We start from the raw sequence: 72,089 nt of genomic DNA on the forward strand, positions 1-72,089 counted from the left end.
GTTACAGAAGCACCCTGTCTATAAGGTGTTCAGCAGGACTAGCAAGATAGTAGTAAATTAGAAATCAACAGTCAAGACACTTTTAACTATTTAACTATAGAGATCTACCTTAAAGCTTCCTTTTCAAGGTCCAAGAAGTTACATGCTTTGCCTAGTGACTTGAGATAAAATTCTCCATTACTAGTTAGCAACACATGTAGGTCATAAATTACATTCATCTCTGGCCTCTAACCCAGTCTGTACTATGACACCACTGCAGCCTCTGTGCAGGTGCCTCTGCCACAAGAGCTGGTTCCAGTGTAGTGGGCACACTCACATTAACTTTTATTTAGCTAGAAACAGCAACAGGAGTAATACAGACTCAGCAGCCCACACTTCATCTATGACTGTACAAACCTGCAGAAAACCCTACATAAAATACATATTAAGTTTATGAACCCTCACTAAAACCTAGAGTGCTGTATTTATATGATTGTTAAACTGCATGCTAGCTAGATTAAACCTAGTTTGGTTATGCACCACCATTTACTGAGTAAAGATACTGTAAGTGCTGGCTCAATAGACTGAATTTTAAGTGTTTTCCACACAACTTATGGCCCACTAAAGCAGTCTTACTTCTGCCCCAAAATATTTTAGTAGAGATGAAACTAAACATTCCATAGCAGGCTATAAAACAATCAAAACAGTCACAGAATGAAATCTATTGCATTTTATATAACGAGTTGGACCACCCTAAACCTCATGTAAGTACTTGGTTTTTATTCATATCCTTCAGCACGGTTGCACCTTTGTGTGGTATTACAGAGCATGGTTTGAAAATCATTTTCTATTACATCTTTCCAGGAATATAACAACAGATATCAAAAGGGAAGTATTTGCATCACAGTCAAAACACACTGTTCCTTCCCTCTGGAACAACTCACACAGCTGTAGCACCCTTTGTGTCTCTCTTGCCCAACAGATGAGCAGGAAAGCAAGAAAGAGTGTGAGGAACATTTGATCCTCAGACAGTAGTGCTTTCTATATGCTGCACAGAACTCTCTTGCATTCCCATAAGCATGGGTATTTCATTTCTACAGATTGGGTTTTTCTGACCCAATCATTCTGATAGCTTTTACTAGCAGCAGTATCTGATGTGATGTGGTGATCTGCTATCTGCCTGTATTCCTGCTCACAGGATAAGCCGGCACTAAGCAATGACTGGGCCACTGCCAGCATGTGATGATGAGTTTAGACAAGCAGTCAGTTCAACTCAAAAGCACTATCTCCTTTTCAAACGTCACACTTGAGCGAAAAATCTAGGAACTGGAAAAAACACCCTGTTACCACTAGATCTGACGACAGGAATTGGGGCAAAAATGTCACTCTCATCCTGAGCAAACTGCAAACCACCAAATCATCTTAAGGAAAGTACACACAATCTTCTATCAAGATAATTTACAAATGTGTTTCTTTTATCCTTAAGAGTTTTAAAAATTCTTAAAAACAATATTAAAAATCACAGACTCTCCCATCTAGGTGCATCTATATGACACATAAACGGAACAATGGACTTAAACCACAGGCATTGTGTGCACTGTAGAAGGGTAGCCCCACCTAAGATAAAAACAGAAGCTCATTTTACAGAATACAGTAGTTCCACACAATAGCACTGGCACAGAAGGAGCAAGTGACATCATTCATTTAAATTCCTGCTACCACAGGGGAACTCGAGGTATTCAGAAACTGGATCTGACCAGAGCACCAAAGCTAACAGCAATGAAAAAACAACCCCAAGGGAATCAATTGTAATTATATATCATCCAAGAGAGAAGCACAGTCTTCATATCACGTTAGGAAAACAAAAAATCACAAATTTCCTCTGAATTATATTACTAAAGCCTTTGAACTCTAACAACAAAAATGCATGCTCATGAAGGCATACATACAAGGATGTCTTTTCACTTTCGTCACACTAAATATCCCATTCAAACATTCAAAAATCACAACATTTTATATGTTATTACTGATTCAATTCATCAGTCGTTCAGCACCAACTAAATAGCTCTAGTGACAACAGCTATGCCAGGACTGCAGCTGCTAAGAAGACCTTGAGAAGGAACACTTTCAGTCTTTAAGGGTGCTTATGGAGAACCTGTGTTTCTGTAGAATCTCGGTCTTCCAATTTACAGACTAATCTGCAAAGCAGCAAACTTAATTACGGAAGCTGCAAAATAAAAATGGGAACTGCTGTGTGCAAGTCAACTAAGAGGTGCAGGCCAGCAGAGATCTACTGCTCTTCCCAGTGCCTGTGTTGTTCTCTGGGTGAGAAGATCATTCCCAAATTGCAGCAGAGCTCTGTTCCCGCCTGTTGGACTCACTCACGTAACTTGAGAGTACAAAGGCACACCTTGAAAATGTTCTGGAACATGTACAGATCCCAGTGTTGCATGTCAGAAGTGGAGAACACAAGAGACAGAAAAGATAATAGTGAGGGATAATGCCTTGTCCTTTCCTGGAAATACACACACATTTACACATACACCAACAGGTTCCCCAAACTGTGTTAGGTGGCCCTTCAGAGGGTGTAAACTCTTAGATCTGCACCTTATAAGGCAGCAAAGATTCCACCTTAACACAAAGTAGTAACATTTTTGGCTGCTCTTGGGAATATTTGCCATTTCCCCAGAGGTTTATTTTGACTTCTCAACTTCAGTATTGCTGTGCTTACTGATAAGTTCCAAGACATCTTCATTTTGAACTCAACTTCTTGATCCATGATCCTTGCTAAAACAATAAACATTTTATACTGCTCTCTCAGAGTGACATGGCTGACAGCAGTATGAAATAAAAAAACAGCCAGGGTACCTAGCAGAGTCAAAACAGCTTCACAATACCTTTAGCAAAAGGAAAAGTACAAGGGGTTATGTATAGGTCCAAACCTAAATTTGGAATCTAGTAGATGAATAGTGCTCTAGAAATTGTTTTCAGGGCATAGAATTCACTGTAAGATGAGGAAAGGCCTTAAATGTAATGAAACACAAAAAAGTGGGGTGGACTTATAAACCTTTTGGTGTGTTTCAGTAACAACACACTGCCCATGGTGTAATAGTGAGAAAGAACTCAGCCTTTTTTAGATTCAAGAGTCCGTTTACAGTGCTTACATTGGAAAATTATGCTTTTGATTTGTAAATGGAACTAACTGAGTATAGGAATTATTCAGACAGAAAACCTATGGAAGGGCCATTTTCTCAAGCTACTTTTCTGATTGCAATCCCTTGGCACAAACATGCAGAAAATTGCTTTCTTCCAAAATAGGAAAATGGGTCTCTTGGACTGTGGCTCATAAAGAGAAAAGGGGAGCAGAAATAACTACATTTTTGTTCTGCTTAAAAATGAACGTAGCATGGAATTTAAATCCAAACCTGAGGCCTTTCAAAGATGGATAGTAATAAGTGCCATAAGCATTAAATTAAAAATAAAAACGTCACGCAGAACCCAGAGGCATTTTCATCTAGAAGTTATTACAGGCCTGGATTTAACAATGAATTCCATTTGACTTCGAGTTAACTGAGCTGCAAGTATTGAGGCCTAGTTTTCAGATTCCTCATAGCATATACTACATTTTTTAAAATACAGAAAAAAATGGAGATGTATTTCAGAGCCGGGTCTGACACACTGGTTCTCACACAGCTGTCTAAGAACTGACCTGATTACTACTCAGTGCCAGCTCTCCTTGTTTCCAGTTGCTAAATCCCATTAGGAGCAGCTAAAAATACATTAAATACTTTCCTAATATTACTTTTGTGTATAATCAATTTTCGTAGTTGTCATATGGATAAGAGACGAAAAAGCTGGATCAGCAATAAAATGATCTCCTTTCAGAGATGTGTTCAGCAAAGTCAGAACACACACAATCTGACTTCTGGGGTAATCAGACACCTAATACCCATAAGGATTTTTCTCCTAAATTCTCGAGCAGAGCACTGGCTCTGCTGTGATTAATTGTGAAGTTTCAAGACTGATTAATTTCCTAGTATCACAATCCTGCTCTCAAACCGATGACTAGCTGAGACCAGATGAAAAATTCTGAGCCTCTGCAATTTCTGTTGGAACACTTCTGCTTTGAAAGTGGGGTATGAGTCAGGCAACTGCTAGATTATAGTCATCCATTACAGTCCATTGCGGAGGATTGCGGAGGAAAAGCATAATTTTCAAACAAAAATCACTGACTGTTGCTGAAGTGAAACGGAGCTGTGGAACCCACTTATATATGAAGCTACAATGGTTTGCCAAGATACAATGGAGCTGTAGGACAGTGAATTTACAGAGAGGCAGTGAGAAACAGTAGAGGAGAGGTTTGACTCAGATGCTGATTTGAAAAATCTAGAAGCAACAAAAGACAGGACAAATCAAGTCAGTAGCTGGACAACACAAAAAACACTGAAGAAGCAATGGCCAGTACAGGTAACCTAGGGCACAGAGACTCCCATGTACCAAGAGCTGTTTCTTCCATTTTAAGGGAAACTAGATACAGCTGCTGGAACTATTCAGCATGAGTTTTTATTTGGAAATTATGGATTTTTGCAATTCAGCATCTTGATAACAGTTCCAATCACAGGATAAGAATCGATGTCTGTTAGATAACAGTATTGTTGCACCGAGATCCTGTTTACTCCCAGTTTTGCATCTGGCCTCTCCAGAAGGTTTGGCTTGTTTCCGATGCAGAGATTAGAATACAGGAATTCCTTAATTAACTTCACACAACCTCTGACACAGGACCTGAGGCCTCTGCACATGGAAGATGACGTGGAGAATCAGTAATGACAATACAAGATACACATCCTCCCTGCACTTCCAGTTCCTCACCAGAGAGAAACAGAAGGTGGTTACAGAACTCTGCATCTGCTCCCGTTGGTATCAGTGCAATGGTGTTTCTGTGGCTCTGACGAAATGTGATAAGAAAGAAAGAAAAAAAATCTACACAAGACAGATGCTAACTAAACAAAGAAAAGCATATAAACACACCACCACCACCACCACCTCCCCCCTGAAAAACACAAATCACGGTCTTTATAGCTTGGGAAAAGATGCTTTAGACCAGCTTACACGGGCACACAAACAGAACATAATCTCAAGTGAAGGCCCAGTCTGTGGATGAAAAATCAATGTACACCCACTAAACCATCTGCAAGGCTCTGCCTCAACAGGAATATTTCAGCCCCTGTGGATGTCAATGAAAAGTTCACATTGGATCAACTTGTATAATCACAGCCTCAAGTGTATCCTGCCAACAGAGGGGCACAAAAACTCTACTGGGAATGGCACAGGATCATGAGCCCTTTAGGCAGGAGCACAGCACAAGGGCATTTTCCTGCTCACAGACATCCCGTGCTGTGTGAGAATTCACAGTGCAACAGACTGCCCAAGGGGCTGTGGAGTCTCCCTCACTGGAGATATCCCAGAGCTGTCTGGGCACAATCCCATGATATGTGTTCTGGGATGACCCTGGAATGGGCTACCCAGGGAGATGGTAGAGTCACTGTCCCTGGAGGTGTTTCAGAAGAGACTGGATGTGGTACTTGGTGCCATGGTCTAGTAGACAAGGTGGTGTTGGGTCAAGTGTTGGACTCAATGATCTCAGAGGTCTTTTCCAACCCAATTGATTCTGTGATTCTCTGCTTGGGCAGGGGGGTTGGGCCAGATGACCCACAGTGATCCCCTCCAATCTGAACCGCTGACTGTGAACTGTGCTGGAACCTTTGTGTCCACACACTTTACTGTCGCTGCCAGTACTCAGAAAACAACCCATGAGTTTTATCCACCACCCAGCCTATCTCAGGAGGTTCCTCTGGACAGGGGGAAGGCTGGACCACGGGTCCACATCCCCCGAACACCCAGTGCTGTGTCCCGCCGGCTCCCGGAAACCTTTGTTTTAAAGGAGCTGAGGAAATACTCGTGGTGTGATGCTGCAGAGGCGACACAAGGGAATATCAGAGCCCGGGAACACCAGAGCCTGGGAATCCTATAGCCCGGGATTGCCAGAATGCAGGAAACTGAGCCCGGGATCCCAAAACCCGGAATGCCAGAGCCCGGGAATCCTAAAGCGTGGGAACGCCAGAACATGGGAATCTCAGAGCCTGGGAACGCCAGAGCCCGGGAACCCTATAGCCCGGGATTGCCAGAATGCGGGAAACTGAGCCCGAGATCCCAGAACCCGGGAATGCCAGAGCGCGGGAATGCCAGATGCCGGGAATCCTAGAGTGCGGGAATGCCAGAACATGGGAATCTCAGAGCCCGGGAACGCCAGAGCCCAGGAACCGTAGAGCCCGGGATCCCAGAACCCAGGAATGTCAGGGCCCGGGAATCTCGGAGTCCGGGAACACCAGAGCCGGGAATGCCGGAACACAGGAATGGCAGACACCTGGAACGCGGGAGCCCGAACCCTCCCTCACACCGGCCCCGCCCCCTTCCCTGGCCACGCCCCATTAAAACCGTGGCCACGCCCCCACTCGCTTCAAACCTCCTCCTCCCCCGCCCTTGCCTCCCGCCCTCGCCAAATCTCGCGAGAGCGGATCCGCCCGGCGCGCGCGGCCGCGCGGTGGGTCGTAGGGCCGCTCGCAGCAGCCGGGGCTCCGCCCCCCCGCCCGGCGGCCGCGCGCGCCGCCAGCCGAGCCCGGAAGCGCCGCCCGGCCGCGCGCGCCCGGGACCCCTGTCCCGGGAGCCCCGTTCCCTGCTCCGCCCTTCCCGCGCCCCTTCCTCCCCTCAGGAAGCAACGGGGAGCACCTGGCGCCGCGGCCCCGGGGCAACAGCCGGGGGCGGCATTGGACAGCCGCCGGAGCCGCAGCCGCAGCCCCCCGCGCAGCACGGTGAGGGGGGGCGGTGGAGGAGCCGGGTTGGGGTTGTGGGGGCGGGCAGGGGGTCGGAAGGGGCCTCAAGGGGGACAACCCGCGCTCCCCCCGTTCGCCGCCGGGCGGGGATGTCGCCGTGTCCTTCCTGGCGCCGGGAGGGAGCAGGCTGGAGCTGCCCCGGGAGCGGGAGGTGTTCCCAGCCCCGGGAGCGGGGGGTGTCCTGCCCTGCGTGGGCCCGGGTGTGGTGCCGGGAGGCGGCTCGTGTTGATCCTGGCTCCTGTTTTGCTGCCGCACTCCCACGCAGCGCCGAGCAGGGAAAACTTTGGTCTTTGTTTTTGGAGCCCGGGGATTCCTCCTGTGCGGGGTGTCCCCCGTGGTGTCTGCTGGGCCACCGATGCTGCTCTTGCAGTTTTAAAAAAAAAATAAATTAATAAAAGGCAAGTAGATTCACAGGTAAAGGCTGCCCCTGCCCCTCGGACGTGACTGCAGCAGCATGATGCTGCTGCCGAGCCTTGGCTCCGGGGATAGAGAGGCCCCCAGAGGTAGCGAGGCCTCGGTTTTGCTCTGTCCAGAGTCTTGGCTTCGGGTCGGGTTTGAGATCTTATCACTTGTTTGTATTGGCACCGGGGAAAACGAGCTCAGGTTTCATTTTGGTTTGTTTTTCTAATATAGGTGGATGTGATGGAAGGATGCACCTTGTATTTAGGGCTTGATACTGCTCAGTGTTAACATTTGGCTGCAGTCACTGTGCTTTCCCCTTGTTCAGACATGACTTGTAACGTGATATTGGCTCTTGTTTCCCTTGCTTTAGCAAGGAGAAAACAAGGAGAGGAAAGGCAATTGCTTTGGTGGCTTGGGAGTAACAGTACTTCAGGGTTTGGTAGAGATGCCCTGCCTCCAAAAAAACGGAGTGGCTCAGATAAGGCAGACTTGGAAAGTAGTGGGAAAACTTGAACCAAGACACTATGTTCAGGTAAACATGCATTAAACTGTCTTGGAAGGTCTCAGTGGTAACCAATTTGAAGATGCTATTAGTGGTCTATTGATACCTTTATAGCTAATGAATGCAGTAAATATTAGTTAAATAAATTGGCTAAAGGCTATTTGTGGTTGCTGTTGTAATAAGTACATTTCAAGATGTTTAAGCTCGATGTTACAGAGTAGCTTTTCCTTTTCCCCTCTTATTGTGTTCTAAGTAAATACTGAGAGTGGTCAGGTCAACCCATCCTGCTGATGTATTGATATGTGTCTGTTATTTTTAGTGCAGGTGTTTGCTGTGACAAAGTTGAGTAGTATTACTTTATGGGCTCATGTTCTGTGGCAGGTCCACTTGACCATTTCTGTTTTCAGAGCCCTCTGTCTAACAGAACTCTTAAAAGTTACGGGTAAAGCTTCTGTGGTCAAAGTCACTGTTCTGGTAACTGAAATTTTGTTTTCCAGATCTGTGAGAAAAGCAATACTTTATTCTACCTCTCTGCAAGTATATTTTCAGTTAACATATTTCTTTTAAAAAGAAGAAATGTTAAATTCATTTCCTCTTTGTAGAGAGAGAGGAACAGGATTTTTAAAAATAAAGTGTTTCACAACATTTGTTAAAGCTTGCCCTTTGTCCTATGTTGTGAATGGTGTCTGTTGATAGCAGCAATCTGAAGAATGCCATAACAGCCTGTGTTAATGTATATATGGACTGTCTCAGTTCATAAAACTACCAAGGTGTCAAATTTTACACACTTTATTAAAGGATAATAAGATCAGCATTTAGGTCTGCCTTTAATGTTACATATTTTGGTTTAGATGCAGTGAGTTGAATAAGTGTGAGGAATTCTTGCTATGATTTTATACTTTTGTGATGTATTTTTATCTGGCTTTGGGTCATAACCTTTGCTATAAGTGATTGCAGATAAATGTAAAGAGAGTATTGTGAGATCTGTGGCCATTCTTGTTCTTTCCTGGATCTCACTGAGGTTCCTTTTTCCTTCCGTTAGTTGTCATCTTGAGGAAGACAAGGGAACTTGAATAGATGTGGTGAAAACGTGTCTTCTTTTCCACTCAGCTTTGGTGATATGTCTGTGCTGATGTCTGTCAGTTGAGTTGCAGAGTAAAGAGTAATCCTAATGGAAAAGGATTCCTTTGAAGTCATCCAAGAGAATACATTAATGTGATTCTTAAGGTTATCCCATAGTAGCTTGTCTCCTTCTGTCCCCTCTCAAAAATTGTGTAGCAATGAAATGAAGTTCAGTTTTTGTTTGCACTGGTCTGTAGTTGCTTTCTCCTGACTTCAAACCTGTGATGATTCATTTTGTATGTATTTTTAAATAGCATAAGTAGCCTCAAAGTATGACCTGCAAAAGTATTCTTGGTTAGGGCAAGAGTTGCGTACTGAAGTATAGGAAACTCAGATGTTTTATTGAGTTGTTTTTCAAAGAGCTGTATCTCCATGTGGGATGATAGCTCACATCTTTACTTCCATAGCTGCAGTATTTCAGCAAAATCATTAACAACACAAGCAAAAGCCTTTGATTTACTTCTTTGACACCAAAGGTATTTTTGAGGTGATTGAAACATTGAGTAAATGATCAAATCTAGTAAATTTTGGGTAATGTCAAGTCTGTCTTGTGTGCTTAGTCATCCACCTGAACTATGGTATGACACATTTTGCTCCAGGAGCATCTGTATGATGCTGCTGTTCCCACTGCTGGGAGCTGAAGTAGGAGCAGTGCCTGGTGTGTTTGTACCTGTGTCTGCACACAGAAGGTCAACTAAAGTGCAAGTACAGGAATCACTTTTGTTACATGGTATGTTCATGGTTAAAAGGCAAGTGACAAATGGAGTGTGAAATTAAGAGACAGTTCATACAAAGCCTGAAACAGTTTCATAAGCACCTTTTAGACTACTTTTGACTGCAAGTGTTTTAAATTACACAGTAGAAATATCTGTGGCTTGTGGGTTTGCAATATTTTTTCCTGTCCATGTTGCTGCCCTTACTCAAACAGAAAAATAAAGCCAAACTGAAAAGTGTTGGTGCTGCATAGTACAGTAAACTGTTATTAGGGATTTACTTTCAAATCCCTGTCAGACTTTTCTGTTTTTGTCTTTTTTCTTGCAAGTTGAAGCTTTTCTTCAGCTATGTAGATAATACAAATTTTCTGCAGACTGCTATTTATGTATGGGCATAGTAGAGTAAAATATTGTCTGAGGGATGATATTGGCTGTCTTGTTCTCCTGAAAGACCAAGAATCATTTTGTTGAGATTAAATGTGTGGTCATGTCGTGGTGCCAGTTCCCATGTGAGAAGCATTCTTCCTAAATGGAAAGATGAGAGTTTTGAAATACTTGTTTAGACTCGTGTATGCAAATGTTGAAGGTGTTGGTTGAAAACATTGCTGGAATAGGTTCTTGTACTCTGCCAAACCTGGAAGTGTCAGTCAAAGTTGTCCTTTGAAAGGCTTTCACATTATGAATGTGCTGGTAGTACTTAGCAGATACATCTCTCCAGCTTCAGACAGATGATGTGAGTTCAACCTGACAGTGTAGTTGGTTCTCTGGTACTATCTCTCATCCTGTGTGACATGGAGAGTTGGTCAACAACTTCTGTGCTGTGTCAGTCAGTGCACTGTGGTATTAGTATCCAGGAGACTCGTGCACAACTTCCAGAAGAAACATCACTGAGGCTTTTTTTTTATCAATATGGAAAGCTGAAATACGTCTCACAAAATTCAGTGTATAAAAGCCACAGTGTTACTAATAAACCATACAGCTCAGGTTGTGCAGTGAGTTATCACTGCTTAGCATTTTTCTTGTTCTTTATCTCTTTTTGAAGATTAATTATACTAGATAGATCATACTGTCTGCGTGTCTCAGTTTAATGTCAGAGTAGAACTAACATTTCAATATTCTTACACCCCATTGATTACTACATTGAATGTTTCTCTCTTTTCAAGTATTGTTTCACAATAGCCAGCATAACACTAAAGGGAAAAATGCCACCTCTGTTAAGATTATATACAGCTTTGTGTTCTCAAGAAGCATTAGTTCTTGAATTTCAGGTGGTTTCATTTTATTCAGGGTCTGAATTCAAAGTAGCTGTATTATAAAAGCATCTCAAATGAATTATCAGGTTTTATCCTAATCTAACTGTATTGTAAGGAAAATTACTTCTACTTTTGCTCTTTTCAGAGAGTTGTTTAAAACAGGGGGCTTTGTAAGCAAACAGAAAAGTCACAGACTAGATAGAGAGAGGTCATTCTGCTACAGTGGTGTTCAGTAACCTGGCTGTCACAGCTGAAATAGAGATGTTTTTCTGTCTGCTTGTGGACTTGCTGGGGGATCATTGAGGGTGTTTTCTTAAAAACACTTTTCAGCAGGTTGCATTCAATCAGTTGTGTTCCACATTCATAATGAAATACTTGCTTTCAAATGAAATTGTATCTCCACTGAAGTGTGTATTAACTTGAAAAGCGGATCAATTTCTGTGAAATCACGGTTCATCTAAGAACAAATGGGATTTTTAGGAAAAAAATCTGTTACTATCAGTATTTGTCTTGGATGTTGTGGCAGAAAAATCTTGAATGATTTTCTAAATTCTATTCAGTGTTGACTGTATCTTATCAGATTTGGTAGCAGTGCTAGTATTTTAATCTTGTTGCAGCTTTAAGCTTCCATTTTTCCCTTGCTTGGTTATGTTCTAAGGTGATTTGCCCCGAAGACTCATCTGTTTGAACAATTCTTACTGGTTTACAATGGCACAGCTTCAGTGGACAATGGCTGGGGAAAGGCTTGGTTTGTTCTATGTGTGTCATTTGTTGCACTGGTATAAATTCTAAAGTATAATTCTTTTTGTTCTGTGGGGAGTTCGTATACTTGGGCTTGACTTAAAATGTGGACATTTTTTTCCTAGCACTTGAAAGAGTTGTGGATTTGTTTTGTTCTTTGTTTTTTGGCATTGGGCATAGGACTAGTAATACTTGATAATTAGGAGGTGGTTGTTTGGGTTTTTTTTTTACCTAGGTGTTGTGCAAGTTATGAAAGAAATGTAGAACTTGGTTTTCATGCTGATGTTCTTGAAGATCAGCTTGCAGAAATCGTAAGCCAGACACTAGGTCTTCTTCAGAGCATTGCCTTGAAGTGTATTTACCTTTTTTCCTGAAATTCTTAAGATTATCTTGATGGAATAGTAATTCTCACAATAATCCTGCTAAATGTTGGATCAGAAATGATGTATCTAGATAAGGCAAAGTATTAATTTGGTATAATTTCACTCTGTTGCTTCATACTTGCTCAAAAAAAATGTTAATAGGATAAATTTCTGCTAGCAAGTGTTACATCAAATATCATCTTTCTTCCCACTGCTGACTTGAAGGTGTTAAAAACTTTTTGTTGTTTTCTGGGTATTCTGCTGAAATGCCAGTTTGTCTTTTCCTGGTAAAAATCAAGTTTTAGTTGCTGGGTGATCTGGTGGTGTGCAAATGTGACTTCAGTAATCACTGAGTAAGTGTTGCAGCCGGACTGGGAACACTTATATGAGATTGTAAGAACAAAGTGCATAAGATTATGCACTGACAAAAATGTCATTTTTAAAATACAGTTTGATTTTGTACATTATCATGGGTTTTGCAACTCATTAAGTTTCAAATGGGCAGCATGGGGTCGCAGTTATTTTAGTCTGTCTGTGCTTCATCTCCTGCTGTTTGGGCAACATCCTGAAAACACGGTTATAAAAGTTTGCATACTGTTCCTTCTTCATGAACATCAGTGGCTTACACAGGTGTTTCAAAAATTAATCTCATTGTTGGTCTGAAAGTGCTTCATGGGTTGTGAGTTTAGAAATTTTTTGAGTAATTGTTCAGGAATGTTTGTAGTTCTGTACTTTGTCTTGACTCTGGACTGGAGATGTTGGCCTTCGATAGCCATGTACTGGGTTCAGTAGCAGGCAGTGACAGTGAGATAATTATCCCTGTTCACATTCAGCTTCCTTTTGTGTCAATGTGAGTTTATTAACAGTTCCTGTAACAAATATATTCTTTTATTGTTGTTTTCTTGGAATATCCAGCTTAAAGTAAGAGAGACCAGACAAAGAAAGCAGTTTCTATCATATCTATTGCAGTTGAATTTTATAAGTTTATAAATGGCAGAATGTAGACCCCTCTTAAATGAAATTTGCCTCTTTGCTTCTGAAGCCATGTCTCTAAATACAGTAAATGCTGCTTTTCCTTTAAAGAAAGTTCCAAGTCAAGTAAATGTTCTACCTGCCAATCCTTTTCAAGATTTGGGAGTTGAGGTAAATGAGGCTGAAGGTACCCTTAGGCCTAAGAGAGACCTAAGTAAGATCAGCTATTTTGCTCTGTCTTTAGAAATGATGATCTACTGTATAAAAAAAAGAAAAAAAGTAAAAAAATTAGAGAGAGAAAAAGAGTCAAAAAAAAAAATCACCAAAGCATTGAAATAGTTCCTTTATCTGACAGTAAGTGGTCTGTGAGAGGGAGATGAATATGTGGCTACTGTACAGGACAACTTTAAGATTTCCAGAGACAAGAAAGAGTCCTCTCAGCAACTCTGTACAACAGGTCTTGATGGTTTTAGTCCCATCAGCTGGATGACATGTTTCTATAGTAATGTGGACATTGAGGCATCTTCACTGATCCTTGTTGTTGTTACTCAGCAAGGCACTAGTACCAACAACACAGACGTTCCTGGTACTGTGATAAACAGTACTTCTATTTCTGGAGGAACACCAGACACTTGAAAGCTGCTTTTCTTTAACTGAGACATCTTTCTGTAAAAGTTGTAGCAAAAATTCATGACACATCTCCTAAGAGCATATGTTACCCAAGATGTGATCAGGGCATGGAGGCTTGTTCTGTTTGGTTCTTTTCTGTGCAGTTCAGTTCTAGGGTTTTGTCTTCAGAAGTCCCAGTGCAGTTTGTTCTCATATACATCTGTTACTGACTGTTAGTGGACTGGTGTCTTCTGTCTGATGGAAGATTCCCCTCCTGGAAACTCAGCAAAGATGAAGGAAGAGCTTCTACTTCTCTTAAGGAATCCATATCTCCTGAAAAAGAAAATTCTGCTCACTCTTCTGGTGGTTGGGGGAGGTGGAACAAGTTTTGCATTGCTTACTGAAGCCATCCATCCCTGTGGGGATTGCAGTTCCTAGACTTAATGGCTCTAGAACAAGATGAAAGGGAAGTGGTGTCAGGGAGCTGACAGGACAGCATCAGAAGTTTGACTGTCTTCTGTGAATTGAGTGTAAAAAAAACTCCCACAAAACCAAACACTCCTTATCTGTTTTGCCCCCTTTGAGTCCTGTTAAAATCTACCCTGTAGATCATTGTTTGGCCCATCTTTCTGTAAAGAAGTCTAAAGAATTCTCTTAATGTCTCTTGGTTTTGGAAGTTTTGAAAAGTAAGGCTTTCATAAGTACTTAGAGTGCTAGAAGAAGAGGAAAAAAAGCGCAAAAGGTTTAAGTGTTTCTATCTGATTTATAGTCTTTGATTCAGGCGGGAAGAAAGTAGTTATGACACTGACATTTTGGTATCTTTTGTTCTTATGTTTTGATTATGTGCTAAAACACAGATTCCAGAAATACGAATTTGTCTTATGGGACGAATTGTGCCCTCATGAGCATGGCAAATTTCTACTTTGGGGCTATTCTGAATAACTGTTCCTGAGCATAGTCATTGGACTACTGTATCCACTTGTCCATTCATAGAATATTTGAGTTTAAGCTTTGTTACTAGCCTTAGTTAGTTAGCCTTAGAGTAAAGGCTACTTATACTTTGAATTGCTTCCTGAATGCTATTTGCTGAACTGAGCATGTTTAATGTACTACTTTTTTGCCACTGTTGGTTGTATTGCCATCAGTAAAAATGGTTGAGTGCCACATGCTTATGTAAGCTGCACTCATTTTTAAGTGAAACTATTTATGGTACAGGCTATTTAGTCTGTTCAGAAAATGAAAACTCTATATGCTTAAGGGGAATGCATTTAGACTTGCGTAGACCTTTCTTTTGTCTGCTTTTCTGAGTTTGGTTTTGTTTTGATTTTTTTTTTTAACCACAGTTGGTTTTGTTTCCGGGGATGAGGGTGGTGTTTGTTTTGTGTTCCCAGCAAGTGTGTGATACACTTAGACTTGTAGGGTGAGTTATTTCTGTGTATACCAGAATCTGTGAATTATGTAAGCATGTTACGTAACCATAAATAATCTTAATTTTTATTAAGTTATAATAAATGTCAAGCAATCAGAAAAACTTGGTAGTTTAGATTATTTGTTCAGTAGTAGTGATGATCCCATGTTATGATCCCATGTTAGTTGTTTGGTTACCTGATAGTAAGTACAGCATGACAGAATCCTCTTAGAAGACTATCCAGCAGACAAATACTCTACCAAAAAATTGCTGGATTTTTGTTTTCCCCAATATGCAGGAAGTAGTGGTGATTATTTGAATAATGTCTTCTTGAAAACCAGTAAAATAGCTATATTGCATTTGTATGAAGCAGTATTTAACTGGAATTCCTTTAATGGTTAATGATGTTACTAGCTATGAAAAAAAGAATGCTTAAAAATTAAATGAGTTTACTAAGGTGCAAACCTCAAGGTGGGATTCAAATAAGTTTTTATTATGCATATATTTGAGTACATGTAATCTGTATTAGTTTTATGAAATAGTTACAGATAGTCAAAGATTAGTAACTTCTGAGTTTATTCATGTGATTGTAAATCTTTCTGCTGAGTAACTTTTCAGGAGGGACCTGTGAGGATTGCAAACTTCTCTTTAAGTGTGTGTTAATTCTTTGTTAACACTAGATTAAACTTATCACTTGTATGCATCTCAAAATACTAACGTTTTTCAGTGTAGGTATTTTGTATAGTTTGGCCTACTTTTTGGGTTATTTTCTCTGTTCTGTGATTATTCTTATTTGCTAATCCCCAAAATTCATAACTAATCTGGTTTGATTGCTATGTTTTTCCTGTGGTCGAGGTTAAGAGCTTCTCCCAATTCTTCCAAATAAAAAAGAAAATGAAGACTCAAAGACTCAAACACAGAGTTCAGGACAATCATTGCTTCTCCAAGGTTTAGGTTTCTGGTTTGCTTGATTGTAGATCATTTGGATTTCACAGGGATACTGTCATTTAACCTTGGAAAGAAGACTTGTAGGAATGTTACCTGTTCTTCAGCATCTAAATCACTAAGTAAAGAGTGACCAACTGGATATACTGGTTGCAACCACAGCTGTTACTTGCATGGTTTGTTGCAACTATTGAGGTGCCCGTGTCACGGAAGGAAATCTGCTAAATGGAATTGAAGAGTTATGACTTGGACTGCTTTTGTAATGGGAAAGTCTAATTTCTGATAGTTTTTTCTGTCTTACCTGAAGGGAGAGTCTACTTTGAGATCTTCCTGGTCAAATCCTATCTTGACACTTGGATCTAACACTTCTCTCTCATCTTGGCTACCTGCTGCTGTCTCAGTGTTGTGTCTGACTGTGACACAAGGTTCTGTGGAGTTTTGAGGTGAATCATGGAACTGATCCAGACTGGGCCAGTATTTAGTGTTGGCAAATCAAAGTTTAACTTTGGTAATGTCCACTTTGCTGTCTCTAAATTTGTGCTGGCGTGCTGGGAGGAGCAAGCGTTCAAAGGAAAGGAGAAGCAAATTCTTTCTTCAGAAATACTGTATTTTTACTGTTTTAAGGTGATTATGAAATAGATGAGACTTCCTTTGTGACAGTTTTCTCTTGTGGAAGTACCCAGACTGTGTGCTGTCGCTAAGCATTTTATGATGATAAATACTTCCCTGAACAAAGATTTATTTTTTTTCCCCCTCCACAACTTATTTCCTGAAGTTAATGTCTAGTGCCTAGTGCTCACTTGTTTTGATTTTTAATGTTGGTTTTTTTGTGGGGGTGTTTTTGTTTGTTTGTTTGTTTGTTTTTTCCAGAATTCAACAACAATAGCAAAATACTCTTTTTCTGGAATTGCTGTTTGTTTGGTGTTTTCAGTTGTGACACTGTGTGCTGGACAAGAAAATGGGTGGATTGGGATGTTCAGTATTTCTTTTCCCTTGTAACTGTATTTGTGTCTCTGCATAGAAGGGAATTAGATTGCAGCCCTGTATTCCTTCTTAAAAAAGTTTGTAAGAAGCTTGATATTTGGGTGTGGTTATGTTTGTAATTTTTGGTGATTTTTTTTTTTCCTTCTGTTAATTATTTTGCATTTCTGATGTTTAAGAATTTATTTTCTTTCCCCCCCAAAAATAACATTCAACAGCATCTTAATAAGCAGTTCTAATATTACAAAATTCAGTAGTAAGTTGTCTTTCTACTGACTCCTAGGCTAGTCTAGATTGTTGTATAGTCTTCTCTAGAGACATTTGTTTTACATTAGTAATTTAAAAACTGACTTAAAATGTAAAATACATTTGGAGTTCAGTTTTATTGAGGTAAAAGCAGTTGTGTGAACAATTCTGTGCATTTGGCACATGTAATTTCAATTTCTAGTACTGATATTTCCTTTAAATATTTGGTTCTTATTTGAAAATAATAATTCGAGTTTTAAGTCACTTTTTGTAATAAATTATGCATATTGAGAATTTTTAATACAATTTAGGCATGCTTATTATGATTCATGTTGTTCAGTTATTGAAAGTTTGCTTTACATAGTGAATACTTGGACAATAATAAGTAGTAAGTCAATATTACAGTGTATTAACTTGTAACTTAATTGTGTGCTCGGTTTTGTGGGTTGGTTTTTGGTTTGTTTTTATTTGTTTGTTTGTTTTTTGTTTGTTTGGTTGGGGGGGTTTTGTGTTTTTGTTGTTGTTTGTTTTGTTTTGTTTGTCTGTAGTTTCTGTTTATTCTGGACTCAGTTCAGTTGAATTGAGCATGTATAACTACAGAAAGAATGTATTTACTCTTACACATACTTGGAAATGTGTTTATTAAAGGCATTTTCTCATTAGACTGTTTTGTCTGTGTCCAGTTAATTTAGTTTTCAAACATGTAGTAAGTTGCACTTCTCATCTAAGTTGGGTGTGGAAATCTGACAAATAAAGCAGTAGAGATCCTGTATGTGAGACGATATGTACAGAGAGTTGAATGTACATTTTCTTTTACAAGTCTTCAAATTGGTGTGAATTTATTTTTAATCCATTTGACAATTAGACAAAATATGTAGTAAGATATTTGAACCTAGAGTAGCTCCTTAGGTTAAACTATGTAGACAGTGATGGAGAATTAGTGGCCCTCAAGTATTCAAGGTTTCGTGTATACCCTGAATTCCCAGTAACTGTTCTTGGCAGAGGTTGGCTAAAACATATATGTAAATCTGGTAACTGGAGGTTCTTCTGATTGTGCTTCTTGAGTAAGTATTTAATAAGAAGAGTCCAGTCTTTTTCAGCCAAGAAGAAATCCGGTCTTTAAACAGTACTGAGTTTAGTTCACCACAGTGGAAAACTGGTGATCTGAAGTAGTCGTGAAAATAAAATACAATTATTTTTGTATTATCAGAGTTTTTTTAAAAGATAAATTACCTTTGATTTTTTAAAGCTGATGCTGAAACAAAGAACAGGCTTCTTAGAGGTATCTAACTACTTAATTTGCATATTTCTCCAGCAATTGGGAGGAATAGAGAACTGTATATGATATATAGTCTAACAGGTGACAGACCTGTTACTGTATTCCTCAGGTCATTCAGGTATTGAAAACCAAGTTTTAAATACACAAGGCTGTTTAGCAAAGTTATTCTTAAAATGTGCTTATTCATAGCATTTTAGAAGTATGTTAATATCTAATTCTCGTATAGGTTTGAATTCTGTTTCTAAATAAAATAATAGTGTTTGTTTGTGTAGCATTGCTTCCCATCCTGTAGGGGAAGAATGACACAGAACAGCATAGAATAAAGCTTGTGCTTTAAACAGCACTAAAAATGTCAAAGACTTTCATGTCCTTCCTTCTCCCTCTCCTCTAAAAGCGAAGAGAACTCAAAGTGTGCACTTGAGTGCGGATCATGTAAATGCTGAGAGCTGTGAGTTTGCATTAATGTTGTGAGAATTCTGAAGAAGTCACTGGCTGTTTGGTTAAGCAGAGGATGTGACTTGTGCTGTGATTTTGGAATCGAGGCATCAGATTACAATGCCGTCTTGATGTATTTTTTTCTTTCAACTGCTTCTTTGGTTCAGAAATGTAGAAGTGTCTCACTGTGTGCTGCCTGCCCAGGGCAGGCTCTGTGTGTCAGTTATTGCCTCAGGGGAATGCTCTGGTGGCAGTTGTGTTTGGCTGCCCGGGGGGTGACTGCAAATTATTTTAAACTTCGGATTTTTCTGCTGTCTAACCTCCTGTTGTGTACCAGACTGCACTAGATTTATGGGAAGATACATGACCTTGATTTATTTTTTTTCCCCTCTGTGTTCTCAGTAAATGATGCTCTTTTAAGACTGCAGGGAGTTAACCCTAAAGATCTGTGTTTCAGATTGAAATTCTTGGTTTCTAATTGAAGAGCTGGGCATGCTCCATATTGTTCCTTTCTACAAAACATATGGACATTGCCACTTCTTAACAGTAAAGAAATGGGGAGATTGGTTAAAGAAGTAACTTAATACCACATTTCCTCCTGTGCTGCAGCATCTAAGCAAAGAGAGCACTGTGTCACATCAGGTGAAAAGAAGGCTTTTACATTCCTGGCAGCACATCTGCAGCCACTCAGACTGTTGAGTGGCTGTCAGTTCCACTCTTCTGGTGGAGGTGAAGAGCCCTGAGCACAGCACAAATAACAGGGCAAGTTCAGTGTAGTGTAGAGAATGTTTCAAGTTCTTTTGCTGCTGCTTTACAAAGTTATCCCTAAGACCCCATAAATCTGATAAGAACAAAGGTCTGTGGAGGTAAAGGAGAACATTGATTTTGGAGGATGCACCTACTTTGAGCTGCTGGAAAACATCTTTTTGTTTTTGAGAACTGAAATAATCCAAACCTCTTGGAAAGTAGAATTAGTTAGTAACTTTTAAGTTGAAGCTGCCTTTGAGCCCTAGTTTTTTTTCTTCTTGTAAAGCAGGATTATGAGGATAGCTTCCTAAAAGGGAAATGAAATCAGTGCAGTTTATCCTACCAACCTTAAATGGAGTACAGTAAGGCAGATCAGTGTGGAAATGATTTGGCTTTAGAGACATACTGATTGCTTAAAGTGTTTAATATGCATGTTTGACTTACATCTGGAAGGTTATTTGCCATGTAGAATAAAAATAAGGTATTCTAAAAACTGAAATTGTGAACAGAGACTTTTGGGTGAAATGCACTGAAAAACCAAATACTACTTATTCCTGAAAGTTTCATAGAGTGTGCTTCATTCATTTTGTCTCATATTCAGATTTATAGCTTTTTTTTTTTCTATAGCTGTAACTGATGAAAGTGAAATTTGCTTGTAACTTCACTGTCAGACAGCCATGCAGTGTCAACTGTGGAGAGACTGGCACGATTTTTGTCTCTTTACTTTCTATATTGTAAAGCTGATTCTATAAAACCAAAGAGTTGTTTAACATTTTCCTGTCAGAGGAATATATTGCAATCACAGGCTCTGTGAAAGGGGCATCCAGCTCCACCATCACAAAATTGATTATTTTTTTTTTATTCTCAGCTGTATGTAAAAAGTCATGCATGCTCCAGCCAGGAATTGCATTAATCTCATCACTTGAATTTGAAATTTTCTGGTGTCAGACCAACAAAAATAAACAAATGTTAAGACTGATGACCTGAATACCAACAACCTGCATTTGCAGACAGTGTCACTGAGTTGAGTAACCAAGGTGTCCAGACTGCAGACACAACTTTGGTTAACCTACCGAAGTCATGACTTTAAAGCCTCAGAGAGAGGTAAAGTGTGTTTTATTTTTAAGAGAAGTTTGTGCTGTTACATAGCTATGACTAACCTACAAATGAATCATTGAGCTCACAATTAAGTATTAAATTGTTAGAAGAAATCAGTTTCCAATTGTGTCTTCTGCCCAGAGCACACTGAAGAGCAGGAAAGTAATTTGACAATACTAAGAATGCTGCATTATTAGAGTAGAATATTCATTAGCTGTAAGTATTGGTTTTTCAAATGTACAAACTTTGAATACTACATTGAGTTGGAAACAGAGGAATTTACTGAGTAGCTATTAAAAGTAGACTTTTAATTCAAGAAAACCAATAAAAAGGTGTCCCTGCCCATGGCAGTGGGGTTGGAATTAGATGATCTTTAAGATCCCTTCTAACCCAAACCATTCTGTGACTCAAAGCAGAAATTCATTTTGTTCGTGGAAAAGTTCAGAGTAGGTGACAGCAATTCTCCTGCTGTTATCTGTGGTTTCTCAGCCTGCACTCTCTGCTGTTAAACCCACCTGGTTTGGAGCTCTCAGTAAGGAAGAGGATACTCTAAAGCTTTGATCAAGTAAAGGTATTGGATACCATTCAAGTCCTTTAAAGCTGTAAAAGAATTTTGGCAGGAATGCATCAGTGCATTTTAGGACAAACAATTTTATTCTAATCTTTCCATTATCTCTTTTGGCTTGTCCTATTTCTGGTCCAAGATTATGGAACAAGTGAATCTGAAATATCTAGACTTCCTTATGGAGATTTGCTTTTCAAGCAGTTCCACAGACAGGACAGCTACAGCTTTATCTGAGTGTTGATTGTTTAATCATCACCTTACAGACCAACGTTTCTTGCTGCCACAGTTGTAACATAGGCTTTGCTTATGGAAGGAGGGGAAACTCCCAGCTTTCCTTCCACCAGACCTTTTTTTTGGTGTCCTATTAGTATTTTTTAATAGAGAATACTAAACTGAGTGTAGAATGAAGACATTTTAAAATGTCTGCCTTGTATAGTATCTAAGGCACATCTCCCTGGAAAGTCAGTCTGGGGCTAAGCTGAGATAAAATAATGTTAGTAGAAGATGATTGTGGTCTTAAAAGAAAATAAAATATGTTGCAGAAACAAAAATCTAATTTTAAGGCACTCTGCCCTCAAAAGAAAAAGATATAAAAAGGGTAAACTAGGGTTTATATGACATCTCTGTACATACATATATATATATAGCTATGTACAAGTGTATATATTGTTTGCAGATAATGTTTTTATTTTAAGGTGTCTTCTGTCTTGCTAGGAAATTGGGCACAGCAGTTCCTCAGCTATAGCAGATACTCAATCATCTATACATGTACCCATATGATTATAGATAACTTCAATGTGTTATATTGGAAAAACATAAATAACATTAATGAGGTGTGTAACCTCTTGATATGACTTTTTTGTGGCACCCTTGTGAGTGGGTATTCATGCAGAGACTTGTCAGAAGATATTACAGAATCAGCAAGGTTTGTGTTACATTTCCTTATCTTAAATTCTTCTGGAATGATAGAAAAGACAGGCACGCTGCATAACGTGTTCACTGTATTTTGTAGCAATTAGTCATGTCAAAGAAATTTACACAGTCAGGACACCAAAGCTTAACTCAAAACTTCAGAAATGGAAGTTGATGCTTTCTGGTGTGTAGGGAGTGTGGTTTCATGTTTCTCTCTGCTGTTGTTCTCTCCTGACTCCTGACTGTTTCTTGTTTTTCTGTATCTGTTTTCTGCTTACTTGTGTCTCTACTTTTTGTTCCCGTTTACATGTGCCTGTCTGCTTCCCTCCTCTGTTTCCTCTGTGTGGAGTCATCAGTTTGTGTTTGCTGGGGATCCTGAAAGGAGGTTTTGTTATCCCCTCACTCCACTTCTTTCTAATCTAGGGTTTTTCTTCTAGTTCAAGATGGCCAAAGTGAGGAGAGGCAGGTAGTCATCAGGCCAGAGTGTTGCATGGGTATTCACACCTCCCATTTTCTCTCCTGTTTCAACTGGTCATACTGGGTGCAGAAGATGTGAATACAGTATGTGGGCAGTCTGTGCAATAGACTTCGTGGAGTTATCAGTTATATGGAATGTTGATAAACTTAGACAGGTCACTTAACTTGAAACTAGTCCTAGTTAGAGTCTGCTTTCATCTCTGCAGGAAAAGGGATGCTGCTTCTTTACAGGTGTAAATATGCTTTGTGGTCATTTTCTCGATGCAGAAAAACGTAAACGGTGATGATGAGGTGTGTTACAAAAATCATCTGCATCCTGTAAAGCTCTTCCATATATGCAGTTTTCAATAAAATAGGGATCTTTGATTCAGTCAGTTCATTGAATATGGAATATTTTCAGGGTTTGTCATAGAAAAACTCATCAGAGGCTTAACAGAGAAATTGTACTAGTCTGTTTATTTAAAACTTGTTTACAACACTGCTACAGTGAGCCATCACAAGTTCTGTGTGGGTAATCCAAATTACAATTTGGTTCTTTCTTTTTTTTTTTTTTTTAATAGGTCTTCAGGCATTTTGAAACTTGTGGCTTTAGTGAATTCCTACTGATCTGAACTCCTGCAAAAGTACATACAGTGTTTTGTTTTGTAGAATTGTCTCGTGGAAGGACTGATTGTATTTTGGCCAATATAAATATATCTTGGGAACAAAGCCTGTTCCAAATGTACCTCAAGCGAATTCAGTGCATGGCAATGAATTTGTGATGCTGGAGCAGGAGCTAATGCTGAGGATCACTTTTGTAGGAGCTATCAAACATATGTTAGGCTGGAACAGTAGTAAATTCCTGTTGAGCTGGTTGAGATTCATACTGGTGACCTGCAGATAACTCTCCATCCATAGAGATACTTGGAGACATTTCTTCTTCAAAAAATGTTAATCTCATGCTTCTGAGAAGGAAGCTCTCTTTCTGGAACAAATTATGTATTAAGCAATAATCCAGTATTTTTGCAGTTGGTTTGCTCAGTTTCCCTCTAGTGTAAACCTCAGCTTCTAGTAGTTGTTAAACCTGGAAATATGAATAGCAGACTCTACTTTAAAATGAAGAAAAAGCTGAAGTTTATGATCGGTGGATTTGCAGTAGACTTTTTCAAATACTTTGTAGTGTGTACTCAGTTTCATGTTTTCTTGTATCCTTTCTGGCTCATTTTGATTCCCAAAATAGGATGTAACTGCCAAAAAATTTTTGCATCATCATAAAACTGCTTTTAGCAGGGCCAATGCTGAAGTTGATGAATTAGGAAATCTGACAGTGCACTGTTCACTGTGGGATTTTTCCCAGCCACAGACAGTATTTCACAAACAGTCAAAAATCATAGATCATATGCCCTGGTAAGAAAGCCAGTTCATTGTCCTCATAGCTTTGGGCACTGTCATGATACTTGTGGTAACCTCAGGATTACCTGTGAGCAGTACAAACTCATTTGTGTTTGCAGCTTTGGGTCCACCTGCTGTTCTGCAGAGCCCTTTTGGAAGCTGGTACTTGAGACATAGTAGCATCATTCCTGAGCTATCCCACTGCCTGGAAAACTTACTCTTTTGTGACTTTGTTCTGTAGTAAGACACGCTTCTTGTTGCTCATTGGAGCGAGAGAATCATAAATTCCTAGAGAAGTATTTACTTGAATGTGATGCAGCCTCGCAGAGACTTAGATGAAGCTGCTTGTCAGCTTTACTTTTAGTTTCATTCTGCTGTATACCTCTTTATTGTGGTTCACATCACCTTCCTACCACCCAGGGGCTTTATGAATCTTGTGATCATTTACACAAGACTGTTCATCAGCAGACAGCTTGCCAAACCATGAAGTTGTGGTTTTAGTGACGTAGCCAGTCATTCAGAGCAGTGCCAGCAGCATGCTGAGCTCAACTTTAAATATTGACTGCTTTTCTTTTGCTTTGTTGAACTTCGTGTGTGTGAACTGACAAAGTGTCTTTAAATTCTGTCGTTTCTTTCTTATCCTGTGAAGCAATACAGTCCCAAAGCTGTGGGATGGATCACCCTGTAAATAAAGAAAACTCCAGGAAATGGGCATTGTGATTTCTGAGGTGGGAGAGTTGTTCTTGGCTCTTTGTAATCCTAAAAATTATTTTAGTTTGACTGTTGCAGGAAAAGTAATCCTTGTTTTTCTGTCATACATTTCATGTTTAAACAGAGTGAGTGTGTGACTGAAGATGATTGTGAGGAAAAATTGCTCTTGGCGCTGTTATACCACTCTTAGTTTCTTGTGTTTCTGAGATTTTAAGATCATCTAGCTAGCAAATCGTTATAAAGGTGTCACGATACTATATAAAAGCATTTGCTTGCCTTTGTTTAAGGAGCAATCTAAAGTTTTAGCTGGATTGATGTGAGTATTCTGACATTCGTGAGATGGGTTAATTGGTTTTGTTTAACGGTTAAATAAATGGAAACTTAGTGTACAAATTTGTTCTCTTCATTATTTCCAGTTTTGGAATTAATATGTTGTGATGCCTTTAAAGCAATTACAGCCAGTTTAATGTTCTACTGCAGGCAGGCCCCTCTGAATTTAAGGTAGCAGTGGTTCCAGAGGCTGCTCAAGGATTAGAGGTGGGATTACGTGATTGCATCTGCAGCCAGGTCATGTGCTGGGCATGTTTACAGGGTTATAATTGATGCCTATTAAATAGCAGGTATGTGTGGGATGAGATGTTAAAAAACATGTTTTTGTGTAGTTAATGATTTGTGCGAAGAAACTCAGTTCGAATCTTCATCTTCAAATGTCATGATTTTATGCAAACTTTTTTACAAAATTGTTGCTATTTAAGAGCTTCTCTGCTGTGTGTTTGCAGTCATTGTAGGAAGTACCACAATAATTACACACCTTAACCTCTACTTGAGTAGTGAAATACAGTAGTTCCACTACTGTATTTGGGATGTGATGATACAGTAATGTAGACTTTGGCTGAAATCATATTTATTTGTTAAAACCACAATATTAGGTAAAAACCCAAAGATACTAATACTTAGTCTAATGAAATGCTTTCTAAATATGTCAGCTGAGCTAATTACTCTGTTGTCTTCTCATGTTACTATTGGCATGCAGTGAGTTGTATGGAGGGTATCCCAGCCTTTTGAGGCATGTAACCAATGCATCAGTGGAGATGTAGCTGGTATAATCATATTGGTGACAAAGAGCTGCTGCCTGTAATCAGCTTGGTCTGTCATAGTTTTCAGAAAAAATTTTCATAGAGAGCAGTGTTGCCTGCATGATTGGCAAGTGACGTGGAGTTTGAAGTAAAATTTCAAATGGCCTTTTGCTGGTGGTACCTGCAGAGCTCAGCTGACAGAGCAGCTTTCTTGCAGTGCCACAACCTGGTCAGTGTCTGACTCCAGTGTTGACAGTGCTTGGCAAAATCCCATCGTGATTTAGTGCTGTTCATACCAGAACAGCTTCGGTTCTGGTGTTGTAAGTTTACTTCAGGTGAAGGTGTCTTCTTGTTGTGGCTTTAACTGATGAGGTGGCTTACCTGTGCTTAAAAGAGGGAGGTGGTGTTCTTGCTCCTCTATATCTTTCCCCTTTTTACCCTTTCTTCATAGAATCATAGAATCAGCTGGGCTGGAAAGGACCTCTGAGATCATCAAGTCCAACCCTTGATCCAACACCACCGTGATTACCAGACCATGGCACTAAGTGCCACATCCAGTCTCAGCTTAAAAATCTCCAGGGACAGAGAATTCCACCACTTCCCTGGGTAGCCCATTCCAATGCCTGATTACCCTCTCTGTAAAGAATTTCTTCCTAAAGTCTAACCTAAACCTCCCCTGGCAGAGCTTAAGACCATACCCTCTTGTCTGACTGATAGCTGCCTGGGAGAAGAGAGCAACCCCCACCTGGCTCCAGCCTCCTTTCAGGGAGTTGTAGAGAGTGATGAGGTCTCCCCTGAACCTCCTCCAGGCTGAACAACCCCAGCTCCCTCAGCCTCTCCTCACAGGACTTGTTTCAAGTCCCTTCACCAGCCTTGTCGCTCTTCTCTGGACCTTTCTTCTTCCTTTCTACAGCAGTGTGATGTTCAGTGGGTATGTGTTGTGCAGGGTAAGCTTACTAAGCTAGTTAAAAGTGTTGGGTTTTGTTTTTAAATTGTTCTAGCAGGTTGAATTAGTTTGGCTTAGTTGAGTGGGAAGAAAGATTCAGAAAGCTGTTTAGTTGTATATGAGTGGTAACTACTATTGATCTCACTGTTATTTCATGCTGCCTCTTATGCCATGACTCTGAGCATCCTTGGAGGACTGTAGCCCTGTGTCCAGATGGAAGTTTGTCTACATCTATTTTTCTACAGCTAAATTGACATCTACCCTAAAGCAGCCCTTTATTAAGGGATAATGTCATTCCAGAAATTACCAAAAATGTAATTTACTGAATGGTTTTCAATTTATATAAGTGTAGCAAGACTACAGTAATTCTACTTTTTTTTTTTTTTCAATCTTTCAGAGAAGTGACATCGGTTGATAGATGGAATTGTTAGTTGTTTTCTTAACTTGGAAGGTACACAAATGGCTTAAGGAAAGAAGATTAAATTTAGTGTTTTCCTGTACATCTTATTTGGGCATGTAAAAGGTGTGAAAAACTGATTGTTATACTTGTTTAGGACTTGAATCATGGTTTGCATAATCCACAAGATTCACTAGTGGATCTTGAGTTCGTCTGTGTGTGTTAACACAGCAGGACCAATTCTGTGACAATGTGCTTTGGTTTTACCTTTAGAATTGCCATGTCTGTGGCAGTGTTAATTTATTCCAGCCTCATGAAATACTTTCCATTTGGAGTTTGGGCACCTTCAGCTCATTTCTGAAAATTACAGGTCTTGCTTTCATTGTGACTTTGGGTTGGTTTTTGATGCATTGAACTTTCAGTAATTATAAGGCTGGTAATATAATGCACCTCAGTGTGTCCCTTAGCCTGTGGATGCTGTGGAAGAAAGTCTTTGAAGGATTGCTTTCTTAGTCTGTTGTGGCTCAGCAGGAGTTCTTGTCCAAGCATCTTAGCTGTGTGGCCTGTGCTGTAAGCTCTTGGCTCTGAATAACTTGCTTCTCTGCCTGCCGCGTGCTGTGGAGCAACATGGGAAGTGGGTATTGTATTCCAGCCAGTTTGTGCCTGCTTAGAGTGGAAAATGTGCAGTTGTAGGCAGGTCAAGCAGAATTTGCAGTACAAAATGCTGGACAATACACAGGACAAAAGGCTGGGCTGCTCGATAATGACAGTAGTGAATTTTGTGGTATTGACTGGGAAAAAAACCTGACAAATTTCCGCAGTAGTTCAACCTTGTAATCCAAGGAGTTCTGAATGATTGTGTGTTTGTTCATGCTTCTCAGCAGTTGTTTTGAGTTTCTTTTCAAGGCTCTATGTGTAACTGTAAAGGCTGGAAGCTTCGACTCTTCAGAATGAAAATGGAAATTTGTTGTGCATTGCATTGGGAAGTCTGATAAAATTCGTAGTTCGCCAGTAACTGCCAATTACTTTGTATTATGCCTCTGCTCACCACACATATTCAGGAAGTGTGGGAAAACATAAAAAAATTTTAACTTTATTTTAAAACCATTGTAGAAAAACATTACACGTATTGACAATGGATCTCCAGTCTGTTCACCCATGTTATGTTTGAATTTTTATTTGAAGAGAGAAGTGATGCAAAAGCTCTTGCTCATGCAAATGAAATTCTTAAAATTATTATCTTCTGTTTCAGATACTGTCATTTGTTATTCTAAAGGGGTTTTAACTGCAATTCATTCTGGTAGGGTACCCCTCCATTACTGCATTTCAGCCTCTTCCTCCTGGGAAAAGGAGAGTTGTCTAGAACCACATAGACCTTGCTTGCTGTCGGGTTTTCTTTGAGTATTGTGCTGATGGTCTGCCTTTCAGATTATGATGTTTGTTTGTCACTTACAAAAAAAATAAGTTTTATAAAAAATCCCTACTGTGAGTGTAGATAGGAATTTTCAACTGGCTCTTGTAGTCAGTGGAAGCTCATTTCCTTTTAAAATGAAAGGAGTGTGCAGCATTACTGCAGTGGACAAAAATGCATTGTGATTATACAATGTAAGTTTATTGCAGTATTTCTTAAGTCACAGCAAGATAATTCACCTATCTCACTGTTCTTTAAACTTGTCTCATTTATCTTGAAAAGGTTTATGATGTGACAGGTGTAATATTGGATGCTGGAATATGAGGTAGGACAGGGAGGAACTCTGAGCACATGTGGTGTTTAATGAATGCTGGTGGCAGCTGAGAGTTGTCCACATACAAAACACCCAGATGGTGGACGGGAGTGGACTTCTGCTGTTCTTACCTCTAAAAGCTTTTACCAAAGTTGATTTGGTTTTTTTTTACCCTAAACCTGACATTTTACTTTTCTTTGAAGAACTGTGTTCTGTTTTCTTGCCTCTGAAAACTGAGAGATTTTCAAAGGAAAGACCTGGGAAGCTGTTGGAATCTGTTAATGCACAGAGATGTATATGATTGCTAATCTTTTGTGCTGCTCTGGACTGCTGCTGGAAGTTGAGCTCAGGTGGAAAGCTGATTGGAATACCTGTGTTGTGTGCCACCACAGTTGCACTGAGGTTGAGATAAGCGTGATTTAAGCTTGGGATTTTGGGTAGCTAATATATTAGTTGAACACCGACTCTGCTGGTATCTGACTCTCATTTCCTTTTTGAACACAGCACTGCATTCTTGCAGTTAAGAATTCAGCTGAGCAGTATTGTTGGAAAGGCTTTTGAAGCTTAGCAATGATGGATGTGTTAGAAGGGCTGTGTCATACACCACCTTCATGCAAAGTTTTTGTGAATCTTTGCTTAGATTTCAGCTGCCTTTTGATTACTGCTGTGATCATGAGCCACAAGCGAGAAAAGCATTTGTTGACTCAGACTGTATTTGCCTTCTAGTAGTCTGTGGGTATTGAAATTCAGATAGAATCTTTTTGATGTTGAATGCAAGAATCCTGAAATGGAAAGAGGGTTATTTTTGTCACTAATCACAGTAGTATGAATTTAACAGGTGCTTTACAAAAATATTAAATAGATTCTCACCATAATCTTAACAAGAACTCTTTAAATTCTGTTTAATTCTTGTTATGTTTCACAAAATTTGTTTCTGACCTCTTGGATTTCTAGTGATGTAAAGACAAAAGAGTTTAAGCCCTATTAGTAGAGGAGTATTTTGGATAATTGTGCTGCTTAGTTTTCCAACCTGTTATTTCTAACATGTTGTGAATAACAGACATCTGTGCTTGGTGATGACTTCAGACTTTCCTGCAAACTGTTCAGGGTATCACTGGGAGTAAATATGTAACAGTTCCATTTTACGTGGGTCAAATTAATTAAAGTTATGTATATGTGGTGCGACAGTGAGACTGAGTAAAGACCTGAAGTAGCACATTCCAGTGAAATGTCATATAGGACCTACCTGTGGAACAATGAGTGTTTTCATTTAAAACTGTGAGACATGATTATTCCTACTCCTGTGTTTAACCTGTTGTCTCTCTTGATAGCTAGATCTAAAAATCGAATACAGTAGTTTATCTACACATGCAGTTTGGGAAGGAGGAAAAGTTATGATGGCTTAAAAGATAATTGTTTTGTTTCTTACAGAAAATGCCAGAAGCCTCAGAAGACCATAATCACTGGAAAGCCTGTTGACTTCCATTCTTTGGTAATCTGGAACATCATCCATCTGGCATGGCGCAGGGCAGTCAACAGCTTGACGTGCAGGTACTCCATGATCTCCGGCAGCGTTTCCCTGAGATACCCGAGGGGGTGGTATCTCAGTGCATGCTTCAGGTACGGTACACTCTGGGGATTGTGCTTTAGCATGAAAACCCTTTTCAGTAGTGTACGTGGAGCACAGATTTCCATTCCCCTGGTTTTATTTTAAGAGATTGGAAGATTCCACTAATTGCATTTCTGTCCTGTGTTTTAGGGACAAAACTTTTTGTCATTCTTCATTTAGGCTTGTGATTTATTTTTTTTTCCACTGACAGTTTTTCCTTGTCTGTGCAACCTGCGACTGTTATGCATATGGGGAATAAGGGAAGTGGTTAATGGGATATTTATTGATGATGGCTACATAAATAACATAGTGAAGAAGATTTTAGCAAACAGTGACTCTCCTTGGAAGATGAGGAGCTGACCTTAGCTAGGAATCTTGAGATTTTTCATCTTCATGTCATCTTTCTGCCAGGGCTCTCCAAAGGTTTAGTTTTACTTCTCTGTTTCCAAGTCAGGTGGTGATGGTTCTTCTCCCCCCTCCTCCTCTCCCCGCCTTTTCCTTTCCATTTTGTCCTTCCATTCTTCATCTAAAATCACAGATAAATCATTTTTCAAAGTAGTGGTCATCTGGGAATACCTTCAGTTGATGGGAAGATTCAGGAATGGAACAGAAACATACAAGATCTGGTTTGACCTTGTTGTAGCCATGGCTAACATAACAAAACTGTATTTGCATCCTCCCTGTCCCTGGCAGATGAGTAGGCTTGCTTGGAACAGTGGCTGTAATTTTTGCCTTTTGTGTCTTCTAAACCATACAAATACAAATTAATTGCTTTCACACAAATGTAAAGCAGGGGAAGCCCAGTAATTTAAAGCTTTATTTGTCCTGACAGTCATTTCTTCTGCACTGTTAAGTACATGATCCTTTTGATGAACTGTGTTTGTCATAGTCGTCTTTAAACAATAAAATTAAAGAACCCCTAATACTGCAGAAGCATATGGTGTTCTGTATCTGTAATAGGGCATTCTGGGTAGCTGGTTAACATTACATGGCAAATAGTTGTTATTTTTTAAGTGTAGATTTAGTTTCCAAACCCACTTTTTATTTAAAGATGCACGAACTGGTTTTCTTTAACTTTTTGCAATAAATACTCTAGATTTAAATTAGGTTGAGTTTTAGACCTGTCAAAAATTGAAGGTCCTTTGAAACGACAGATATATTCCATACCCTGATCAAATCAGGTTACGGCCTGTCCTGTCTACATTCTTTCTACCTGTACCCTGACCAAGTGACCTAAGGAAGCTGAGGACTCTGTTTATGAAGTTCTGTTTAGATGGCAAGTGGCTGATGGTAGTGGTTAACTTTGAGGTTGCTGTCTTAGCACTACGGTGCTGATTGTTATTACAGGATCTGGTGCCCATGTATTCTGATCTTAAATTTTTGGTGATATATCTGGATATTCCCACTGACCATTGGGATCTAGAAGGAGAGCTTAACGTGAAGGGAATTAGTCAGAGAGAAGTATCCATAGAGTGAGAGCCATTCATATTTAAGTGCTGGACTCTTCTGTCTTCTGTTATCTTCAGTACTAAGTCTTCATATGACAAAGTGCTGAATTATGTGTATTCATCTGTTAGTGAAATCATGAAATTTTTGGGAAAGTTATCTTCACTCTAGTATTAAGACTAATTAGCTATTGGTCCCTTAGAAAAGAAATGTAACATGACTTCAGCTGATAGGCTGTTGAAAATTGTATTGCAAGGCTATATGTGTATTATAGGGATAGTGTTTAAAATAGAAGTGAAACCCATTATTAATGTATATTCCTTAGAATGGTAATTTTAGCACACTGAGGAAGGTGGGGGTGTATGTGTCTATAAATATGTACACACTTGTTCTGGAAGAAGGTGCTCTGTCACAGAAGGTACCAGTCTTGGATTATATGTAACAAAGGTTGGGTGCTGAGGGTCAGATTGAGTTGAATTTAAAGTGAAATTTGTTTTCTTTAACTACTATTTAAATTAAAATCTGAACCACGGCTGATACAGGCTGTTATATGAGAAAGTGGAGAGAAAAAAAATCCACCATCTGGAATGCCTTCTAGTGATTTTATTCCTTTGGAAAAGCCATCATTTGTGTTGCTCTTCTAATAAGACGAGGTTAAGTTAAAATGAGGGGAGAGGGCAAGAAGGGAAAGGGGATTCCTCGTTAGATTTCTCATTTGATTCATAATTTATTGTCTGTATAGTTTCAACTACTAGCACTGCAGAACAAATCAAACATTTACGGGGTTATTTGGTTTCCTCACTGATGTGTGAATAAACCTTTTTTAGCCTTAAGCTTGAAATTCTTAAAGGCAGTTGAAATTTTGTTAGAACTGTAAGGTGCTTTATGGAATTGGCAGTACTTCTTCAAGCAGTACTGACTTGGACTGCTTTTTTAAGTCATTAAATACTGTTCTATCAATAAAAGCTGGCCTAAAATGTTGGGCTTTTAAAATTTCAGGTAAAGAGAACTATTCAAGTAGTAAAAGAAAAATGAAAACAGTAACCACTTGGGTAAACATTAAAATGTCGTCTGCATTTTTGTTTTGCTTTTTCAGAGTTTCCAATTTTGATCTAGTTTAATTTGATTTGTGTTGTTACTAGAAGTAGCTAATTGTACCGACTTGGTCCTTGAAGAACATGTGAAGAATTCTAACCATTGTTTTCCCCAAAAGTGGACTTGATTTTTTTTTTAATATGTCATAGTGTAGCTCGTGTTACCAGAGCATTTTTCCAGATGCAACGTGAGCTATGTACGACTTGCATACCGTGACTTAGCAGGTACTACCTTTATTTCAAAATTCCTATGTATGAAATGTTCTCCCTAGTTGTGTTCAAGCTGGGGCTTGGTTGTGGCATCAGCTGAAGGCTTGTTGAACACTGAGCAGTGGCTCTTCCTTGTGCTATGTGACAGTAATAGGTGTCTCTTCTTACTCCTAGAACAACAACAACCTCGATGCCTGTTGTCGAGCCCTTGCACAGGAGAGCAACAAATACCTGTACATGGAGTACCACAGCCCTGATGACAGCAGAATGAACAGAAATAGCCTTTTGCACATTAATCTGGGTATTCATCCTCATACCAGCTATCACGCGGGGGATGGAGCTCAACTTAATGGTGGTCGTACACTGGTACACAGCTCAAGCGATGGACACATTGACCCTCAGCGCACAGCAGGTAAACAGCTCATCTGCTTAGTTCAAGAACCACATTCTGCTCCCGCTGTTGTGGCAGCTTCTCCTAGTTACAATCCATTTTTCATGAATGACCAGAATAGAAATGCAGCTACTCCTCCTCCACAGCCACCTCCACAGCCATCTTCCATACAACCAGGAATGAACACGTCTGCTATGCAAGGCCCTCCTCCCACGTATATGCACATACCTCGGTACAGTACAAATCCCATTACTGTTACAGTATCACAAAACCTCCCCTCTGGACAGAGCGTACCCAGAGCTCTACAAATTCTTCCACAGATTCCAAGCAATCTTTATGGGACTCCTGGCTCTATTTATATAAGACAAACATCTCAAAGTTCTTCAGGACGACAGACTCCTCAGAATACACAGTGGCATTCATCGCCACAGGGCCCAGTTCCACATTATACTCCCCGTCCTCTACCTGTATATCCACATCAACAGAACTACCAACCTTCTCAGTATTCTCCGAAACAGCCCCAGATCCCTCAGTCGGCTTTTCGATCGCCACCGGCATCCCAGTGTCCCTCTCCCTTTGGCTCTCCTCAACACCAAGTTCAGCCTCCTCAGCTGAGTCATCAGAGTTCACATGTTTTCATGCCTCCTAGCCCTTCAACTGTCCCACCCCATCCATATCAGCAAGCATCCCAGACTTTTCAAAAACAAGGCAGTCACTCTGTGTCGTACCTTCCTCCTTTTGCTGGACCTAGTTTATCCAAAGGTTCCATGAATAAAATAGAAATTACAGTTGAGCCACCGCAAAGACCTGGGACTGCAATGAACAGAAGCCCTTCACCAATAAGTAATCAACCATCTCAACGAAACCAGCACCCGCTGTATGCACCCACTACTCCTCCTTCAAGCTCTCCGTCAAGAGGTATGTCGGGGCAACCCAAACCTCCATTTAGTGTTAATCCAGTATATATTACCTACACTCAACCAACTGGACCTACAGGTGCACCAACACAGTCTCCTCGGGTAATGGTATCTCAGCCAAACCCAACCATTTTTAAAATCACAGTAGGTCGAGCACCGACTGAGAATCTTTTAAATTTAGTGGACCAAGAAGAGCGTTCTGCAGCACCAGAACCTATTCAGCCTATTTCTGTAATCCCAGGATCTGGAGGAGAAAAAGGAAGCCATAAATATCAGAGAAGTTCTAGTTCTGGATCGGATGACTATGCTTACACTCAAGGTAAATGTTTAACCCTGCGAGTTGTGGTGTTGTAAAATGCATTTTCAGCTTGATTTTACTACTTACGAAGTGAGAATTTTGGAACCTGTACAGAGTAAAGTAGAAATTGCACCAAAAATCATGGAATGAGTTTATTCTGATTTTTTTTAAAAATTGCTAAGTTTCAGTCTAATGCATAAAGAATTTCTGAGTCTTAAAGTTGCTATGCTTTTGGTGTTAGAGGACTTCCTTAAAACAAAACACTGCAGTTAAAAGTAAGCGGTGTCTTCATACACTGTGTGTCTGGTTTGTAAATTCTGCATTGAAGAATTGTCATAAATTTACATGTGCATTTTTTAAATTTTTTGTATTTGTTCCTTATTCAAATGTGTTATAAGACCTGAAGCACTGGCATTTAAATCCAGTTTATTTGGTGTAGATTGAAGAATATTAAGTGCAAGAGGCGGGAGGTAGGATTGTAGCTAAAAAAACCTTGTCAATACCAATAATAATTTAGTTTTGAAAGGTATGAAAATAATTATTTTGAAGAACTTAACCCAAAGTTTGCTTCTCCCACTTAGAGTTTTCAAAGAGGAGGAAGAGATTGGCAGGCAAATTTTAAGATGTATGTTCTGCTGTGTAGGGATAGAACATAATTTTAATACTGTACATAAATGAAGAATTCAGTAAATCAGTAAAGAAAAAAAGGTGAAATTTAACTGAAATTTTAGCTGAAAACTACTTCTCTTGGAGTCATCTGCTGTGTAGATTTGAAAAATTTTAAACTGAGCAAATTAATCAGTCTGCAAGTCATTTGGGATAATGACAGAATGACAACCAGCAACAATTATTTTCCAAATTTGTGTTTTGAAAAGAGAGTTTATTCCTCTGTTGTTTCTTCTATCCATTTTTAACTTTAGAGAGCTGAAATAGTGCTGGTTTGTACCTGGTAGACCCAATTAGAAATTCTTTAGACCCAGGTCTTCAGTAAGAAAGATTGCCAGTAGATCTGTAACCAAACACGTTTGGTAATGTTCCTATTACAGCTCCAGTGAACATTGTCATTTATGTGAGAAAGCTACAAGTAGCTTCACATAGCTTTGAAAAACATATTCTGAAATGTAAAAATCGGATTTTACCTTTGTACCTTTGACTGCGTTTTTGTATTTGAAAAACAAACTAAATAGAACTAGTTAGTATATGCTTTTTGGGGCATTTGCATTTGTGGCAATACCTACCAGAGCCTTTGGTATTGCTGCACTGCGAACTCTTGACAGAAATAAATTGTAGAAGAATAAACATTATATTCTTTACTGTAACAAAAGGAATCCTAAAGAAGAGTATATTTAACAGCTTAATACGTAGAACAAGTTTGTATAATTTTCTCTTTCATGCGAATCATTGTGAAAAGCGTTACCAAAAATTCCTTCTGCTCTCTGTACTTGTGCTGTTTCTCTGTAGTATGAGTCATGTTTGAGTTGTACTTTGAGAGTATAATGTGAAGCTATGAAATGTAGTCATACCATGTTAAGTTGGAGCAATCACACAAAGACAAGGTTTGGTAATAATAGTAGAAAATCACACAGCCTGGTATCTGCACTGTCTTTTCTTAATTCTGTTTGCATGACTATGCTACTTTAAAAAAGGAGAGAACAATTTTGTTCAGTAGTACTGGTGCCTGTAGTATAAAAACACCTGATGTTATTCTTGGATGGGATGTTCAGTGTTTATTCTTTGGCTGTGAATTGGTAGATCCATACAAAATCCAAAGTATAGTGCTACATTTTTGTGCAGAATACTGACATCTGATAAAAACCCCTTAAAAGCTTGAGGGTTTTTTTTGTTGAGGTTTTTTTTTTGTTGTTCTGCAATAAGTTGTGTCATGTGGTTTATTTTTCTAACTTCTTTTTAGCTCACATGCAAATACTCTTGCGATATTATGTACTTTGCCTTTGTTGGATAGGGGTAAAGAAAAGAGCAAGTGCTGGCTGGAGCCTTTTATAAAATTGCATTTTGAAGGTTCAACAACATCTTTATTTTGAACAGTTTACTGGAACACTGTTACATGAGCTGCTTGTTTGTCTGAATACCCACATCAAATGTCTTATTTTTCTCTATCCTAGCAGACTTCAATCAGGTAAAACCAGCCAGATCAGAAAGGATTAAGCATCACACTAACTTGGCCAGTTCTACATCAGGATGAAATACTGAGAAATGCTCTTCCTGAGGAAACTGAGTATTATCTTTTAGGTAGTCAGAATGCTTTCTTTGGTTCTCTGGGAGCCCAACATCAACTTGTGACAATCATAAATTTCAGTACCAAGACAAAAATGAGAGCATGACTAACAGCAGAGAGAGGTGAGAGGAATCAGCTCTGTTGTAGAATTAGAGTTTGAAGCACCTAAGCTGACCCCACTTTTTATTTCCTGGATTCTCTAGGCTATTTTGTTGAACTTCTATAGTTTTGCCTTTGAACTCTGGGGAACTTAAAGTATTGAGTATTTCAGGATTCCTGAAAAGCTAAGACTACTTAAAGTTGCTATAGCATACCCTGTGATAGCAGTGGGGAAAAAAACAATTTAGGACTGACATTTGGCTGATGTCTCAAGGCTGATGTGTCAGCTGCTGTTGAGCAGCAGGTATGAAGTGTGTCTTACCTTCTGATCTTACCTCTGGTATTTTTATTATTTTTTTTTGTCAGTAGAGTATTAAAATGACTAGGTTGCTGTTTCATCCTGAGAAGCTGTCTCCTTGTACAGGTGCCTTTGTATTTTTGAGACGAGAAAGACCAAATGCAAAAAAAGAAGCTTTGACCAAAATGGTAATATCAACTTCAAGTTACTGTCTAAAAATGTATTTTTAATTCTGGAAGAACTGTGTTCTAAATTGTAGTTCATTTGGCATGAAAGCATCTTCACACTGATACTTGGCTGCATGTTTACAATCACTTTTTTTTCCCAGAAAGGTCACTCATGAATCTTACGCATAAATTAAGAATTCAGTTTTCAAAGTTTTTATGTGTTAGTAACTATTTCATCTATGTAAAACATTAGCCTTGCTGTTACATCAACGAGCAAGGATGGAGAGATTAGCAAAGGAACTGAAGATTGAGAAAGAAGAGCTTGAACGCCTGAAAACCGAAGTCAATGGTATGGAGCATGATCTAATGCAGAGGCGGCTTCGAAGAGTGAGCTGTACAACTGCAATTCCAACAGTAAGCAATTTGTTAGTATTTTAATTCAACATACAGATTTATTTTTTATTTTCTAATGAAGTACTGTACAAAAACTTTTGAGCATAAAATCTTGAGGTTTTGGTGATAATTTATTGTAAGTTCTTGACTTGTCATAAGGTAAATCTTGTAATTTATGAAACGTGTCCAGCTTTCTTAGTGTTCACAACAGAACTTCTGAAAGTTGTATGCATGTGCTTTTGTGGACTACAGAACTGAATATAGTTGCTTTCCTAACAACCTATAAAAGTATATCCAGGTCTACTCAATGAGCCTGAGCTATGTAGTGCTTGGTGTTCATGCAGGAGGGTTTAACTTTTTTTTTAAAGGTATTTTATTTGTTGCAGTAGTTGCATCTCGTAGATGGTATTTCTCATCTGGTATGTGCAGGATGTGCCAAGTGACTTGTCAGTGGCAGTGTTGGCTCAAATAGTTGGCACCTCCCTCTCCTGTTTTCCTTGTTGATTCTTCTTATCTGTGTGACTTCCACCTGCAAGTGACTCTAGCTCAAACAACTGTATGGCTCTGATAAGGGAGTTTATGTGGCTGAAAAACAGCTTCCACTGTGTGCAGCTGTTAACCAAATCAGTTCAGACTTACTCACTGTGTTGACATAAGCAGTGCACACTGGTGTGGGCTGGAAGGCACAGTAGGAGCTACTGACTGCTGTATGTCTCACCTGTGTCAAGGCAGCATTTGGCAGGTATGTCCTTGGGAGAAATGCAGAGGCACTTAGTGTGCAAGGATGAGGCTGGGAAAGCCAAAGCCCAGCTGGAGTTGGATCTGGCATGGGATGTCAAAGACAAAAGGAAGGGCTTCTGTTACAGAAAGCCCAGTGAAAACATGGGCTCAGCAAGATGGGGGACCTGGTTACACAGAACATGGAAAAGGCTTGAGATACTGAATGACTTCCTTGCCTCAGTCTTTAAAGTCCTTTAGGAATCCCAAGTCCCAGGACCCTGGGAACAGTGTGAGGCAGAGAAGGTATACCCTTAGTTAAGATAATCAGGTCAGGGAATACTTAAGCAAAGCAGACATACATGAAGTCATAATCCTGGATGAGATGCGCCCATGAGTGCTGAGAGAGCTGGCAGATGTCATTGCAAGGCCACTCTAGATAATCTTTGATTGATTAATGGTGTGTGGGAAAGTGCCTGAAGACTAGAGGAGAGCAAATAGTGCTTCTGTTCTCAAGAAGGGTAAGACCCAGGGGACTACAGACTGGTCGGCCTCACCTTGATCCTTGGGAATGTGACTGAGCAGCTAATCCTGCAGACCATTCCCAGGCACGTGAAGAACAAGAAAGTCATCAGCATGGATTCACCACGGTGAAGTCAAACTTGACCAGTTTGATAAACTTCTAGGATGAAAAGTCTGTCCTGATGACCTAGATAGACAGTGATTATTGTCTGTCTAGACTTTGATAAGGCTTTCAACATTGTCTCCTATAAGATTTTCATAGAGAAGCTGATGAAGTGTGGGCTAAGTGAGCAGTGAGGTTGATTGAAAACTGGATGAACAGCCAGGCCAAGAGTATTTGTCAGTGGCACAAAGTCTGGTTGGAAGCTTCGCAGAGGGATTGGACCAGGTGTCCTCCAGAGGTTCCTTTCGACCTCAAACATTTTGTGATTTTGTGACTCTGATGCCAGAATGCATCCTGGGATAAGATAGCTATTCCTACATATGTGTTAGTAATCAGTGCTGCTAGTATTAAGAATGCTTTATATTCCAGTAACTTAGGGGTTCTTAATGATATGTAAATATATGGACTTAACTGATTACTGTTAAGGATAATTACCATCCTTCAGCATCGAATGACTTAAATATACTGAGCTTGAAGGTTTGGCTTGTTGAAGCTCCTTGGGGTGATGCAAATAAATAAACTTTTGACCTTAGTTTTAATCAAGTAATAGTTAAGGTGGGCTGCAGTTTGTATTCTGTTTTCTAATTATCTTGATGCAAACTCAGGTAGCAAGCCATCAATTTATAGAGTTTTATAAAGTGTGTGGTTTTATAAACTTGATCTCAGCTACGTTGTCTTACTAACCAATTTTAGTATTAAGTAACTTGTTTGTTTTCCTCCTCACATGCCAATAGAAGAATGTTTTTTGAGGGCAAATTGGCTTTTTTCAGTGCCTTATCTATACTCAGTTTCTAATAAAGCTGTTAACAAAGATATAGCAATGTTTCTGTTTCAAATAAGATGCTGATTTTCCCACAATGAGTATTTTGGGTTGTTTCTTTCTAGCCTGAGGAAATGACCAGATTGAGAAGCCTCAACAGACAACTCCAAATAAATGTTGACTGTACACTGAAAGAAGTTGATCTCCTTCAATCTAGAGGTATTGACTTGATACTTTTAAAAAAAAGACAATTTGGATATGGTCAGGCATGTTGATCTGCTGGAGGGTAGGAAGGCTCTGCAGAGGGATCTGGACAGACTGGAGCGATGGGACGAGGTCAGTGGTGGGAGGTTCAAAAAGATCAAGTCCTGGGTTCTGCACTTCAATCACAACAATCCCGTGCAGTGCTCCAGGCTGGGGGCAGAGTGGCTGGAAAGCCGCCCAGAGGAAAAGGACCTGGGGGTGCTGGTTCACAGTGGCTGACCATGAGCCAGCAGTGTGCCCAGGTGGCCGAGAAGACGAATGACATCCTGGCCTGTATCAGCACTAGTGTGGCCAGCAGGACCAGGACAATGATTGTCCCTCTGTACTCGGCACTGGTGAGGCCACACCTTGAATCCTGTGTTCAGTTTTGGGCCCCTCACTGCAAGAAAGACACTGAGGTGCTGGAGTGTATCCAGAGAAGGGCAGTGGAGCTGGTGGAGGGTCTGGAGCACAAGTCATGTGAGGAGGGACTGAGGGACCTGGAGGTGTTTAGCCTGGAGGAAAGGAGGCTTGGGAGATTCTGTTGCTCACTACAACTACCTGAAAGGAGGCTGTATCCAGTTGGGGGTTGGTGTCTTCTCCCAAGTAACAAGTGACAGGGAATGGCTTCAAGTTGTGTCAGGGAAGGTTTAGTTTAAATATTAGGAAAAATGTCTTCTGGGAGAGCATTGTCAAGCACTGGAACAAGCTCTCCAGGAAAGTGGTGGAGTTGCCATCCCTGGAGGTATTTAAAAATCCCATTGATGTGGTGCTTGGGAACATGGTTTGTTGCGGGACTTGACAGTGCTGGGGTAATGGTTGGACTCAGTGATCTTATAGGTCCTTTCCAGCTTAAGTGATCCTGTGATTCTCATATGGTATGTGCTTAAATGTGAGTACTTGGGAGTTTTTTTCGATTTGTATTAGCAATGACAACTTACCTCTAAAAGGTGGGGTTTTTTTCAGTTGCAACTTAATAAGCTTGACTTGCTAGTATTTCCATTGGCCAAGTTAAGTTACATTACCAAGAAAGTGGAGACTTTGTCAGGATCATATTAAAAAAAAATTACTCCTTTGTGAAGATCCTTTACTTAAAATTTAAACTTTTTGCTGACAGAGGCTGTGGCCAAGTAATACCGAACAGAACTGGAGGTTGCAACCAACAAATTGGCAAACAAAAATCTGTTGCAAAATCTCTTTTGCAACAGAAACTTGTCATAAATAGAATCAAATAGATGAGGATATGCACAGTCTTCCTTTTTTTATCAAGGAAGTATCCTATAGAAAGATTTACATTTCACAGAACAACACAAAACGTTGAACTGGAGCTGATTCTTCAATATGGGATTACCCTGCTAAAAATTACTAGGATTGACACAAAACTGAAAATATGTGTCAGAACTTGTGAAAAAGCTAAGATATAATGTCATAATAAAAAGATGTATAAAATCAGAAGCCTCTAGATGTTCATATCATGGGTATAGGAATTCAAATAACCTTCAAGTTACACTTTCTTACTTTTCTGACAGGAAACTTTGATCCGAAAGCTACGTGTAACTTCTATGATAACATAGAGCCTGGTCCCGTTGTGCCACCAAAGCCATATAAAAAGGGTAGGTTAACAAACATGCATCCAGTTACCTAATCTGCTTTGAGAGATTTTTTTTGTTTTTAAAAAAATCTCTTTGGTGACAGGAAGTAATTCCACTTATTTAACTTTTGTTTCTGTATAAATCAAATCATAACACTTTTATATAAGTGCACTAATCTTGACAACAACTTGTTTTCCTCAGACAGATTGTTGCAAATTAATGTTGTGTTAAAACCTTGACTATAAATGCTGTTATTCACTGTTAGAAAAAGAGTTGAAAATATACAAATTTTTACATGTTTACTTGAGCTTCCTAATGTTTTTCTTTTTTAAATACTTCTAGGTTAAAAGCTCTGTCAGATTTGTTTAGTTGTCCTCTAATATATGCTATTAGGATTTTATAGTTTAATTGGAGTCTTATACAAGTTTAGTTGGTCACAGCAGCTTTTTAAATTTTTGTTTATATTCTTAATTATATTTTAACTTGCCTGGTCTCACTTTATACCTATATTTTTATGCACAGTATGAATTTCACAGTAGCCCTGAAGTTTTAGCACAGCAAGAGCTTCAGATATTTTAAGGACCAAGGAGGACACTTCCTCACATTGGTCAAAAGAGATAAGTGTCCCACTTGTATAGGTTCATTAATTTTCAGTGCTAATTATGTAGTATCAGGATTCATATCCAGCTCAGGACACTTAAGTTTTATGTAAGCATAAGAGCTACGTAATTTAGTCTCACTTCTTGTCCAGTGGAGATCCAGTCAATAGGTACCAGAGGGACTCAACACATCCCAAGCAGACACACAGTCACTGCGTAGCTCAGTAACTCTCTGAATTCAACTCTGTTTAGTGGTGATTTCAGATCAGAACTCTACCTTTTGTCTTAGATATTTTTTGACCTACATTTTTCTTCCTGAAATCTGTTAAAAGAATGGTTTCAAATATTAGTGGAAGTTTTTAGACACCTTGTGCCTTTCTGCTGAAGTAGCCATCCTGGGATCCTATACTCTGACACAGAGAAAAAGCTTTCTTTTCTCTGAAAATGTTGTGTGATAAGGTTCATAATACTGTGTCTCCTCTTACTGTAACTAGCATGTACTACACTTCTTAGTAGGAAAGAAGTAACTCTTCTGAATCAGTAATTATATAGACTTCTTGACACTATGAATTTTGTAAATAAATTCTGGTTGCTGATGAGCACTTCACAAAGGTTTCTGTAGTTGAATTTTGAATTCATGTAACAAAACTTTCCCCCTCTTTTGAAGCATTTTACCCCTCAATGTAATAAAATTATTACTGTGTGGAAATTTTGAAAGAAAGAAAAGGCCCAGAACTGCTGTTTGTGGTTCAGAGAAAAGATAATGCTGGGATGAGTTACCTGCATTGGTGGTAGTGCCCAGGAAAGCTGGGAGAGCAGCAGGTGAGCCATGGTGTGAATGCAGCTGCCTGGATTCATGTTAAATTGCAGAGATCATATGGTTGATTTAAGGAACTGTTACGCTGTGATGCTTGAAGGGATTCTCTTACCACACTAGCCATTTTGATTTATTATTTCAAAGCAAACTAATGTGCAAAACCTGCGTTAAATTAATTGTATTTGGCACTTGGAAAGATAATGCCTTGTAAGGATTTGTATGACTACTTTCCCAGTTTTGCCTGTTAGCTTATTAGAGATCAGTTTTAGGGTTGGCCTACTGTATTCTGAGTTTGGCTTTTAACATGATGACATTAAAAAGATGATTTTTTTTTTCTTACATAACAAGTATTCTTTAACATTCAACTGTTGAAGGTGGGCGGGCAGACGAGTGTGGGCAGACAAGGGTCTGCTCTGTGCTGCCATCTGGCCAGTCAAGTGCCCACACTGCCCCTTGCTTAGGAGGAGTTTGAGGTCAGGCACTGTTAATGTGACTGCACAACGTCTGGGCTGGAGAGTGCTTGCATCTAAGTGAGGAGGTCCCTTCTATTTCCTTTGTCTCACTACACAACTACTACTAATATCTACAAAATTTAAAAAAAAAATCCAAAAAGCTCTGAGGCATCAAGACAAACCTAAGTACTATTTCCACTGAGGTTGTTGTCAGCTGTCTGCTGCGTTTTTAGCAGATGGGGCAGCGACATGTGCTCTTTGTGTGCAGCTGCAAATTACTTTGTGTGCAACTGCAGATCCCAGACCTTTGTTGTACATAAGTTCTCTTTTAATAATAATAAAGCTGCTCTACAGATGTTTGTTTAGCAGATGAGTGTCTTAACCTTACCTTCTAGGTATGCATTAATGTTGTTTTGAATATTAACAGTTTGTGCAACACTGTGCTCTTAGTCCTGGGAGTATTTGTCACTTTTAGTAGATAACCTGAGGTCTTGAAGTGGTGGTAGGAGATGTGGAAAACCAAGTCTTTCTGTGGGTTAAGACCTCATGTATGATTTGCATACATGCCGATTTTATGAGTGAAAGCAGACTTAAATGCTCCTTCCCATACACACATTCCTGCTGCAAAGCCATTAGGAAGAAAAGTAGTTGTCTTATTTTGAAACAGGCCTATCGTTTTTTTTTTTATATTGTATTTTTTTCAGCCTGGATAAATGCTAGAAAAGATGCAGAAAAAGTGTCATCTATCAGACTGTTTGAAGAATCTAAGTTAGAAGTAGTTTTTCTCTTCAGGTAAAGTAGGGCTATTGGAATTTAAAATTTGGTAATGGACTGCTCTATGTAAACCTGTGAAGTCATTCCTTAACAGGTTGATGATGCAGTGCCCGTAACAAACATTGTATGTTTTAAACCAGTAAACCTTGAGCAGTATCAGTGACCCAGCAGTGCTCTTTTTGTTTTTAAGATGTTATGGTTAGGTGACTCTTTACAGAAGTGAAATACTTTAAGTATTCAGATTTCACAAACCGAATTAGAAGTGCTTTAGGAAAAGACCTTTAATGTTAAGGTTTCCATGTTCATTTTAAAACAGACTGTTTAATTAGATGACCAACCAGAAATATGATCTTGACAATAATCCTTCTCTTCTGAAATAAGATGTTTTCTTTTGACTTTTCTTTAGAGCATCAAAATAGCTCCAAACAGACTCCACGGACTCAGCCAAGAGATGAAGACTTTGAAGGGGCTCCATGGAATTGTGGTAGCTGCACCTTTCTAAATCACCCAGCACTGAATCGCTGTGAACAGTGTGAGATGCCACGATACACCTGAAATTCAAGAAGGGGCTACATTGGGTTGAAAACAGGCTCTCAAGCCAACAGCTGTAGGAGAAGGAAACATGGGGAACCTTTCAGTCCATCTGCCCGGCCTTTGCCAGTCAACAATCTTCATATTGCAAGGGGTGGGAGTAATATGTTAAGATGTTTCTGCTTCTGCTACACTAAAAGATAAATAAATTAAGGGTTAAATTCTTTCCCACTGCAGTGAGTGGAGCAGAAAATGAAACCTGAAAACGTACAAGGATTAATTTTGAGAAGAATGTATGCAGGAAAGCAAATAACTACTGGTTTTTAGTCCTGTGGTTATAGTTACTGCTTAGTGGCTCTAAAAAAAAACCAACCCAAAACTACTGTTTTTTAAAAAAAAATTATAGGACTCTTAGTAATGGTGTGAAGTGTTACACTTAACCAGAAAAACTGAAGAGCCAGAGCTGACTTATCCTGGCCCCAGCTAGCTGGAAAACAAAGGCTCCCTGTGCTTCTAGATTGTAAGCTACTGAAAAAGAAGACAGGTAAATGCAATGATAAAATTTGCAATGTTTAAACAAACAAACAAAAAAAAAAAACAAGGAGAAGGGTATTTGTAATTGCTGCTTTTTTTCAGGGTAACTTATGTCTACAAAAAATTGCTGTTTGAAATAGTAACCTGAGGTGACTAAATGAGAAACCGTATGAGTGTTACAGAGAGTTTAATCAGAGGTAATTTTTTACAATCCTGTTTGCTTGTACAGTGCTCACCTGGCTGTGTCAACACTGGTAATAAACCGAGAATGAATTCTACCACATTACAGATGAAAATACTGCTGCATGCTTTCATTGGGCTGTCGTGTTTCAAAGCTAAAAGTATGCTTTTATATACAACAGTCTTCTAAGCCTGTGCTGTGTAACAGCACGGGGACATATGCCAAACACAGGCTACCCCAAATTCTGTTTGCAAGACTTGAGCTCAGCCATGGTTGTGTATGAGAAGAGTTTGTACCTAAGAGTTCCTTAGGCCTTTTCAGCCTCCAATTTGTGAAGAATTCATGATGTTTACAGCACAGAAGGTACTTTGTGCCCCAGATCAAAGTTAGCTGAAAAATAATTAATCAGCTCTTCAGTAAAGATTTATTTGCACATTGGTAATAAACCAGCCTGTACAAAATAGCAGATGCCAGATCCTGAAAAATTACACACTGTATTCTCTTTATTGTGGTCAGGAAATACTTGTTGTAGGTTGAAGAACACGAGACTTGCAACTGAAAATCATATTGGTACTTTTCTGCATATGATATACTGTATTATAAAGGTGATGTTCAATCTGTTTGAATGCTTCAGGTTGCTGTAATAAAACACTCGATACTTGTGAACTCGAACTTGGGTTTGGGCAGCTGAATGACTGTGACAGAACTGTGTGACTGAGTGGGATGTTCCTGTGTACTGGTCAGAGACTGGTACAGTGCATTTGAGTTTTTATGGTGTAACTTCATCACAATTCAGACGTGACCAAGCACCTCAGCTGAGGTATGGTAATTGACTTTCTGACCGTAAGGCAAAGTTTGCCAGCTAAACCTTGCCAGGGCAGTTTTAAATTACTACCTTTTAAGCTGTTCTTAGTTCATGGCAGCCACATCCATATGGTCAATTACCACAGTTCACTTGATGTGTGATAACATGTTAAGCTGTGGTAGAACAATCATGTGTCTGAATCCTTATTTAAAATAAAGCAGTATTTGCCAAGGGGTGGGTGGAGGAAAACTCATCTTGACTGCATTGCTCAATCTGGTGTCTTCTTTCCCCACAGTCTATAAAAACAACAATAAGAACCAAACTATTGATCTTAGAAGAGGAACCAATATTTTATCTGGCATTTTTCAATATGTTCTTGCACTAATTAAATCTTCAGGATAATTTTAAATAAGCTAAGAGAGATCCAGCAATCAGTGTGCACCACTGATGAGCAAAACAAAGTCAAAGGCATCAGAGATAGCTTTCCTTCCTTCCTAATGATTTATAATTCTGTGAGGGGAGCTCATCACATGTGGAAAGCAGTAAAAAGTTACTGTCAAATGAAATCAGAAGGCAGATACCAATTTTGTGCATGTCAGTGGGCAGTCTGACAGAACTGAGATAACTAGAAAACAGATGAGCCAGAAGCATTGCTGTTATCAACTGTATAATGAATTACCCAAAACAATACCAGTAACTTCATGACTTTTCTATCCTGATGCCTTTGCCTTTGTATTATTTCAATTTTATGTTCATTTGTACTTCTGTTGAAGTTCTAGAACCATTTGTTTTTGCTGGAATTACAAAAAGATAGCAACTGAAGTGACAGTCAGCAAATGAGAGTAGGTGCGTCAAGCAAAAATATAGTTGTGCCATTTTCAGACAGAATAGATGCTACTTTTGAAGGGGGGGGGGCTGTGAAAATATACCTCCAGTCCACTAATTCCCTAAGCTGCAATAACCACATGTGGAGACTTGCAAATCTTAGTCCAGCTTCACCAGAGGAAGAGAAGGAAGGGCTGCCACGACAGCAAGATATTTTTTGGAAGAGTGAGCAAGCACTGCGAAATTGAAAAAGAATTCCTTTGTACCGATAATTTTACCCCAGTTTTTCAATTACTCTCATTTGTTGCTTGTACAAAAAAAGAAGAAAACAACCAACACCCACACCTCTCAGTTGTATTCTTTTACTTGTAAATGCCCATGCTCAAACATGAATAGTAGACTTTACATGGTGCTTCAATATTGCTGGTTTGTTAGAATGTAAATTGTATTTTGAATATGGGAAGATCCATTTTACTTCTGAAAGCAGGTGATGCCATTCACATCCCAACTGAATTGTAGATTATACCAAAAAGATTGGTTTATGTAATATTTATTGAATGCACATGAAACCCTAATGTCAGCTGGCATACAAAATGCACTGTATTGTATACAACCTGTGTGTGTGTGAGAATGGTGGGATGCTGATGCTGTTGTGTTGAGTTAATGCACTACTTGTGTTTTCTTTTTTCCTTAATGACTGAGCTTTCCCTCAACCATGCTACTAGATTGGTAGAGTTTGTAACTGACTTGGACATTCAGTTATTCAAAATGATCTCACTGTTCATTGAAATTTTATAAAGCTTATTTTATATTTACTGTGCTATTAAGATGAATTCCCTTTAATTATAGGATACTACTGTAGTTCTTTAAAAGTTTATTTAGAGTGGGGCTTGTGGAAAACTATTCAGAACATAGTAAACCAAAAGAAATCCTGAACTTTGGATCTGCTTTTCATTTGATGTAATTATTAGTCTTGTTTGGGTGAAGAGGAAAGGGGTGGGAAGTCAAGCAAAAGGAAGTACTTTGTAAAATGTAGTCTTAGATCAGATTGAATTGTGTATCTGTGTGTCTGTGGTATGTGTGTGTTTCCCTTGAAAAATGGGAGGTGTGGTGAAAAGGTGTAATAATTCTTAAAAGAGCTGGTCTCAGTACTTTCTGATTATGATATGCTACTGAATCACATTTTTTTTTAAAAAATCCAACTTTTCTTTCAGTTACTTTTTCTGTCCCAGCTATACATCTCTCACTTCAATTCCTAAATACTTTTATTATTGATTGTAAAATCCCTTGAAACGGAAATAGAAATACTTGAGTTGAAATGGGGACAAAATAAAACCAATAAAGAATGTTTTAAAAAGAATGTGAGAATATTAAATATGTTAAAAACAAGCTTGTCCTCAGGATGGTAGTTTTTGTTTTAGAATTCAGTGGTGTACCTTAGAATGTGAAAATGACTATCCTGATGTGGACAGTTGGACACAAACCATTCAAGAGCTCGTTTGGTACCACAGAATTTACGTGCTCTATACTCCATGACTCCAAATCCCACAAGGAAAGAAGGCACAGATATCACATGTTGTAGTCAGTACTGTCTCTATGTGCTGCTGCATTTGTTTTCGTTTCAAAATGTCAATATTATGTGAACCCAGACATAACTGAATTTTGCCACATTTCTTCAGTTGGGCCTTTCATTGCTGTTCATGTCCATAAATGCAAATATTTTTCTTGGATTTGAATAATCAGAAATCAGTGGCATTAATGCAATATTATAATCCTGGATTTCCAGTACCTTTGAAACCAATTTTAAAAAACTGTGTTCTTGAAACTTATTTATTTATGGTGGCACCAGTGTATCTAATCCATACTTCCTGCTGTGTGAAACCCTGTTAAATTTTTTCATTAAAGAAAGGAGACACGATCTTGTTTAATCCTGTATATATGGTGTCTACATTCTAGATTTGTGTATGCTGTGAATGAACTTATTACTAAGAGATGCAATTGTATAAAAGCATTCAGAGGCTATGCATGCATGGTACCTCCAGAAAGTGCATACTCCAAGTTGCAGATTCCTGCAAAAATAAATTAATAAAACTAAGCAAACATCACATCCTGCATTTGTTCTTGTATGTAGTTGGAAGCATTTAAAAAATACAGCCATTTTTGGCATTCATAGCCTAATTTGTTTCTTGTCTCCCACTTGAACATTTGTTTCAGGGCTTTTTTGGGATTTTTGTTTAGGTGCTCATTAGGCGTTTGCTGAATAATGAACTGGGGTGCAAATCCTGTTCCCATGGATGTGGATAAGCAGGAGCCCCTTTTAGATGATGGATATTCTGTGCGGCTTCTGGTGTGGAAACAGTTGGGATGTCCAGAGTGTGAAGTTGAGCTTACCACTTCTCTCTTATATTTGAATGTAAAGTTGTTATTAAAGAAGTCACCTTACCTGCTTTGGGTTGTAGCCTGGCTGACAGACTTTCCTGCTTATTAGCAGTGATATTGAGTGTCTGGATTACAGAAGTTCATCTCCTGCTCTAACCTCCGCAGAAGGGCGCTGCTCTGGGAGAGGGTGGAGAACTGGAAATGCACAAATAGACACTTCGTTGGTCTGTCTTCTCAGTTACCTCGATTGTATCAGCTCAGCATGATCTAAACCTTGGAAGCTCCACAGCTGTGCTGCAGCCCTGTTTTGCTCACACACAGTTTGTCATTCACCACGTTCTCGTCTAACAAACCTGCTGCAGCCTCGGGTTTGGGCTTTGGTCAGTAAACATAGGTAAGAATTTAGTTCTGCATACCTTCTACTCAATTGGATTTATCACAATTTCAGGACAGGTTTATATTTTAATCAAGCATTTGATTCTTTTGCTTTAAAGAAATCATTGCAGTTGAAAGTCAATTTTTTTAAAAAACTGTGAAGAAGCTAAGGTACTTGTAAAGTGTATTGTGCTGATGGAGACCACGCAAAGCTAAAAGATGCTAGTCTAACAGCTGAGTGGTCACTGTTTTTTCCCTGAAGTCATGAGGAGGGTCTGCCTGAATTGCATAAAACTAGTTGATTTATTCCTCAGAATTGCTTGGTTTTGACAGTAGTGGACCATGTCTTAAACCTGTGGCTCATTGAGAGATGATTTGCCCTGTGATCTGGTAAGTATTCCTGGAATTAAGTGCTGCTGCTTCTAATCAGGATGATCCATGGTGTGGTGGGTAAGTGCTTTAAATTCTTTAAATACACCTTCTCTGATTGTAAGTGCACTTTTTGTAAGGAGGTGATTTAGATACCTGATTGAACAGGTGGACTCAAAGTGTTACATTCTGAATAGGTTACCTGATGTTTTGTGGGAACCTTGTGAAGTTGTTAGAGAAGGGGCTCTGTTAATTTTTAGCTGGAGGGTCTGTGATTGTAGCATGTTGTTTTGCAGGAGCGCCTCTTTGTTTCACAAAATGTTCTGTCTCTAGAAAACAGTATGTATTGATTAAAAAGAATAAATTATAAAGTGAAAATACATTCATAAAAACTCCACTCTGCAGATACTTTCTTTCTGGATAGGCAAGACTTAAAACTTGCTGCTTTTACAAGTTCCATTTCGAAGATATTGACAAATTAATTTTCCTTTATTCCCAAACCATTGGGACTGTGTTGAAGTTAAAAGCTCTCTTGCCAGGTTTGCTTAAAAAAAAAGTAGATAGGCTTCTGTTACTGCTTTAGAAACAAAGGAACAAAGACTGTGAATGAAAGGCCTGCAACACAGGTGCTGCTTTGCTTGTGACTTAAAGGCTTCTTATTTTTTTGGAAGTGTTTTAGGAAAAGAAGTTTAGGCATGTGGCAATTTTTTTAGGAAAATATGGACTACTTCAGGAAAAAAAATAGCTAGTTGAGGGAGGTTTCCATAGGTGTGAAAATGATAATTCTGGCTGCAGACTGGTACGGCCCACTGGTGCACTGGCCCACTGGCCATTGCTTCACAGGGCCTGCTTGCAGGTGAGGCATCTGAGGGGTAGGTATTACCACAGCAGGAAAGATCCTTGGCCTTTTGGGAAAGAATAAACACCAACCAAAAATCAGGACCAAACACTCCCCACCCTTGTGGACAAGGTGGTTCGGGAGATGCCTGAACGTTGTGAGTTTGAGTTGGAGAAAGTTGGGGCTTCCCTGCCCTGCATTAAAGATGTAAGTCACAGCTTGATAAATATTCATCCCAAGCTCTCAAGGACTCTGCTGGATTGTTCTTGAGTGTCCTGAGCCAGTCTTGCATATTCCCGACATGGGGGTTTATATTTCATTTCACCTGAAATTACTCTTCTCTACTTTTGAGCCTATTCAATTAATTCTAATGACTTGGCAAAGCAGGAATTGCTTTTGGCAATATAAGTGAGTCTCTTTGCAAATTACCCTGGATAATTTGGAGAGTGCCCAGTGTCCACCCACAATCCAGATCCACGTGTAGCCCTCTGACCCCCCAAGGAGGCAGAGAATGACAGTCAAATACACTTTCCAGGCAGATACGTGAGTTTAGAGTAAGCAGGGTCTGAGAGAACTTTGCAGGCAATGACTTGTGGCTTTATGGAAGCTTGTGAATCCTTTCCTCTAATTAAGTTTGTGTACATGATTTGCTTTCTTTATGATGAACAGCTGTGGTGGCCTTGGTCATCTTTCATCACTGCAGATACTGAAGCCTGATGGCTTGGTTGCTGTTCCAGGTAACTGATTTTAAATTCTCCTGGTCCATTTGTCTCAAGACTGATTGTTTGTAAGCCAAACAGATGTTCCTTTATCCTTTTTCCTTTTTTTTTTTTTTTGGCTAATAATGATGACTAATGTATGACCACAAAGCTGCCCCTGATCATCCTTCAGCCTCTGAAAACTTCAAAGATGCAGTCAGTGGGTAACGAGCTGTGTGTATGTTCACATTCTTCTTCACAACACTGGTACCTCAGGTCAGTGTTGTATCACAAAGAACTACATAAATACTTTATTAATCTGTAAAGCAGATCTTAACACATGTAATTTTGAAACTTACTGCAGGCTTTACCGTTGCTTTTTAATGTAACTGAGAAGCAGACTGGCTGCCTTGACCCTGGTGCCCTTTTAGGAAACTCAAGCCAATGCTGATGGGAAGAATTGTTATCTCTGGTAAAACAGCAACTGCCAGCAAAATTTGCATACCTTGTGTTGTATGGTGAAGTGAGATATTTGAAATAGGCTTATTTTTAAAATGTGTATGTTGGACTTAGCTTAGTGATTTGTATAACGTGGGTAGAGCCCTTCCCAAATCTTTGTTCCTGAAACCTAGCCATGATGAAGTGATTGTATGCACAGCACCCTTTTAGAAGTCCGTGTATTACAGTGTTAAAACTAAGGGCCATCATTCAAGAGAGTGATAACAAGATCCTTTTTATTTTCAGCTTCAGCACTATTAAACTTGCCAAACATGCCCTTTAAATATTCTATCATGTTTTCCCAGTTGCTTGTTTTCCACTTCTAGTCCAAGATGAAATATATCCTAACCCAAGGAGGTTCCCCAGGTATTTGATGGTTCCTTAGCTGCAGTTATCTGATGGATAGCAAAATTTTTCTGAATGAACAACAGTTCTTGGTGTGGATGTTCACTGAGTGAGCATTACCCTCTCTCCAGCAGCACTTCTGTAAACGAAGGAGACTCTTAGAAGTGAAATAGGTTAACTACGAATGTTTAAAGTCAACTCTGAGTGTTGAACAGCTGTATGCATGCAGGATGTGTCATGAAAAATAACCGTTATTGAAACACTATTCTGAGATGTTATTCTATCTGGAATGGTGGCTGATGCAATTTGTAGGTGCTACTGTTCATGTAGAACTTCGAGTTCTCTCTGAATTTAATATTAGGGAAGAAATGTGTTAACTGTATCAATGTATTTTTTTATTTGCTCTTTCCTAGTCTGTTAGTTAATCCCTAAATATGAGGGGAAACCCTTCACTGAAACTGAGGTGCAAAGCCTGAGAATTTCTGATTTGTTATGGTGTCTATTTTTTCTGATAAATTCTTAGTAGGAATTCAACTCTGTGTCTTGACAGGCTGACAATCCCAGCTCTGTGTTTTTGATATGTAGAACTGAGAAGCAATAGTCACTGTGCCTTCTTATCTTTCTGATCTACCTGGATCAATGGTAATGCTGAGACTCCAGTCACTCAGGTCATTGATCTCTGAGCACTGCCATGTCCTGGTGCCCTCCAAATATACTCTCTCACTGGGAATGAAATGGAATTGGCTTATTGCATTGATGAGGTATCCACACTGCAGGGGTTAAGATTATTGGGATCCAGGCTATACTTCTAGATCAGGATGGGTGGATCCCCTACCTCTGCCAAGGAGACTGAGAAGCCTTTGGAGGAAAACACAAGTGCACACAAGCACAGGGACCAGCAGCTGGGGAGGGTGAGGAGCTGTGGCAGATCCCAGAGACACCCTGTGTCAGCCCAGCTGCCAGGGGATCCACACAGGACGTGTATCTGTGTGTGCTCCCACTGACAGACCTCCATCCTGGCCCACTGGAAGGGACTGGGACAAGACCCCTGGTACTATCTGTGTTTGTGAAATGTGTTCCCTGCATGGATCTGTGCCCAGCCACACGTATCCATACCTGTGTATCCCACCTGCCTGTGTCCATGTGCCTTTGGGGAATGTGGGATCAGACCTTTTCCTGATCTGCCCCAGACTGCAGGATTTGGCAACTCCACACCACTGGTGTGTGTAGCCACAGAAAGGCACTTGGGAAGGTTCAGTTGTTCAGGAGAATGGAGCACATAAACCCAGGAAGGGCCAAAATGATACCAGTGACAACAGGGTAATGGCAAGGTGTTATGCTAAATATGGCTACACTGTTTAAATGTGTTCTGGTTGTGACTCAGATCATCTATCCACCACGGAGGGAAATAGAGATGTCTTCATGAGCTTTAAAAATCACCAAGTGTGTGGAATTCCCACATGGTGAAACTTGGTTTTAAAAAGGAAAGCATGTTTATTACAGCAACAAATGCAGAGTGTGTAAATGTCTCCCAGTGGTTTTCAAAGCTGTTCCTTAAAACTGAAAGTGAAAGATAACCACTTTGCTATTTTTCCAACTCACAAATTCTACTGACATCAGATTTGTTCTACAAGAGAAACTGCTTTGAAAGAAATTCTCTGCCCTGACAAATGAGGGACCTGTTCCATATCCAGAGGAATAACTTACTGTCTCCCAGAGATAAATTTTGTTTTGTCAGGGTTTGTTTTGTTTTGTTTTGTTTTTTTTAACTTCTGCAGACATCCAGGTTGTTTTCAGGTCATGCACTTCAGCTGTCATGTTTTTCCACCTGCCTTTGGCAGTTGCAGGCAAAGGCCTCGCTGGGCTCCTGCAGGTCACTGATGCTGCAGACTCAGTGTGTGACAGACACACAGACACGTGTGATCTGGATGTGTTTGGTACACCTGTCATGCCACTTTCCTAGGGAAAGACATCCCCACTTGTGCTGTTCCACTAGGATTCAGAAATCCCAGCACCACCTCGGACACAGGGTCCTCTCATGATCTTGGTCACTTCTCGGAGCCTCTGTCCTTCTGTCTCTGACTTTGGGGCAACCAGTCTGAACTACCCATTTTGAAACTGCACTGACCCAAGTGCAGCATGTTCTCACTAAAGACATCTGAATGTCAGGTAGTGCCTGTGTAGTGCTGTGTAGCTGACTGCTACCTGCTTTCCATGCCTGGTCAGAAGGGAGTATTTGGGAGCTCAGTTCTATAGCTGTGCATGCAGGTCCTGCTGAAGCAAAACGGGATCCTCTATGTGTGTCTGCTTAAGTAAGAGTGTTTTGGCAGATTAAGACTTTAGTGACAGAATTTGTGAGAAAGTACAGCCACTTGCTTTTTTTATTTACAATATTCAGTATTCAGGTGTGAGAAGAGTGAGATGATAGTGAGGAAAACAAGAGAAAGAAATGTTCTTACCTTTGTGTAGTTATTTACATGAAATACTGTATTCAAGGCATTGCAACTAACATTTTGCTGGTAGTGGTTATCCTTCATGGTTCAAGCCACTCCTCTCAAAAAGAAGAGAGTAAGGAAATTTGAAATACAAGCATCTTCCTCTCGACAACATTAGAGAGCTGCAATACTGATCATACACAACAGTTATATGAAAGCACAGTTACAAAAAGATTTTCTTACCCATTTATTTGGAAGGCCTAACCAAGGTTTATCAGTTTGAACTTCACTGTTTTTAGCTTTCTATTTTGTTCCATTTATACTAATTTATTTTTTTCTCATATTGACAAGCTCCAAAATTACTGAATGTTATAATATCTTTCTCAGTTATATTGAAAAATCAGCATCTTATGAATTATACAAAAATGTAGCCAAAGCTGGCCTTTTTCCTATTACCACTCCAAGTTTTGTGAGTAGAGAATCATAGAATCACAGGATGATTCTGTGGGTTGGAAGGGACCTTAAAAATCATCTAGTTCCAACCACCCTGCTGTGTGCAGGGACATTTTTCTCTAGGACCAGGTTGCTCAAAGCCTCATTGAGCCTGGCCTTGGACACTTCCAGGGATGGGGAATCCACAGCTTCTCTGTCAACCTGTTCCATTGTCTCACCTCCCGCACAGTGAAGAATTTCTTCCCAAGAGGAAGCATTGAAGCCAACATCCTCTGCCAGTAGCAAAGTGTCACTGCTCACCCCATACTTGTACACCCTCTCTTAACGTACTTTACAGGAATATTTAGGAGAATTCAATATCTGTGGCGTCCAGCATTCAGTGTTTGATGTGGGTTCTTGAAACATCTGAACCGTAGTACTTACAGACATTACAACGCAGAGTAAAAATGTATTAGCCTGGAACATGCAGTTTTATCTATTTATAGAAGTCAATTTTATTTCACAGGAAAATATGGAATAAAACAGCTCTAATATTAGTGCAATTTCTGATTTTCAGCACTAAAACACCTTTGCAATAATGGGAACTTAGTGAAGAGTATTAATAGAAAAAGTCTCTTTGGTTCATGTGCTCAGTTCTCTTTTCAGTAAGAAAAAGCATTTTTTTGTCCACGTGTTCCACAGATCTCAGTGCATCCTTTTCAATCTATTTGGTACTTGTTTTGGCAGCTCAGACTTTGTACATTAAGAAAGGCAGCAGAATTTGGTGCCAAAACACAGAGGTTACTTTGTCTTGTAAACATAATGACAAGGCATTTAGAACAAGGCTGAATATCCTCAAAGGTAATAGCAAATACCTAGCAGTCCATTTATTCTCCCTTTCCTTCTGACAGCAATAATTACTGTTTAAAGATCCCTGCCTGAAGACCTACAATCTTCAGAAAAGATAAACAGAAATAATCACATCCTTCAAAACTGAGAAGAAATGAAACTGTAGAAATTAAATTTTTCCCATTCTGTCTGGCAAAACCCATCAATTTACATAAGAAACAGCAAAGAGTTCTCTGATTAAAAGAGCAAAAGAAGCATTTTTTTTTCTCAAAGAGGAAAAAAAACTTCACAGCAGATTCTATGTAAATTATAGACATTACACACTGGAAGAATATAAAAGATGCTGCAGTTGAGTTTCAGGCTCAGTGTAACTCTCTTTTACTGCAGTTTACAGAATTATTGAAGCAGACACTCAGCACAAAGCCCTTGTCAAAAAATCCCTAACTGTAGGAAAAGTTTGAAATTATTTTTCTTCAAAGAAAGCCTGAACACCACTTCTATTAACTGGGGCACCAAAACCTGAAAGAAAAGCAACTGAATAAATTATAAATACCATGCTATTTTTAACATCCCGATCATCTTTTACCTGCTAAAAAGGAGAATCAATGAGGAATAAACCACTGGTGGCAGGGGGTTTGGGGTTTGCTTTTTTTTTTTTCCCTAATCTTCACAACTGCCTAAAACAACACAGAATGAATTTAGCCAATTTAGTCTTGCTTTATGCACAGGATCCAGGTGGAGCTATTTACTGGTACCTCACTGGATGAAGCCAAGCAGTGTCAGGGGTTTGCACAGCCCTTCCTGGCACGTTCCCCTTAATCTCATTCACAGTCAGCATTTCTGGTAAATTTATTATGAAATGTCAAGGCTTTAATTTAAAATTCCCTGAACAATTCCCTTTTTTACCACAACAAAAGCATTTAATTTCTGTTGAGGAAATAGGGTTACCTGGAGCAGTTTATGATGATGCTGGTAGTCTATTAAAGGAAAAACTGAAATGAAACTGTAAAGCATAACTACATAGAAGGATTAACTTGGAGGTTTCCTGGTTCTTTATGTCCTACTGTATGTTTAGTGTTCAAAGAAGATATCTTCATGAAGCAACAGAAGAAAAAAAAGAGCTAACTATAAGAGAAAGTGTAGTCATCAAGCAGAGGGGAAAATGAAAAACTGGCACTGAAATGAGATATTGAAAGAGAAAAAGGATAGAGAAATTTTTTTTCTGACTGTAAAAGCATGCATTTAAATTTAAACTGTAATTAAACAGAAGGCTGGCTGGCAATCTCATATAGATAAATTGTAAAATAAGCATTGCACAGTGGGAATTTTGGCTACTGCTGCTACAAGAGGGCTGCACGTTGTCCTTTGGCTGGAGGGTCTGTGTGGGAGTGAACGGCCCAAGCCCTGAAAACACATATACAAATGCAGAGGTTATCAGGTGCCCTCAGGGGAGAGGGGAATTTTTAGGCATTGATCTGGTATTTGTTTTCTTTTACAGAATCTTGGTTAGTCCAGAATTTATTTATACAGGGGTCCAACCTGTAAATGCCACAGGTTTAACAGAAAATCGTAATAATGAGGGTCACAAATCAGCTAATGGTGCAATGCTGGGTAATGATTAACTGAAAAGCCAAACTTAATAAATTATTTGTTAGGCTAGAAAAATAAACTTCTTCTTTCCAAACATAAAGGATGATGTATGAACCCTCACAGACAGCAACAGAGACTTCAGGTTTGTTGTCTGACAGCTGGGACTGTTCTTCCTTGCATACTATGTGGAACTAATGGTTTTCCAAAAATAAAGGGTCACTGTAACCTTGAGTAACAAATACCTTGAGGCTGGTAAAAGCCCTTAACTTTCCAGGGCTCTTCTATCCAATTCAGCAATGACGTGCTAGTGACTTTCAAAGGATAAATATAACATAAAAATCAATACTGAGATACAGAAATTTTTGGTACCTTTCCCATTATTGATTCAGCTCCTGTTAGAATTAAAGACAATGAAACATTTATTACTTTTTCTAACTCCTTTTTTTTTCCACTGAAAAATTCTTAATCCAGTGTTGCTATCCTGTCCCTACATTTAGTGGTTTCACTTTGGTTCAGGCACCCTGTATTTCAAAGTCTGTTCTCCTTCATTGTTCTCCTTCATCAAGGAACCCAGACCTCCTCTCCCTCCTCGGGAGAAGGACTAAGGCTGCAAATTGGTCAAAGCTGGTTTTTTACTCTGGAAACACAGAACACATCTACTTCTTTCTCACTAAAATACAGTTAAAAACCTTCTCTGAACGAAGACATTTCCCTGGATCAGAGTTATTACATGCAGCACTTTGATCTGGGTACCATTTTTTTTATTTGCCTGTCCTGAAAGACAAAGAAAAAATCCACCATCAGGGGCAACTAAAATCCTTTCCTGTCCTTCAGCTGAAAGATGGGAAAAGCACAAGAGGAAATGCAACAAAAGTAATGACTAGACATTTTTTGTTTTACAAATATTTATTTATCTTAAATCATGGTTCAGCTATAAATAAAATAGAAATAAACTCTTTCTTCATTGTTTCGTTACAAGTCTCTTAAGCTACCAAATGGCAGCAATAGTTTTGTTTAGTTGCAAATCAAGGTGCCAGGGATTCACAACTCAGAAAGGCATATTATGATATCTGCTCTAGTTTTGACACTTCACCCTTTAAATACTTACACAAAAGTCAGCTTACATAGACAAGAAACAACTTAAAGGACAGGCTGTATTTTGCACTCCACACATACATTTTTGAATTTATACGAAAGTTCCGAAAGTTCATGTCAAAGTTCTGTAGCAATTACAAATGAGAGGTACCACATTTGCTGATATCCCAGCACACTGACCTATACTCTCCCTTCAATTTCAAATAGAGATTCAGTAGCAGATACCAGCAAACTGATGCATTAGCTTTAAACTCCAGCTGCACTCCACAGCAAAACTCAGCCATGTTTCAGTGCTGGGTGAAAGGAGCCTAAATATTGTCAGGAAAGTGTTGAAGTGTCTTGTAGAATTTAAAGTAATAGAATTGTGGAATGGTTTGGGTTAGAAGGGACCTTAAAGATCATCCTGTTCCAACTCCCTCTGCCATGGGCAGGGATGTCTCTCACTAGGACCAGGTTGCTCAGGGCCCCATCCAACCTGGCCTTGAACACTTCCAGGGATGGGACATCCATAACTCCTCTTGGCAACCTGTTCCAGTGCCTCGCCACCCTCTGAGTAAAGAGTTTATTCCTAATATCTACCCTAAACCTGCCCTCTTTCAGTTTAAAACCATTGCTCCTTGTCCTGTCACTACTGCCTGTATAAAAAAATCCCTCTCCCTCCATTTTCAAAGCCCACTGAACGTACTGGAAGGCCACACAGAGGTCTCCCTGATCCTTCTCCATGATGAAATGCCAGTACCTTTCCTTTTCTTAAAATTGAAGTACCAATCCTTCACATGGCATTTACTAAGAACACAGCAAGCAAACATTTTCCCTGTGCAAGTTAATACAAGAATTAAAGTATTGCCCGATATGTGCAGAATTTGTAGCAATTTTGTGAGGTTTGTGCTCAGACAGGAGCAGGGTAAATCCTGTCTGCACTGCTGCTGGGAGAGGTCCATGTCAGGCAGAAAGGGTAACTGGAGAGAGGGACTGATGGCTTCTTCATTTCATAATCATCAAACCATTACCTTATTCTCCCCAGCAGCCCTCAACTCTGCTTTGCCTAGACTTCTAAAGCAAATGGTGAAACAGGGTGTGCACACACACCAGTGACACCCCCACAGCCTGCTCTCCTCAGCCTGATGGAGCCTGTAGGATGCCAGGCAGTGGGAAGTACCAAGGGAGTCAGTCATACCAGGTCCCAGCAGCCCAGGAGTGACTCGTGTGCTGGGATAAAGCCACACAGCAGATCTTGTGGCCACTGGCAACAGCTTCCCTTGAGCTACTAAACCCCCAATGGATAACCTTGTCCCTTCTATTTCCATTGTTTGCACTCGATTGTCTATTTTTTAGTTATGGGAAGGATAAAAAAGATGTCCTTGGGCACTGCCAAACTGGTCCTACTATTGATGAAAATAAGGAGAAAGCATCCTGTCCTCCCTCAATCCCAATTCATAGTCTTGGTAACTGCTGGAGTAAACATCTCATTAGATCTAGTCATGGTCCAGTCAACATCTAAGGATGTGCCCACAGCCCCGAAACTTCTTCACTTATTCCTGCTCTCTCCAATGAAATCTCAGTGTTTGAAAACAGTATTAATGAGCAAAGAAGACCTGAGCAAACCCCAAAGACATTTAGAGACTCAATCAACAACCCACTACAAAATATTTATCCTGAGGAGTTACATAAACATCAATTGGGCGATCTTAAATGACTAATCAGGGCTTGGAATAGAAATGTTTCCAGCAAAAGTAGTTTTTCACCAGCAATTAAATTCTGGGGTTTTAACTGCCTTTGGGGTATTTCATACAAGCTCTGCTCATTACCCCCATCAAGAGCAGCAGAAAGAGAATGAAGGTTATTTTGAAACTAAAATGATCACGCAAGGAAACAAACACACTGGCTCAAAACTTGATCTGGAGCTGATGGCTCATCACAGTCAATATGTAATAGATCTGTGACAGAATATAAATAATACAAGTTCCACCATCTAGTCTGGAAAGCACAATAATTACAAGGATTTTATATATTCATCCACCTACTCACATTTTGATTTTAGAATAGTTTGTGACCTTCTTGCATTCTAATAATGAAACTGCCATATTCACTTTCCTCTGCCCCCATCAGAAAAAAATGTCAAACTACAATTAAGACAATGATTCATCATGTTACAGATAAAATCCTAAAAAGCAGAAAATACCATTTCATTTAAAAAAAGGAGTAAAAAATAAAAATGAGCTATTTGACATATTATAAATGTATGAAGCCCTATAGTGTAAGTTTATCTTGTAACACTTCATGAAGGGAGGTAATGGAAAAATAATTAACTCCAAGTGGAATAATCCTGATGTACTCACAGTACTCTACATCACAGAGAAAAAAAAAAAATATGTATAATCTCTAGTAGACCCAACAGACCTATATGAGAGTTGTCTTCCAAACTCCAGTTAGAGGACATAAACATACTGCCAAGTCCAACGACTCAAACATTACATGATTTGAAAAAAAATAATTATTTTTATCTTCTCCTTGATCTTAAGAAGAGATTAAAACTAGAAGCTTTAAAATATGCATATATATATATATATACATATACACACAATCATACCTGCAATTAATGTTTTTAATCCAGGGCTCTACGCATAGAGAAACTTGTATTAAAAATAATTAAAGTTAACAATGGTAATCCCATTAGGTGGAAAAGTGATCCCCAGGGAGGGAGAAAGTGGAAAAGCAAAAAACCAGTCACTGTGTAACCAGCTGTAGTCCCCTGCAGGAAGGGAATAAATCCTGATTATTGCCTGTGCTCCTTAGGATGTGCACCTTCCTCATTTGGTAAACACACCGTCCCTGGGGCAGTGGTGAGATGTAATGGCTTTCCTTATGTGTTAAAATGCTGGGAGTAACAGGGGGGCTGGTGGCAGTGAAAAACATCCACCCCTGACCCGCTGGGAAGAGCAATTTACTAATGAAGAGCTTTACCTTCCACCACAGACCCACGGCTGAATCACTGAAACCTGTTTGGGTATAGATGTAAGTGATCAAATGCCGCTAGCTGTAACTCATTTACTGACCATCCAGAAGTGCCACTGTGCCACTGGGGCTTTTCCTAATGCATGAATAAAGAACAGGGTCTTGTATTGCCAAATAGATAAGCAGGAATCAGGAGAAAAATATGTGCATTGGGTCATGGAGTATGGGAGAACAGGTAACACTGGATCCTGACCATATGAGGGAAGAAATAGAAACAGGTTAACAATTCTGTTTAGTGACCTTTTCCAGACATATCCTTAATGATGGCACTTTGTCTCTGACTGGAGCTAGTCCTGCAAAATCTGATCTTCAGCTACCGGACTGCCCCAATTAAATTCCTCTTGGCTTGCCAACATCTCTTTCCTGGGGAAAGCAACAGGCAGGAGCAGTTGCAAAAGGCAGAGCCTTTCTTATTTCTCAGAAACCACCAAAATTTCTTTGTCTGCAAAGACAACAACAGAAAAGCAGTAGGGAGAAAAGCTAGACCACATAAAAACCATTTCTATTTGTCCTTCCTCCTGCCGACAGAACACAGAGGGGAAGATCTGGGCTAAGAAGAGGAAAATGTCCCCTTGGATTTGTTGGGGTTTTTTTGACCATTCTTGAGACTGAGTGAAAAAGGAAAGAAGAAGGGTCTGGACTGGAGGGCAGCTGTCAGTGTGCCATGGTCCCTGCAGAAGCTGGATGTGAGTGGCCACCCACCTCGTCACACCTGCCCTCTCCACCCAAGACAGAGCTAATTGCATTAAATCAGGTTCTTTGCCTAGAAAGAAATGATGCCAGTCTTGTATGAAGTGTGCATTAAATAGGAAGCTTTAGAGATGGATTGTTAAACCCAGCATGTTAAATGGGGAGCTGCTTCTTCCCTTTCCCTGCTATGTCTGTAAATAAACCCAGTGCAACACTTTATCTGCAACCTGGTGAGCCCGAGAGGGGCCGTCACTGTGGAGGGCATTATCCCCAAGGCACCATTATCCCCTGATCTCCAGTTTCTACCTGCCCTATCAGTGACATATCACAGACCAGCAGGGGGTTAAGCCTAATAAATATGTACTCCAGGCCCTTAGTCAGGTGCAGCGTGTGTGCTTCCCGGAGCAGTGCCAGACAACTTCTGCCACGTTATGCCAAGGGATGAGACCAATGGTGACCAGTGAGTGACCAGTGGTATTTGGTCTGGGTGGAGGTCAGAGTGCACTTGCAGAAAAACAAGCCTTTTGTGAAATTTTAATGTGTTTGGCCACCACCACCTTCTCATAGGTACCCTAAAAATCAGATTATTTTTCAAATTATGCAGCTTTGACAGCTTGGATGTGGCAGAGCCAGGCCAGCACACAGCCTACCTTCTGCTCCAGAAGGTCAAGGGGAGAACAGGGGCTCTCCAGAGCAGAATGCACAGCGTGCAGCAGCCACAGTTGTGGAGACAAGAGCTGTGTATGGAAAAAGGAGAGAACATAATAAAAGTTGTACGTCCTTTTGATATCAAAATTGCATCTCCACTTGTGGAGAAGCCAGGAGAAAGGGGGCTCAGGCACACACGGTGTAGGTGGCTTCTCTCACTGTGTTGTTTTTTGCACAGGTGGTTCAGACAAAGGAAAGGAACATAATTCAAAGGAAAAGAAAACTTGTTGAACATTGTACACCAGTGCCTTGCTTGTCAAAATACGGAAGGAAATCTCAGAAAATCCAGGTACATTTTCCCAGAAAGCTATAACTGGGAGTCAGTTAAGTGGGAACAGGGAAAAGAAAGCTATGGCTCTGAAAAGGGGGCAGAAGGGAGGAGGGAGGGAAGCGAAATGGAATTGATGAAAGCACCACCTCCCCTTTGAAGCTGTTAATGATACCCAGCTGTTTTTCACCACTGAGAATATTACTTTCCTCCCTCTGAAAGTTAAGCTAATGCATTCTATTAAACAGGAAAGAATTTGAAGTGACTAATATCCACTCTTGTGCAGAGAGGTTTTGGCACGGTTTTTTAATTCTCCTTCCTACTCCATCAGAACAGCAGCAGAGAAAGACGTATTGAGTAGCTTTACAGAATTACTGCAATTTGCACACTGGCATTTTCCATTAAAACCCTTTTGCCAAGATTTAATTATAAAAGTTCGTGGGTTCCTTCTACATATTGAAATAAATTTTAATTAAAACTTTTGTAGTGTTTTAAGTCCACTTCCTCTACACAATTTAATTGAGAAAGTTGATAAACACGTGCAATTGCAATATTCTGGATTTTTAAATTGGTTTTATTTTTTTCAAGATTCCTGGCAGGTTTCTAAATGTCCCCTGGGCACATCTGACATGAAGTGAATGGCTGAGTAGGAGCCGACCACAACGACCATCCTGGTTAAGGAGTTGGAATTTGATCAAACTGCATGTGTCTGTCTAGGTCCTGCGATGACAGCCCTGAGCAAAAGCATCCCAGACTCCTGGTGTGACCCCAGGTGAATTGTGAGCATGGTGCAAAATTATTCCTCAAACGCTCTGAAGTCCCCACAAAAGTACCTCTTGTGCTGCACATTGGGCGTGAGTTTAGGGCCAGCTGCTGGTCCCACTGCTGAGATCCCAAACACCAGGGGAAGGAAGGGGTTCCCCTGCGGGTGAGGAGGTGCTGGGGAGCAGTTCATGCCTCCCTTCTGGCTGCTTCCCAGGGCATCTGACTCCTCCTGCTGTACTCTGGAAGGTCAGATTTCAGACAATGGAAAGAGAGAGGGGCATTCATAGCCTGTCATCTCTGCTGGGGCATTGGAACCACATGGCTTCAGCTTGTGTGCTCAGTTTTTAGGGGAAGCAAAGAGAACACTAAACTGTTGAATGCAATGAGCAATGGAGGCAAGAATATTTTTATTTCCTTGTGTCTGGAGGGAGTCACTGGAGCTGGTGTGTGTGGCTTCTCGTGCTGCCACATAGAGGGAAGTATGATTTTGCTTCCCAGGGCTGGCTCTGTGCTCCTAAGGGACTTCCAGACACACTCATAGGGATGATGGGATGAAGCCCATGAGGCTTACTAGTCTCGATGGGTACAAAGCTAGGCTTAAATTTCCATGCAACTGTAAGCACAGCAAACAGGATGATTACACTCACAGCTGACCAGGGTTAAGGGATTCTGCCCTTTTCATCTTTGCTAGGATAAACAACGAGGTACTTTTAAAAAAAGGAAATACAGCAGAATAATTAATAAACGAGTGACATTTCCCACACAGCAATGGTCGAGCAAGAAATAGTTAGTCTTATTTTGAGCCATTTAAATACATAGTGTGTGCCCATATCAAAACAGATAGTGAATAAAGGGAAGAAAAATGAAGCAAAGAAGGCAACTGAATGGGATCCAGAACAATGCCAGGTTGTTACCTGACTGATCCAGCCACAGGTTCCTGACAGAAGGCCAGTATTGTTTGATCACCCATTGACCATGGTGTTAAACACTCCTTTGGTACATATCCGACAAGGAGATATACAAGGACAAAGTGTAATCTCAGCAGACATCTTAATGTCCAAAAAGGTGGCCCAGTTTTAATTGGAAGCAAGAATCTGCTTGTAATGGGATGCATGAAGGGAAGAGAGCAAGACTCAGCGTGCTGCCTGTGCATGACTTGTTTCCTGAATAAAGAAAGGGTTTCTGTTTGTCAAACTGCCAAGTGAGTGCCTTTAATTATAAATGAATTGAGATTCCTTAAGAAATTAACACAGTCAACAAGTGTCTTTTTTTAAATTATAAACAGATGGTACTTTTCAACAAAGGGAAAATGTGATTAAGCAAGCTCCTCTGTTCAGAAAATGCAATTTATACTTTAAACTTTTAATCAATCAAAAGCTTCAGATTTAAAGCAGAACTTACCATAATCATATAGACATGTTTTGGTTTGTTTATACTGCAGTTGTTTAAAAATTGCACCATCATTTACTATTTTCTCTCAAGTGACTTGTGGCATTTACTTAATGTTAACCTAGGTGGCACTAGCAAATGATAAAATGTCAAAGAAGGAAAACAAATGTATGTTTGTTGAAAATGAACATAATAACATAATAAATATATATGCAAATGACTGTTGTATATGAAATATGCCTTGCTAAATGATGAGACATAGGGCCAGGAATGTCTCGTTATTCGACTGATTAAACAGGAGCTTCATTTTTACAGTCAGGACCACATTTCCTTAACATCTGCTCTGGTAAGAAAATGGCAGCAGCGACAGATTTATTTTTTGTTCTTAGGAAAATTTCCACCATATGGGATGCTACTAAAGCTCAATCCAAGGACAAAGGAATCTGTAGGAATCAATTGATCTTACTTGTGCACAGATCCAAATGAAGTGATACTGTCACTGGGGGCTTTTTTTTGTAAACTCTTAATTCCTTTCTCGTATGATTGGAAAGTTTGTCTTCACTGTAGAAAGATTACTTTGGAATAGACTGTATTTGTTCTAATTTGTTAGAAGCATTATGTGACTTGCCCTGAAAAACGAGCTGTTGAAATTGCTCTGATAACAGCCTGGTTTAGTTCAAGCCCAAAATGCCAAGCTGAGCTCTGCAAAAGCCTTTCTTAATGCAGAGAAACAAGAAAGCAGCAAAGCAATTTTGCTGTGCTAATACAGAGATTTTAGATCAGTCCCCACCTAAATGCCCATGAAGGCAGTGAAAGCGCAGCACTGCCACTACATCTGGTGTGTGCAGATCATCAACCCAGCAAAGTGCCCTTATGGCCACAGGCAGCACAGCTCTGCTGGCAAAGGCATTCAGTGTGGGCCTGGCTTCAGCATGAAGCTGGGACGGAGAGGGGGTATTTGAATTTATACAAATGCAAGTATCCAGTGCATCAGACACATGTTTTCCTCTCCTGAACGCTGTTTTCCAGTAGCAGTACTCTCTTCTTAACATGATGTAAGCCAGACCCATCAGAACTCCTATAAGATACTACACTATACCCCAACAAACACCCAATGTGTGGACTTCAGAAGAACTCTTATTTAGCTCATCTCTCTGTATTAGTGTTTCATTTGGGCTGCAACTACATGGCTGTCTGTCAAGAGGCAGGATTTAGTACTATAAAAGTGGATAAGGAGTATATGGTTTGAAAAACGTATCTTTGAAGTATGACACTGCCTGTCATCCAGATGCATGATTATGTGTGCCCTAAGACTGTCAGACTTGCTCCAGGGTGAGGGGACAGATGGGGAAACCCCAGCAACTTGTTCCCATTCTGAGACAGGAATACTTTAACTGACACCAAGTCCAGACTCAGAGTGAGGGAGTAGATAAGCAAACCCCCCAAAATAAACAAGAGTTAGCAGCCTTCTGAGGATATAAATATTGATATGAAGTGTTTGTGTTGTTTACAGGGCCAGAGAAGAGAATGAGAGGTACCTCGGAGGTGTCTGTGCAACGGTTGTAGCTCAGTGTAATTTCAAGCGCCACAATAATGAGATCTCATGTCTTATGCCCTACAAAACCTTTAGCTTCAAAATAAAAGAGAAACAAAAAATGCACAGATCTTACTTACATCCGTTTTCCCCACTATGGAACATCACTTCATTTCAAAGTCTAGGCAGTGTCCAAGATGATCCACTGAGAGAAAAAAATTACCTAATTATACTTTAATGGATATGGACTACTAGGTCTGTGTGTAACCTTAGTACTAGAACTTCCTGACTTTTATGTGAAAATTTGTAACATTAACAATCTTAGGGGAATATCTGTAAACAAGAATTATCACACCACTTTTTTTTTTATTATTATTTTGAAAGAGCTTGCTCTCTTTCCTCATATGTGTTTAGTACCACATTAACTGCAAACTAGTTTGGCAGTACTGATCTACTGTGTAGTGAGCTGCTTGCATGCTGATGTTATCTTTGTTTCTATTGTAAGGTATAGAGCTGTGACTCATGTTTTGCATAAATATTTAAATTATGATTTCAACATTTTCATTTTGACAATACTGTGCCAAATACTTCTGTGATAGTTTCATCAGATTTTGAAAAGCAAGTCAGAATAGCTGATTTACCTCTTTTTAAAGAAGCTATAATGAAATCTTTCAGCAATTTCAGATGTTTAGATATTCTGTAAACCAGTGTTATCCTACTTTATGACTTTAACTATCCTGTTGCTTGTTATATTGATCTATCGTTGCATTACACTGTGTTCTGAACTGCAAAAATTTGAGTATGTTTTTTTTTCTACCTTTCCTCAGGGCTTACCTCACACACTGAAAAATAAAACCATACCTGCATATTCCAATATACAACATAGCTCATTTGCACATCAAGACCCAGTATTTCACACCCTCATGAATAAGCAAATAACCTATTTCAAGATTAGCAAATAAAATCTGTCAGCATGATTATGTTTCATTTAATTAAATTATTAATTATACTAATATGAACTGTGCTTAGCATTACTTAACATTACTTAACATTCTGAAGTTTGGCAAACCTTGCATTGTATGCACTCATTTGTCGGTGTGAAATGAGCAGTCAAACAAAAAGACTGGTAACAGTCAAAGAAATGGTCTGAAATGCATCACTGAGTATGACAGCCCCTGATGAACTCAGGTCAGAAGTTTGTCAATGAGCTGAAATCCAAAGCAAGGCAAGGTGCAGTTTGTTTTCTTTAAGATTTATGTATTATAGAGTCAGAGAACAGAGGCATCATGTTGCACATGAAGTGGTTTGCACCTTGTTGAAGACTAAGGTCCAAATAAGATTAGTTTGTGTTGATGATTCAAACCTATTTCCTGAGAGAGAGTGTTTTAAAGAGACTTAATAATACGTCTTGAAGTTTACCTGAGAACAATATTAAAGTTATTAACTTGTATTTTGCTCACAATGAAGACATGGCTCTTGCTCATTCCAGATTCCCCTTCTTTCCTCCTTTTCCTTAAAACAAAACCATGAAAACTTGGGAAATATCTGATGCCTCCAGTACTTGTACTGTGAGATCTCTAAAAGCATTTTACCTTGTTAAAGCAGTTTCTTCTGCTGAAGAGTCAGTTCTTCAAAATGAAGATGCAGTTAGAAAACTTAGCAAAAAAATAAGTAGCTGAAATTATATACTCAAAACTCCTGAAGCTGTTTATGAAGTAGCATGGGAAATATGGGTGCTGTTGAGCACACTGACTAACCCCTCCTGTTACCAAAACAAACAGAATAAAACTGCAATGGCTTTAGTGGTGGGAGGGAAAATGCTTGTTCTAGACAGTGACAACTGATGGCCAATGCCATCCTGTCTGCAAGAGCTTTGCTGATTGCACAAGACCCAAGAAGTGTGTCAGGTGATCAGGACATGAGAGCTGCTGGATCTTTGCTTCTCGGAGTGCTTCATCCCTGCAGAGCTGAAAATCCAGGAGATCCTTCCAACTGAAGTGGATGTACTTTGAACAACAGTCAGAGAGGGAACCCCCAGACTGGCAGCCCATAGGTTTAAAGAATAAACACTACAGACAGAAAAAAATTACTCCCAAACTGATGTCTTTCTATTACAAAAATTTAAGGAACCCATATTTTTAGGTTTTGCTAATGGCAATTTAACTGTGTTATCTTTGGAAACACGTTATCCCATGCTTGGCTTTTGGGCTACTTTGAACCACCTGGTGGTATAATTCCCTATGAAAAATAGGGTACTGGACCAAAGCAATCATTCCACTTCAACTCACACTGCAGCTGCTTGAAAGAATGTCTCTCAGGACTAAACCAAGCCGGATAATCAGCCCACACAATAGGCCTGACTCTTCCAAAGCAAATACGTACACAGGGTAACAGAATAATAATGCCAGCTGAATAATGTTGAAATACAACAGTGGGTGACAACTGATTCATACAAAGTGAACTGGTTTTGTCCAAGTAAACTGGGATGGACTTTTCCCCGGCATTTATTCCGAGCCAGCTCAAGCCTTGAGCCTTTGCTGGAGATGAGCTGTGGCTGGCCTAACCAGGCCTAATGGACTAAGGCAGGAGGGCATCTCTGATTCTCTGGGACAACACGCTGCTCAGAGCAGGGTCAGTGAGACCAGGGCCATGTCCCATCAGCTTTGGAGTGTCTTGGAGGATGGAGACTCCACAACCCTTCAAAGCAACCTCCTCCCTTTTGTGATCACCATGAGTATAAAACATTGTTTTCTTTTGTTTGAATGAGGTTTCCTGTGTTTCCTTGTGCCCTTTGCCTCTTGTCCTGTCACTGGGCACCACTGAGAAGGGTCTGGCTCTATGGCCTTTAGTATGTGGCAGGAATTTATATCTGAGCTCTCTCCAAGCTGAGTGGTCCCAGGTGTCTCAGCTTCTCCCAGATGACACATGCTCCAACACTTTATCCATCTTTGTTGCCTGCCACAGGTATCCCTCAGGTATGCCTGTGTCTCTCTCACACTGGCAATCCCAGAGCTGGTTCCAGCATTCCAGGTATCACAGAATCATAGAATGGTTTCGGCTGGAAGGGACCTTAAGGATGATCCAGTTCCAACCCTTCTGCCATGGGCAGGGACACCTTCCACTAGACCAGGTTGCTCACAGCCCCATCCAATATGGCACTGACCACTTCCAGGGATGAGGCATCAACAACTTCTCTGTGCAACAGGTATGTCTGACCAGGGCTGAGTAGAGAGGAAGGATCACCTTCCTTGACCTGCTAGTGACAATCCAGCCCAAGGTGCTGTTTGCCTTATTCGTCACGATTGCTGCAAACAATGGTTCCACATAGCATCCACCAGGATTCCCAGGACTTTTTCTGCAAAGCTGGTTCCCAGCAGGTTAGCCCCCAGCATGTGCCAGGGCCTGGGTTTGTTCCTCCCAGGAGTGGGACTTTGCACTTCCCTTGCTGAGCTCTGTCAGGTTCCTGCCAGCCCTTTTCTCCAGCCCGGTGAGATCCCTCAGGACAGCATAGGTCCATCTGGCCAAACCATTCCAGCAGTGTTCCGGTGCCACTTCCCAGCTTTAAAGGACTGCTACTCATTTGCCTGTCTGTATCTCCAGGACTGATGAGTACTACTTCTATAAAGTCCAGTCAATAATAATTAAGAAAAAAAATCATACTGGGTCCAGGCTGCAGCTTGTAATAGGACAGCATTCCAACACTTGATACGGATCTAGGGTTCTTTAGAGGGAAAGATTATACCTTGGATGCTGACATGGATATTAAGAAGCTTGTTTACACTGCATAGAGTTCAAGTAATAGACTAAACCTTGTATTAGCCTTCGCTGAACAAAACTTATTTATAAACTTCTGATACTAATTAAATTAATAAAGTTCTAATCTCATAATAATCCAGCTTGATGAGTCACAGAATTTGAGTACACTCTGGTGCAGGGCAGTTAAGGGCAAGGCTGTACCTTAGCCGTGTGAAAGGAAAACACAGGAGTCTCATGAGCCAAGGGAGAAGCCTGATATTGAGCAAGAGTAATAACATGTTACTTAAAGTTGGGGTGCTGATGCAAAATTTAAGTGCCTTTTTGTTTCCAGGGTGCGTGTGTGTTGTTTCTGACTCACACAACTGATTTCGATATAGGGGACTAAAGATTTGTGCAGATTACAAATGAAGGCTATATCCTTGTATAATCATGGAGTACTACATGTGTAGAAAACAGCTGGAAGCCACAAACAGACAGAACAAATAAGAATCTGGCAGGCACACTCCTTCAATGAACCCACCACCT

At 39.8% G+C, this 72,089-nt stretch overlaps 1 protein-coding gene across 8 annotated transcripts; it reads left to right on the top strand.

Moving 5' to 3' along the window:
• Positions 1 to 6,795: 6,795 nt before the first annotated feature.
• Positions 6,796 to 49,464, top strand: TAB3 (TGF-beta activated kinase 1 (MAP3K7) binding protein 3). Of its 8 annotated transcripts, none has more exons than XR_003916333.1 (9): positions 6,796 to 6,848; positions 30,295 to 30,483; positions 33,397 to 34,849; positions 36,952 to 37,186; positions 37,530 to 37,649; positions 37,882 to 38,053; positions 40,309 to 40,402; positions 41,956 to 42,039; positions 45,067 to 45,340. XR_003916333.1 is itself a non-coding variant. In XM_029964713.1 (8 exons), exons 2-8 carry the CDS (start codon positions 30,382 to 30,384, stop codon positions 45,213 to 45,215), a joined length of 1,803 nt encoding a protein of 600 aa, XP_029820573.1. In that variant the 5' UTR covers positions 6,796 to 6,848; positions 30,295 to 30,381; the 3' UTR covers positions 45,216 to 49,464. The 8 variants fall into 8 exon arrangements, 4 of the variants coding, with proteins under 4 accessions (XP_029820573.1, XP_029820572.1, XP_017939681.1 ...); XR_003916334.1 differs by having other exon boundaries at positions 37,588 to 37,649; XR_003916332.1 differs by lacking the exon at positions 37,530 to 37,649.
• The last annotated feature ends 22,625 nt before the right edge of the window (positions 49,465 to 72,089 follow it).

Source organism: Manacus vitellinus, unplaced genomic scaffold, assembly GCF_001715985.3.
Source record: "Manacus vitellinus isolate BGI_N305 unplaced genomic scaffold, ASM171598v3 scaffold_7_pilon, whole genome shotgun sequence".
Taxonomy (NCBI): domain Eukaryota; kingdom Metazoa; phylum Chordata; class Aves; order Passeriformes; family Pipridae; genus Manacus; species Manacus vitellinus.

Bases quoted from the DNA above. Each gene is read 5' to 3' on its own strand.
- TAB3 (XM_029964712.1), top strand. From the start codon at position 30,382: ATGGCGCAGGGCAGTCAACAGCTTGACGTGCAGGTACTCCATGATCTC. The intron at 30,484-33,396 runs GTACGGTACACT...TCTTACTCCTAG, and splicing joins TATCTCAGTGCATGCTTCAG to AACAACAACAACCTCGATGC. The intron at 34,850-37,881 runs GTAAATGTTTAA...GTAAAACATTAG, and splicing joins TGACTATGCTTACACTCAAG to CCTTGCTGTTACATCAACGA.